Raw genomic sequence first — 72,089 nt, 5'->3', positions numbered from 1 at the left:
GGCATTAATAATATTAGTAGGTACCTATGATAAATTGTATTGGAAAGTCAATAAAGATTTTTGCGTTCCGGGGACTAGGAACACATAAATAGACACTTAAGACGTATTAATTGACTATCGACAACCGGCTAGCTATCGACAAATTTTGTATGCAAAACCTGATCAACGCCCCTAGCAGGAGTTGTAGGGACCAATTATTCACACTCCCGATACCCGATAGTGTGGACTATAGAAAACCACGCTATAGATCACGCATTTGTTCCGCGTCAGAGTGGAACCAGTGATATTTTGTACAGATGTGACGATATACCTAATCATTCACACAGTATCTTTAGTTCAACGTATTAATTTCCTATAATTATCATTTGCTGTAATGTGATGAATCATGGAACCTTGCATGCATGCTAAAATTTCAATCCATTTTTTGAAGGCATGCAAAGTCTCTAACGGGCACTTGGAGATGGTGGACTCAAGGATTAGTCTCTGTCTCTTTCGAGATAAGACCCTTGCCCACCAGTGGGACAGGAACAGCTTAAAATAAATCTCCTATAAGGAAAGTGGATTTGACACGAATATGAACCTATGAGTTGCAAAAGTCACAAAATTTTATTTCTAGTACAAAGAAACATTCGTGAATATTCGCAACAAAACCTTGCGATTCGTTTCCTATCGTTTATGGTGTTTTGCTCGATTCGCACGTCAAAAAGAAATAAAACCATCACATCTTTATAGGAAAGTTTCACAAAAACTAAATTCGCTGATCACGCAATGCTACGGTACTGTTATAGTTTTTATCGTCTTTTTTTAGAACTAAATAAATTTTAGTATTTGTAACTTAAAATATCAAGACTGCTTACTTATAGCATACTAGCTGCTGATCGCGACTTCGACCGCGTTAATAGATTTTCTGGGGTAAACAGTATCCTAATGTGTTAATCCGGGTTATAAATTTAATTATCTGTGTACCAAATTTCACTAAAATCCATCTCGTAGTTTTTTTTAATAGTAGACAAATATCCACGTTTTAGAAAAAAAATGCATGTTTTTTAAGAACCAACACAATATAAGTAGGTTGACTAAATGTACCATCCATATTACAACTCAGTATGGCACCCACTTACCTATTTCTCTCAACTCAAGTCGTGAACAAAGTTTCACAAATTCCACAGGTCATAGAACTAGCAAATTAATATCTTTATTAGTGGAAAGTAAATTACCGAGCAGTCAGACCAGTTGACAGGAAAGGGAACCAGACTCACTTTCCACCTAATAACACTGGGGAAACCTTGTTTACTGTACATAATACATGCATACCTACATACTTAGTATAAAGTTATCATAAGATTCTATGCATCGTTTTCGAGTATTAATATAGGTATACTAACTATTTTTGGCCTTGTAATTAAAGTCTTAATAAAAACACAGTAAAGTTATTTTAGACCGAAAATAACAAAGTAGAGCAGGCGTTGCACAGACTTTTTGACACAGATCATTTTGGTATGATGTGACAATAAATTTAAACTGGCAATCCTATTTAGTAGATAAAATTTCATTGCTTTAAATCAGGTACAAACTTAACCGAAATATAAAGTAAAACAAAATAGTAACAAGAACAATCTTTAATTATAAAAATAAATAATTAACAAACTACTTCACTAATCTAATAAGTTAAAACTTTCTAATTGTAATTTTTAGGTGGTGCTATCGGTTGTAAAACGTAAGCTTGGCCAGTTGCCCTATCAACAACATGACCGGTAGATGGCTCTAAGAACAGCCTTGGGACTGTATTAGCCGCTGTCACTTCAGGTGGATGATGTTGCCTTACTCCTGCACCGCCTTCGTAAGGAACGAATGCAGGCAATTCCTGCTGCTTTTTAGGGAGATATTGATTCAATTCCGGCTGTTGTTTTGGTAAATATTGATTCAAATCAACTTGTTGTTTCGGCAAATATTGATTCAAGTCAGCCTGTTGTTTCTGTAGGTAAGGATTCAATTCAGGCTGTTGCTTTGGCAAGTACTGATTCACTTCAGGTTGATACTGTTGTTCGTTCTGTTTCCCAGAATACTGAGGTCTGTGGTGCTTTTTCTCTGAGTCGTCTTTCTGAGTAACAACTAGTACAAACTGGTTTTTGTCTTTAGGCTTTTGTTCTTCTTGTTTGTCCTCCTTCTTTCTGTATTGATGACGTCTCGGTTTAGGTTTCTCATAAGTTTCCTCTTCAACTTCTTCGTCATCGTCCTCATCATCGTTTTCAGAGTATTCGTCGTCTTGGTGAGTAGCAGCGGCTTCTACATCTTCTCTGTTCTTACGTTTAGGTTTTGATTCTTCTTCGTAACTTTCCGAATGTCTTTGACGTTTCCTTTCTACTTTGATTTTTGGGTGGGCTCTCTTAGCTCGGCCATTTTCTTCATAGCTAGACTTTTCTGGGTCGTAATCATCATTGCCGTAGTTAGGGGTGTTGTCGCTATGGTCATCATAAGGGTCGCTGTGTTTGGACTCATCGTAAGAACCATCGTCGTCGTCTCCATGATTGCCAACATTACCAGCATGGTTCAAGTCCCAATAATGCTCTCCATACCCACCTTTTTTATCACCCCATCGAACCTGCATTGAGAATTGTGTTATTACTGTAATTAAGGAGACGGGTAGCAACGCCTTGGTTTTTACATAGAATACAGGAATTAACACGCACACGCATTTTACCTTGTAATGCCTTGCGTTTTTAAGGTTACACTGGCCGTGGTGGAAGCCTGGCTACCTAATTCCCATATTCTATTACATAATAAACATGCAACGCGAATGATTAAAGTCAAGAATGCTTCGATTATGCAGGTACCTCAATTAAGAATAAAGTAAAAAAGGCTGCATACACATGGAACTAAATAGAGGCTGCATATTGTTGAATAGTTAATCAATACAAGCTTGTTATACGTAATACTATAAAATAAGAAATCAATGAGTAATGGAAAAGAAAGTTAGCATACAATAGAGCTTGCTTAGAGATACATAGAAATAATATAAGTAGTATGATATAACTTTAAAATATAAATAAATAACTACGCATAAATTTTCTTTGGAAGACAGTTTCTTTAGTACTTCCTATTAGAATAATAAGCAGTTATACTAATTGGCTAGTCGGATAGTTCAAACTTGTTCTTATTAGAAAATTCATGCGTAAGAGCGTTTTCACACGGGGCGTTACCAACGATGAAATTTATTAAGCCCGAAAAAATATTTTTCACGCTCAATTTAATAGCACTTGACAAATGTTTCCATGGGGTACGGGAACACGCGCATGTGCTTCAAAATAACGCCCAGTGTGAAACCGCAATAAAGTTTAATAAGAAGCGTAGAAAGCGTACTTTAGCAGAGAACAATCCTTCAGAAGGCCTGGCCCTCTCATGTCTCTCAGTGAAATGACGTTCGCTGCCCAAACGATGACCTTGATTAAACTCTTCTGTAGTCGGAAAGTGTCTATACCTTCAGCCAAGCGAAGCGAAGCGGAAAAGAGAAAGAAACAAGAAATAGGTTAGACAGAGTGAGATAAAAGATGTTTTTTACTTTTCCCATGTCCCTGTGGTTCTTAAAGTCTTTCTTCTCGTATCGTTGCTCCCAGGTGTTAGGGTCCTCGCAGACGTGACCGAACTCTATCTTGTATGGGCTCAACTGTACTGAGAAAAAATCCCTATAAAGCAAAGTATGCCCAACCTTACTTAACATTGTATAGAAAATAACAGTTTATGTAGTTAGGTTTCCATGACCAATTATATTATTAGTTACTTAACTTAACTTAGTTACTTTAAAAAAAGAGTTGCGTAGTATCTAATCACAGCTTACGAGTATCTATGAATAATGTCAGTGATTTATGGAAAAGAAAACTATATAACGAAGATCGTAATTAGTTGTGTGTATTCCCATTTACATAAGAAAAAACACATGATTGAATAAAAGTTAGACTTGGTTTGAATAATCCTATCATTATTTTTATAGCCAAAATTTTACGTGTTGCCTCTTTTAAATATCAAACAAGTATTTCTTTATATACCTAACCAGCTTTATTACCTATTGTGATGCTTTAGTATAAGAGTACATAATGTAATGCATCTAATTGCTGCGATTATCCGAGAATACTATTACATATTACATTATGCTAACTCCGGAAAAGTCACAGATACATTTGACGATAGTATGAATGCATAACTAAAACTTTTAGTTACGTTTTTAGAGCGTAATTGTTTGTCTGTGTGTTTATTGTTTCTAACAAACGTCGTTTTTGTGGAAGCACTTCTGTAGAGACTTGATCTTGCCCTGTTTCAATGAAATCTTTAGTTTGATTTTAAATGTCACGTTAAACTAAAGTACTATTTTGTCTTGTACTTATCCTACGTTAATTGACGTCGGTACAATATTGTCGTTCTCAAAAACATACTGTAAACAGATTTGTCTAATATTTCACGACTGGCCTGCCTGACATCAACCCTCTTTGGAAAACAAAGTAACCAAAGATAATTGATATCGGGAAACGCATCTTAGAAAGTAGACAAAAGTAAGTAAACTTTAACTTTATTGTAAAGCATCAAGTAATAAAGATCGGCTCATTTCTCTCAACACAATCTCTTCGCAACAAGCAACCTTGCTCTCATAAACTTCAGGAAACGAGGCTCAGAAGCACATTCTAATGAACGCAATAGCAAATCAGGACGATCTTATGTAATTACATACTGCACTTGTCAAACCCCTTTCTCTATGCCTTCAAACACAAAACTACGCTTAACGCTACGAATTCGTGAAAAATGCGTCGCAAATTGTTAAAATGTCACGCAGATACTACAATGCGTTCAGTGATCCAAATAAATTTAATTCTAAAACAAAACTGTGTTGATGCGATGCGAATTGATGCTCTTATGTTATGAGTATTCTCAGTATGTGTTTTGATATGGAATGTCACATTGCTGTACCGTGGTTCTCTACAACTATCGACTACCGACAGCCGGTTAGCTATCGAATTATTTTGTATGAAATCTGATCACCGCTTCTAGTGGATGCCATAGAAACAATTTTTGAAGTACATTTTGAATATCCAACTCTTGGATGTCGATAATACCGACCGTATAGAATCGCGCTACAGTTTTGTTGTAATCCCCTAAACTATAACTTTTAGAGGGGCGATTCCTTACTACTATCGCTTACCGGCTGACTGTTACAAATTTTTTGTATGGAAATCTGAAACGCAAGCGGGAGTTGCAGAAAAAATGTTTGTAGTATACAGCAAATGTCAAAATCTCATTAGGGAATTGCAAAACTGCTTATCTATAACTATACTATACTGTGCTATAGTTCAAACTATGTCAATGTTGTAACTTATTTGCATGTGACAATAGATTCCAATTCGCACGAAGGTTAAGTGCAAAATTAAATATTCAATACGAGGCCGTTTCACTTCAGGTATGTTAATTTGATAATTCACTAATTACATCGGAAATCCTTCAATTTTTACAGCGTTTTGTAAGTCTAGGTTGTTGATGCAGAAAGATTTAGATTAGATCTAGTCGTGAACTAATAACTTTGATGTTTATCACACTTTAAACGGCGTCTCGGACTAAAATACAAAAATAGATGCTGTTACTACACTACGTAGATCTAAATTCGCGCTTCTATGAGCTAGTTATTATCAAAAAAATATGTCTATAATTCCTCCTATTACTTTTTATTTCTTAACCCCTTTATCATTTTGAAGTCTCTAATCACATTAATGGAGTGGTTAATGAAGAAATCGACAGATTTCAATAAGAAGAATGTTTGTCATGCTTATACTTACTGGAAAAACTTAGCTTGCGCTTCAACCGTAGCGGCGGCAGGATTGCCGGGGGGAGTTCGGACGGTAACCGACCGAGTTTGACCCCAGAAAGAGCCTGCGTGTAGCACTAGCAGGCACCACAGCCATTTCTGAAAATTAAGAAGAATTTCAAACAAAACAACACTAAGCTTCGACACAACTTTTTAGAAATGAAACGAAATTTTAAGACGAGGAAGATAAATCAGCCAGTTCTCCAAAAAAGTGGTCTGTAATCGAAATAAAAATAAACAATTGAATATCGAACACTATCACTGTCACTGGCACTTTCACTTCTCAAACACTTAACTGAAAAATTATTCCGTTACTTTTTAAATGTTTTGTTCTAAGTTATAATTAAATTCGGGTATTTAGTACCGTGTTGTCAAGCAGACGTTGTGACATCTTGGCCGTTTGATTGAGGGTCTGTGTCCAACAACGCCGGTAGTACATTTATAGACAACATTGATTCAATTCACTCTACGCAGTGGTTGTCAACCGTTGACAAATTCATTGTTGCTAAATACTTATTTATTCGCACGTAGTTTTGTTAATGATATGTCAAGGGAATTAATTATTGAAATATATTTTTCGTAATATAATGTGTCACAATTTTATAACTATTAGAAAGCTCATAGATTAATTTGCAATATACGTAAGTAAGTAATTTTAATCCATAATGCATTAGCAATTTTAATGAGTAACTAACTGATTTAAACAAATCTTCGGATTAAACTAACCTTAAACTTATTATTTCATTGTCGAAACGATAAAAAGCATGACACGGTTAATTGCTCTAAGATTATAATGAGTATCATTTTTTGCAGTTTAATTACTGAAAGTTTTACGAAATACAACCATGTCACTAGACTCGGTCAATGTTTATCTTGGTTCCTTTTTGTCCTTGTCATTGCATCGATTAGACAGCTCAGTCATGTCATGTCAATAAAGCAAGCAAGTCCAAATACCAATATAAACGTTTAACTTTGTCTCTGTATTTATTTTGCATAATAAATAATCCGCGGTTTCTGAGATACATTTAGCGGTAGTTTATTCAATAGCGTTTAAACTCGTATAAAAAAACACTTTTAAATAGTTAAACTACCGTTAAATTTACTCAGTAACCGGGGCCAAGTACGCAGATTAAAGCATCATTTTACTTATTCAGATAAAATTACCATCGCTACTAAGTAGGTACCTACCTGGATTTGATCTGTAGATTTTTTATTTACCGTTTATTTCGAGCTTTATCTTATTAGTCATTATTGGTAATTTTAAATTCACTAAATTCGTTACCCACCTGCAGAAAATCCTGAAACAAAATATAACATTTCCGTTCTTTACCAAAATTCCCAACTAAAGTAAGCCAAAATGTTGTCAATCTCTTTCAATCTTAGATGAACCCATTACGAATCGTGCCGCGTCATTGACTGTGTAGTTTGTTTTGCTTTCCACGGCCATTGTGAAAACTTCGCTTATAGATTAACCCTATTGTGGATTAGCCCTTAGATACCGCAAACTAGGTTAAATCGGTCCAAGTTTATAGATTCAACTATAGTGTTAAATTGTATAGTAGAGAAAAGGTTGAAGAAGAAATTGAAAGTTGTTGAGAATTTGAATTCGGGCAAGAAAAAATATTGCTTGTGCTATTTTTTTTTGTTTTGTATTTCTGACCAACATTGTTCTATATTGCATTTCTTGAAGAAAAATCAGATGTTCATTAGTTTTGTGTCAAAAAGACACTTTCTATTAATTGCTAAAAATACTTATAAAACCTATTTGTAGGTACTATGGTTTCCTGTTGGGGTTGGTTGTGTAGATTTGAAGTCATAAATTCATCGTCAGTCACGTCAATTCCCCAGGCTAAGTAGTTATTCTAGTTATAAGTGTTAGTAGTTAGTACCTAAGTTATACAGCACTTGTCTTGGTAACAATTGGAAAGGTAACTAAGATAATTAAACCGTAATTGTTCTGCGTTGATAGAACTGTCCTTGTTCTTTCATGGAACTGCTTTACTTTGTAGATTTTCCTAGACTTTGCACACTTGTGTCTAGATCTGTATAGTAGATACTTTATCGCATCGTATTTACACCCCCTTGGACATAGGTTAACGACTGTTACCACGGGGACAGACTATAAGTGTGTCCTCCAAATCACTGAGATTTTGAATTACTAATGAGTACCCTTCCATCAACCACGCCAACAGCTTCTTGACTATTTACAGACTGAATTGTCCTACTGGTATACTGATGTGACACGTCACACGCGTAATAAGTGCCTTATTCAAATAGGTACGTTTTTTACAAACCACAAAATTCTCAGCGCATTTGATATGCGTACATCTAGTAAAACAATTTGTTTCGTCCTCGCAATAGTTTTGCAATTGACATCAAACACATTTTGGTTGTAAATTGTACACGAGTATGCAGACCACGAAACGCTCCTATTATCTTAGACTACAACATTTATAACAGTACAATATAAAGACAAATGTTGCAACTGTTTTGATGACTCGGTGTTTGGTATAATTATCTAATACTCACAGCCACAGTCTTCAAATAATAGGAGGATGATACAAGACCTAGATATTTAAGTATAAACTAAACTTGAGCAAAATACGCCAGATTATAATTACGATAACGAGACGTAGCATTCAAGATATTTTGTAAGACTTTATTCAGACGGAAGAGACGCAAGACGCGAACGCATCGTATATAGACAGACTCGGATTCTTTTTCATCGTATTTTGTAAACTTCTACTTCATTTTTCAGTCTCTATTTAATAGGTCAGGTAAAATAGGACGAGGCAAGGGTCTCCTGCAGGAATTAAGGAGGGGTTACGTCTTGAGTCAACCACGCGTACCAACTGCGGGTTAGATACTTTGCATGCCTTAAAGAACTGTTCTAAAGAACTCTCAGGCATCCAAGGTTGCATCACGATGTTTTTCTTTACCGTTGGAACAGGTGATAATTATTTCTAATACACGCGTAACTTTGAAAAGTCACTGTGTTTTGCCTCGGGTACAAACCCTCGACCACTTGCGTGGGAGACGGAAAGCACTCAGCTATCGCTGCTCTTTTTATTTACTTTATTATATTAGTTAAGATTTAGCTCTCAATTCCTTGCACCATGAAATCATGAAATGCATCATTGCTCCACGCGCATCCAAATACAAAAAACACTTCAACATTTATTTCAAATATTGTCAAAATCATTAATTTGGCAACAGTAATGCGATGCCGATTGAATAACAGATTACGTAAGTTAATTTAAAACAGTTTAAGTTTTTTTAGGTGTCGTTGGTAATTAGAAAGAAATGGAGCGGTTTAAGCTGGACCTCCTAATGAGTTGGGTTATTTAATCGCTTCTTGTGTTTTATTACGCTCTAGTTAAAAGGCGTTATTGTAAAAAGGTTATTTGTTGTACCGGATTTGGGAACGGCTATTGTAGTGTATGCGACTGTGAAGTTGAGGTCTCGGGTTCGTAGAACGAGTTAAGTCAAAATATGATTTATGGATGTTTTTAATTATATAATTAAGGTAAAATTAAGGAAACAAACATATATAATTGCAAGTGTTTTTGATGTATTGATGATTAAAACTTTATCCAAAGACAGTTTCCACATATAATTACTTGAGATGATGTTACTAAAAATAAATAAAACACAGTTTTAATTTTGAAATTATTATAATTCCATCAAGAAATTTTCCCTTCGCCTCGGAGAGCATGTAAAGCCGTTCGTCCGCCTGATTTCAAGCCGATCGCGTCATTACCGTCCTACCAGGACATAGAAGTGCCTGTATAAAAAAAATTGAATAAGTACTCCTTTCCATTCATTCGACTCAAACAGTTATTTGTATTATTTTGTTGTAAGACTATTACATTAACACTATTATGATACGTTACCTTTGTATGACTTGTTTAGCTTACACAACATTACAATCAACATCTTTGACCTACAATACAAAAAGTAACAAAACATTTATGACATGGCCCATTTAAAAATCTAGATTGCTTCAAAATACTGATAAAAACGGTTGCAAGAAGACCACCTAGTGATTTAAATAACGCAGAACTAAATGTAATTGGAACCTTGTCACAGTGTATAGACATCTCATTTGCCGCTTATCTCCTGAGACTAGGGTTGCCATCTCTATATTTGGAAAACCGGACAAGATGCGTGAAAACCCCGGATTTTAGAGTCCGAAAGCCGGACATGTCAACAAGAAGAGCAACCACGACGGGAGGAGTGGGGAACGGTGAATATACTTGGTTCGTCGGTTGATCGTGGTGTGCGAGCATAGTGCGTGTCTCGCGGGCGGCTCAATTTTTTTTTATAACCCGGTCTACAATTGAAACCTTCCCCAGACGCTCCCCGGATGCCCTCTAAACTAGAAGAAATCCGGGGAAACCCGGACGGATGGGAACCCTACCTGAGACTAATTTGTACGTAACAATACCGATTTAACAGACTATTACGTTGATGGCCAGTTACGTTGGATACAAATAAACACTTGAGACAAAGAGTATCGAAGCGAGGGCAGTGTAATGCTATTACGTCACCGGTAAGACGGTAAAAGACGGTAAAGAGGTAATTACTGCATCTTTTAGGCTGGATACACAACTCGACAAATGGACGAAGTAATTTACAGACTGTTTTTTGATAAAAATTATGTGTGTAATAGACCTGAATGAATAAATTATTTGATTTGAAAGGAGCAAGTTTTATAAATGTAGAGTAATTCTATCACTTAAAGATCTTTATTTTAAAATAAGGAACCAGTAGTGAAAACAAAGATATCATTAAGAAGCATTTTCTGCATCAAATTTTAAATTTCCTTTACTACGTAGTTTTTACAAAATTTAAACACATCGATACAAAACTGGTCAACATACAATCAATTAGTTTTGATATTGATACCAATACACACACTACTAAATTCAATTTATCGACATACTAGAACTCGATAATAAGTCAATTTTCACCGAATTCAAACCAATTTTAATTAGACCGTTGCACGTTACGTTTCAACATCAAACGAATTGGCTTCAGTCGTCAAATATTGTCATGTGAATGAGTAAATAATGCGTGTATGTACAAAGCCTGAAAGTGTTGAAATGTCATACAATTTTGAAGTTACAAACGTATTGTGTGATTTTAAGTTGTAATCATCTCTTAAGCCTCCTTCAGATTAAACCTGCGCGTTTCTTGAGCGTGTGACCTGCGCGAGAGTAGCGCGTGAAGTGGACACGAGGCCTTGGCGCTGAGCAGATACCGCGCGCTTTGAAAACACTGCGCCCATGCGACGCTCCCAAACTTCCAACGCAGCGCTCCTGTCGCTCACACGCTCAATAAACGCGTTCGCCGTATGTGGGGGAGACTTTAGTTGTAAATCAGTGCCGTGTGAAGAACGCAGAAATGATAGCTCATTGTATTTCATCATTTATTGATATAACTAGTTATACAATGATGGTCATTATCATTAGTGCAGTGGGAAAGGAGGCTTTTTGGAAATGTGTTTGTAGGTCTAAAGAAACATTTTGAGAATTATATCTATTACTTTCTTGTTACTGGCTGTAGTAGGTTGTTGTATAATGTAGGTTTTTAGTCTCTTAGTTTTTACAAACATCTTTAGGTTGCTAAATTTACATGTATTTTCTCTCAATTTGATGTACCGAGTCTATCATAATTAACCAGCTATATTTTAAACTAGCTGGCTGCATATAAAAAGAGATATTTTTGAGAAAAACTCCAGCGTGTACTTGACTCTGGATCCTCTCAACCCTGAAGTTCATTTCGGCGGTTAAGCTGTGAAAACGTATAAGACAGACGCTCTGCGGGCTTATCACGTATCTCAGTTGACAACTAGTGTACGTCAAATTGATGGCCACTTTTCAGTACAGTGCTGTTCTGACGTAACATGTCAATCACTATAATCTAAGGTAGAAAAAAATGTACAGCATAGTGGCTTTCAAATAGTTGTCAACTGAGATACGTGATAGCCCCCCAGACTTGTAGGCCTACAGTGTGCCACTGTCTTTAAAAAGTATTGTCTCAAAGTAGGTGAACTCCTTACGGAAATGCGCCGGGCTTCGTCCGCAGTCGCAGCCGGCGCTCGAATAAAAACTAATTGTGGCATTACGCAGAATCATTGTGGCGTAATACTTTTAACTTTCACCCCGATACCTAATTAGGCAACGTGGGCTATGTAGAGCAGTAAATACATGTTTTATTAGTTTTCTATATGAATATAATTATGATTTATTTTTAAGTGTAGACATTTGGAGCAGAAATGTAATTAGCAAGCCTAATTTATGTACGGTCCTTAATAAAATTCTCCTGTTTTCGTCTATGCTCTGTCTAGAACATAACAATAATAATATGATGTAATATATTATGTACGTCTCTTTTATATCTTGGGACTACAGAGTCCCGGACATTTGGAAGGCGTGCGTGGGGCTGAAGCCAACACGTAGAGGCCCTTTTTAGACGGCTTTAATCTTTCAATAATGTGTATTATTATTATTAATGCGACAGATAATTATATTAAAAATAATAAGCAGACGTGCTAAGAACTTTGACTCGTTTACCCAACACTGACACCGGAAGCATATTAATGACGGTTAATTTTCCATAACTGCTAATTAACTTGCTAACTAAAATGAGAGTTCTTAAAATAACTGACAATAAAGACAAATATGTTTTATAAATCAGCCTACTACCATAGTAAATATAACCCGTACGGAAACGTCAAACAATCCAAAATCAAATCATTTATTCATTTAGGTTTAGGCTGACACTTATGATAGTCAATGATACAGAGAGTGAATTTACGGCCAGTTCGGAAGGTAGGGCCAATGAGAAGAGCTGGCAAGAAACTACTGGCCACTCTTTTTAGTCGCCATCCAGTGTTTTATACATGTTCGCACTAATTCCTATGTTATTTATCATGCAAAACGAAAGTTTCAAAGTTATCAAACGTATCTTGATTAAAATGAAATACGGGATAAATTTGCATACATAACGCTCACTATGCAAACACAGGTGCATTCAAGCCACACTTGACAGTGCGATGTAGCAAATAGCAATAATGTTATTAGAAGCAATAGTGGCAATTTGTCAGAAGCTCTCAAATAGGTCGCCGGTTCGTAGTGATTGTTGTGAAACGTGTTCGTCAGTGGAAAGTATGTCAGCTTACGATTTCCGATCGCACTCACATAGGCTGCGATCACGATCGCTACACAAACAATAAACAATAGGTGAGACGCAATTTGCAGGATACAGCGGGCTATTATGATGTTTCTCATTTAATTTGCTCTTTTTATTTTTAGACCTGTAGCGGATCGCTACATGCAGCGACATCTACTGGGACCAGCGCACAACCAATCACCACGCGCAGTGTGTATGACGTCACAAGTCCTAAATCGCGCTATCGAAGTTTGCTCTGCAACTGACTATATTGTATACAAGTTCCCAACCACAACAGTCGGGCAGCCTAGGCCCACCAAGCATGATCACCTCGCCTGGTCGGAGGATCCTCTCTTTGTGTTGGGGGAACTTGATCACCTCGTTCTACACAGACCTTTATTATGAGATTCTTACTATGTTTGACAATAAAATAATTGTATTAATTAACGTATCTCTAATAAAAAGTACCAACACTATGGAAAGTGGGGAATCGGAAACTAATATCGGGTTTGAAAATCTTAATAAGGATTACACAATTTATGTCATAAAGAGGTATTGGGACAGCAAGAAAGAGTCAAATACAAATAATATATGGCTAATTATAGTGTACAAATAAATCATATCCAATAAAAACATTTTAAACCCGCCCATTGCTTATTTCCTAGACCACAACATCAGATTTATTTAAAAGCTGCAACAAATGTAAGGTGATCTCTCATCTAGGCCAAGTTGTTCAAGCACTCAACAAGCAATCTCAGCTACGAATGTCTAAGAATAATGGTCTTTGTGTGAGAGCCACGATCTTTGAGATCATGGTAACGCCGTGAACTTTACGTTTGCCAGAATGTTTTATTTTTTATAGAAAAACGTGCATCTAAGCTGTGCGGTCAAGGTGAGAGTTTCCGTGACTTTCATGGTAGATTACATTGGTTTATCAATTCTTCCCTTTGATTTTTGGACGAGCTTCTTATCCATACTAATATTATAAATGCGAAAGTAACTCTCTCTGTCTGTCTGTCTGCTACTCAATCACGTCTAACCTACTGAAACAATTTGCATGAAATTTGGTATGGAGAAACTTTGATACCCGAGAAAGGACATAGGCTATATATTATCACGCTACGAGCAAAAGGAGCAGAGTAGCAGTAAAAAATGTTACAAAAACGGGGAAAATTTTCACCCATTCTCTCTTATTGGACGCAAGCGAAGTTGCGCGGGTCAGCTAGTAACAAATAATGGAGATTAAAGTACTAATGACATTTTTATCTTCAGTACCTACGGTGTTTGTAGTGATTTTTGCACTAAGCTCGTAGCTTGTATTGGCCAGACAAGAAAGTTAGTCTGGTGAGCACATAATATTGGATTAAGAATGTCCTAACTCTCGTTTAAAGTTGCTTAAAGAGTACGTATTTAAATCCATCCGAAAATTTAAATCCATCTGATTTATATACTTGCTTTTAGAACAAATACAAGCACTCTGTTCTATTCAAAAATTCTAAGGTCGAATTTAAAACATGGTTCTAAAATGTAGTAAGTTCTACAAAACAGTCGTGAACCGGATCCTGGGAAGGTTCTCATAAGCTTACTAATTGTTACAAAATAATATTGTAACGTCAACCTTTATCGAACTTTACACTTAACACACATAGAACAGTATAATTTACAAAGAAGACGGCATCTAAAAAATATAACCATTTCAGCATCACAAGTTAGTGAATAATTACCGTTTTTAACCGTTCATATAAGTAATTGTATACATTTAAATACTTAGCTTACAAAATGCACTTCCAAATTAAGGAATTATCTCTAAGTGAACTATCGTTTGGCATTGATGCATCCAACCTCCCTTCATCTTGCGCAAACGCATTGTTACCGTACTCAAAAATGTATTATTTATGGAGATAATTAAACTGTTTGAAACACATTAGCGCAAATTAATGGATAATTTGCAACATTCAAGATGAATTTACAAATAATAAGATTGCATAATTTCAGTATTTACTTCACTTTCAATATTCTGTGATTGTCCATCTGTTAAATCGTTACAGAAACAGTTTTGTTTGACTGCATAACTTTGCTGTTTGTAGTTCATTGATGTCTGCTTAATCGATTTGTAGATTGAAATTGATGTTTAGAGATCCATTCTGTTTTTGTTCTGTTTGTTGGTTAGATAATTTTGATTATAATGTCCGTGTTGCGGTCGACTGTTGTTTTTGTGGATTAGCTATTATTTTGTCGATTTCTTCAAGTTGTGATATAATTTGCCGTTTCTTGCTAATATAGATTTATACCCAATCTTCTAGCTTAAGTTGTTCGGTAAAGGTAGAGTCATAAGGTAATACAATTGTGGACAACTTATTACCTTTTCCTACAACTGTATCGTCTCTTTCTTTTAATTAAATTATCTTCACTTTTAATTACAAACGTGACAGATTAGTTCTACTTTCATCAACATCTTTCTCAACAGAGAACAAAGTTGTTCTAATTATATAATTTCTTAGATAACTTTCCTTCGGTAATTCTCATTGGCACCTTAATCTGTGGAACCGGTTTTTTGTTTTGTTGTCTTTAGACATGCATATTATAGGAGAATTTTCCGTTAGTAGTTGTAGTTGATTGTATTTTACATTGGCTCCGGCCACCTCGGCTGAAATGCGACCGAGCGTAAAATCGTCCATAGAAAGTGTTTTAAATTCGTTTTCTTTCTTATTTATAAGAAGGTGATTGACAACACGAACGCCATTACTATCCCAAACTGTAACACTAGTAGTAGTTGAAATGGATTCGAGAATATTGGTAAGTTTTACTTTACTAGCTCACTTTTCTTTAGTACTTTGGTCTTTGAGTTAATTATGTCATTCCTGTTTTCACAATTACGAAAATATCTCGCAGTTTTATGCTTATGCTAGCAAAAAAATTGCATAAACTGGTTGATTACTTTTGGTGATTAGCATAAAGTAGGTTAATCCTTTTTCATTTTTAGGTGACATTATAGTAATGATCTTAGTAGGTGCAATTTAATTAAAAATTTATACAGTTAAGCATGAGAACACAATATGGTAATTATATCACTGTTCCAATTGTTACGTTGGTGTTTTTAAGTACGTCATAGTCTTTTATTTTCATTTAAGACGAGCATAAAAAGTTCTAGTACTAAGACTATTTCAGACACTGACCGTTCGCGTAATCGCACGATTATTGATCACCAGCTAATAAAACCAACCATAAACGTATCAAAGTCATCTTTAACTCAATAAAAACTATAAAACCAGATCATTTCATAAACCGTTATATTAAACAGCTAACGTTAACTTTATAGTTATTGTTACGTTTATATAACGCGGTCCAATTATTCCTCACTTCATAATTAAGTCGGTAACGTATAGTTAATTTCATTAATGGGTTCAACGGTTTGGTTAACGTGCTAGTATTATAACTGGTTGGTTCGGTACAATATGTTGGTACGATTATGTCATGTTAGGTCCATGTCACATGGAAAGAATAATGCGTGTAGGTCATTCTTTACTTTCTGAGGGCAATTAACCCTGTAAATAGACACAGATTTTGAAGAAAGCCGGCTCTAAGTGGGCCCCTGACGAAGACTTGTACAAATGTAACAAAATTGTTTGTAAACAATAAAAATACTAGCTGACCCGCGCAACTTCGCTTGCGTCACATAAGAGCGTCAAAATGTTTCCCGTTTTTGTAACGTTTTTTACTCGTACTCTGCTCCGATTGGTCGTAGCGTATAATATATAGCATATAGCCTTCCTCGATAAATGGGCTATCTAACACTGAAATAATTTTTCAAATCGGACCCGTAGTTCCTGAGATTAGCGCGTTCAAACAAACAAACTCTTCAGCTTTATAATATTACTAGCTGACCCGCGCAGCTCCGCTCACGCTTTCTTCTATAGCTGACCCGGCAGACTTCGTACTGCCTCTTCGATAAATAAAAGACCTAATCTTTTGTATAAAATGATTTTAAAACTGTAAATCGAATCTGTATTTAATAAAAAAAGTATTTATTGAATAAAGCATGAAGTTTTATTATTATTTTCAATACATCATGTTGCTTACTTAGAAAACAGAGTTTTCCTGAAATACTGGCTATGTATAAGGTTTAAATATCCATTCAATTAAAAAGTTTTAGTTTACTATGAAGATAATTAAATATCATATTATTAGCCAACTTGTCTGTGTGTGACTTAACTCTTATATTTATTGGTCAGTATCAAAATAAGTAATGTACTCGTAAAAGTGTTATGCAGCTTGCAATTTTAATTTAATAGTGATGGGTTGAAATCATGAATATGATTCGGTTAATAAAACGTAATTTATTAAAGTAAATGCAATGCAATAACAAAATGTGATCCCTTTTATATCCATGCTCTTTATTTGAAATGTGACAAAGTATCGACCATACATAGATCCACCATCGCAACCACTTATTGGAGATCCAAATCTTTGTGGTGTAAATAATAAGACTAGAGACATGAGAAAGCACCTCGTCGAACAACCGTGGGTTAAGGCTAGTATCAATATGCCTGCTATAAAATCATTCGTAAAAACAAAAACTATCAAATTCTAACTATTTTTCTCAGCCATTAATACATTACTATCTTCTTTTCCAGTTGATACTAGCGTGTACAGCAGCGCTCTCATCGGCATGGTCGTTGCCATACTACCCGGTGCCCAGAGCACCGATGAGGTTCACCCGGTTTGCACCGCCGCCGCCCCCGCATCTAAGACCACACTTTCACCCTCATCCACATCAACATCCCCATCAGCATCATAGGATACCTGGTAAGGTTCATAGAAATAATACAAGAGATTTGAAAGTTCTTCTTACGTTCTCCATCGTGGTAGCGCCCCGGCCTTACTACTCAAGTGCCCAAAAATTTTGGACCTACTAATAACAGACATTTTTTATAAGCACTTTGGGCAATATGTTGTTAATACTCTGCTCTAAGATAACAATACATAAAAGCATACCTAGCTTGATAGCTACTAAAGTAAAGTTCTATCAAAAACAAGTCCATGTCAATCATACGAAAGCTCATCATCATTAGCCTAGCCTTTCTCCCAACTATATCAGAGTTGGTTTCCAGCCTTACCAGATGCAACCGAATTGATTTGAAACCTACTGAAGGAAAGTTCTATCAAAAACAACTCTATATCAATCGTACCAAAGCTCAACATACAAAAAAACTATCATCCTTTTTTAAACCATTGCAACCTTCAGTTCCAGTAGAAGCAGCCGAGCCAGAAGAACCACAACAGCGTCCTAAACGTGGTCACGACGATTACGACCACGATCACGATCACGACCACGATCATGGGCACCATGGGCATCGCGGTACCAGTGGGGTCACAGGCCCGGTCCATACCTTCGTGAAGACGGATAAGAATGCTAACTACAAGTGGGGGGTACGGCATCACGTTGGAGACAAATACGCGTCCTAGATTAATGGCGTTGAAAGAGTTCTGTTATGTTATTTATTTAGTTGTACTTATAGAAGTTATTGTAATGTTATTGAATTAGATTTTTTAAGGATTGATTGGTGTTTCATTCGGGAACTTAATAGTAGTCACATTGGTGGACCTAGTTGGGGGAGAGGGGCTTCTGAAGTGTCTAAGCCTGATCCAGAATCTCGGGGATTCAGTTTTTTTTGTTTGAGCTCCCTATCGAAGTGGAAGGTGAGGTCTTCCTGACTCTACCTGTGTATAGTGAGGCCTGTAACTGTCATATTTGACATGAAATAGTCAATGGTCTTTTAATGTCGAGAATACTAACCGCTGATAAAATTTACGAATAACGATTCACATAGTATCTTATTGTCTAGAAAAAAAAATTAAATTAAAAGTTATGAAAATCCATTTAACTACCAACAGTAAACTCTCAATAACTGCGTTCTATAAATAACACACGATTAAAAATTCCTTTAACAAAGTAACGAATGTCAACGCGAAACAATCTTGATATTACAGTTGTCATGTAATGATCTTATAACACGAACTCGCTCTAGTGATCGTGTACCACGCCCCGTGTCATTGCAAAATGTAAGTTTGTCACTGATATATGATATAATTAAGCCTATCTTTCATCTCTCTCTCACATATGGAGAGAAAGAGATGGGGAGACGTTGCAGAATTTGACACAAAATGCTGCGATTATAGGCTGATTAGCGTGGGTTGGTAAATTAATGTTATGTGTAATAATCAAGGTGTTTTGTTTAACGAATATCAATATGATTAATATGTCTTCATTGATATTTATAGAGATAATACCTTCAAATAAATTTTAACACACTACTACAAGTCATATTTGAAGAGAAACCCAAGCAAAATTGTGTGTTATAAGCGGGTTCACGCGATTAGGAAATAGATGGGATTGCAACCCGAGACCTCTCAATAATAAGATCGGTAACTCTTAACTCAGCTAATCGGCTACATATTTTGGGAGCTATACCTAATATTTATAAGGTGGGCCATTCAATTGAAACTATGCTAAGGGCAAGCTAACACAAATGTCATCACAGATTAAAAAATGTGTAGTAAAAAGGAAATTACATAAATTGTTTAGATAAATGGTCATTAATAAGCTCAAGGACACCGAGTTATTACTGTCATTTACTTACAACACAAAAATCCAGATCAATTATATAAAATAAATGACCTTACGAGAAGAAAGTTACAGATATTTCGCCATTTTAATTTTATTGTACTGTGATCGTATTACGAGGCATTACAGTCCAAATTCTTGTTATATTTGATACATTGAAGTATTGATGGTTATCGTAAAGGTCAGGTGAAAGAGATTATTATCAGTATGCTAATTAAGTTCGTTTACTTTTACTCCAGTTTTTAATTTCTTATTTTGGTGAAAGAATCATATCAAGCGGCGTTATTTCTACCCCTATGGAAAAAAGAGAGATTTCTGATTATTAGGTTCTTGGTTCTATTTTTGGAGCACTTTATTTAACGATTCAATTAGCATAATTAGAAATTCATTAAATAAAGTACTTCGTAGCATAACCCTCGTAACTATAGTTGTAATGTCCATTATAGGCCAGTGCTAGGTGCTTTGGTTTCCACTAGATCATAAGCCCAAATCTTGTCAAACTAGCTACCACTACTGATTCTGGTGGTAAACATTTCTGTGGATGAGGAAAATCAGTCCCAGAATACAAACGACCCTAAACTGTCAAAAATATCTTTAAAAAAACAAAGGAATACTAAAATCACTTTATTAAAAAGCCAAGCCTCCCGTACTAAGAATACCCGAACTTTGCATGTTTTAGCAAGATAGCCGCTACCACAGTCGTGCCGTCAACTCAATCAGAAAGTCGAAAGGCAAAACGGAAACCTCACTTTAAGTTACGACTCGACTTAAATTACTTTAAACGGCTATTTGTAGTACTTTATTACGCAATGTGCAGTTTTTATGATACCACTTGTAGTTCAAAATGACCTGCAAGTATCGGATTTCCGAATCAATTAGGGCACTTAATATTTATGCTTCTGTTTATTCGATTATATAAAGGAATTGAGAGTTAAAAAAGTAATTTGTTATGGGTTTTTTTAATTAATTCTCTACTACACTACACTTTTGATAATCAAGGCAAAATAATTGCGTCAGTATTTATCAAATAATAACATATGGGGGAAAATGCGATTCCTTAGGATGCTTGACGTTTCAGCACAGTTTACAGTGCCGAAACGTCAAGCATTGCAAGCAAGCATTCAAGCAGTGGCCGTGGTCTCAGGACCACTGAGCGTTGAATATTCAAATTTTAGTATTGAAAGTTTAATAGTTATATATCAATCTTTTTATAATGATATAAACAATATATCATTTACATCATAATTTAGTTAATAATAAATTAATCCCACACTGGAAATTGAACAACGCGGGAGTCCCGCAAACGGGCAAACGAGTCAAAAGTAACCACTAAGCCGCGGCCTCACAATACTTATAACATAATCTAGTATCAATAAAATGCATTACTAATCTAGATTAACATTTAACTTACGAAATACCACCTCAAAAACCACCAACCAGATTTAATCCGACTTATTAAATTATACAAATAAAAATTTACAATCGATTTCAATTGACAATTTGTCAAAAGAGATTAAAATTTCAGATCAATTTCGAATTAAAATTCTACACAAAGTGTATCACGACAACGACTAGTAATCCATACTAATATTATAAATGCGAAAGTTACTCTGTCTGTCTGTCTGTCTGCCTGTCTGCTACTCAATCACGCCTAAACTACTGAACCAATTCGCATGAAATTTGGTATGGAGATATATTGATACCCGAGAAAGGACATAGGCTATATATCATCACGCTACGACCAAAAGGAGCAGAGTACCAGTAATTAATGTTACAAAAACTGGGAAAAATTTCACCCATTCTCTCTTATTGGACGCAAGCGAAGTTGCGCGGATCAGCTAGTATTTTTATCATGCATTCTATCATGATTGCTGTATCACGGTATAAAAGTCACTTGTATGTAATTTAGATCAAATGTCAGATTGCAGTAGTGCCGGGTCATTTAATTACAGACCACCGTGCGTTTCAGTCACTTTCATTTTCAAGAATGTTGATGTCTAAATTGCATATGCTACTGTAATTTTTATATTATTGGTATATCTTTCGAGGTGGATTTAGAATATATTTAGTAGGTCCAAAGGATGAAACAAAATAGACAAAATAGTGCACTCCGAGGTTCGATTCCCGGTTGGGACATAAAAAAAACCATTAACATTCCTAGTTGTTTCAATCTGGTTATGTTTTGCGTTTTATGCTGGTGGTGCGAGAGATGTCTAGAAAATTGGAAATTTATTTTCCCTTTTGTTAGTCAGGGACAATTTAAAGCAGCTACCTTTTCTGGTGTATAAGAGTAGCAGTGGTTGTGATAATAAACTGTCACTGCATAATGTACCATCTTCTAACCGCGAGTTCGTTCGAGTCATTTTCACGGGTAAAAAGCAGTTGCCAAGAATCTTATTCAAAGAAACCAAGAAAATCAGCTTATAAACTATCTGTAACACAAATAACAAAATTCTTTGTTTTGCGTGAAGAGTGTTAAACATAATATACGGACATCCATCCCCACATTTATAATCTTTAGTAGGATACGATACTAACCGTCACTATATCTCTTACTCACTTTAGTTCCGATGTAGTTACTAGGTTTTTAAGTTAGGAAGTAATAATTACAACGTATTAGCTAAGTTAAATATGTCTTACAGTGTTTTTCATTAGAATGTATCGACACCGCTTCATACTTTCACTTTAATCGCGTGTTTCAGCTCATGTTCCGTATATTGTGTGTGTCACTATTGTTTCGCGCTTGTTTGATATTGTTCAACATTTTTATGGATTATTTTATTAATAATACATCTTTCGTCTTGTTAATGCTTGTTGGTAGTTCCTATTATTATAGACTCCTAAGTTTTTTTACTTCCTAAATATTATTAAGTCCTCTTGGTTAAGTGACATTACTTTCATATAAATATAGCGACATTTAATTTTGTTTTATACATTTATTGAGAGCATGCAGAGTCCTCAACCCGCACTTGGCCAGCGTGTTGGACTCAAGGCCTAACCTCTCTCCCTCCTTTAGGAGAAGACCCTTGCCCAGCGGTGGGACAGTAATTGGTTGAAAAAACCTGTGCGGCGTTTAGTTCCACTCGCTCACTGTCTTATTTAAGTCACTTAACGCAACGACACACGTGCCGAAATTATGCAGTGTTCAGTTTAACGTTGAACTTTTCGTCGGCAAACGTTTGGGTCTAAAGAAGCAGATGAGTTGCTCCACTTAATCTTGCCGTAAAATTCTGCAAGAAAGACATCTACGTAAAATTTTCGAGGTCAATTATCTGTATAAATCACAGTTTTATTTTTCAGATTTGTCGAATAAAAAGTTAAATAAATCGAAGGGTATCATTAAAATTGCGATAATTTCTCCTTCAACACATAAAAAGTGTTAAAACCTATGTTATGTAAGACAGGCGAAATAATTATGTTAATTTGGTTCCGTTTATGGTTTGCTAATTAAATTCATGTCACTAGTACTCGTTTCATTCAGCTGCTTATGAAATAAATGCCTAATGATATAAGAAATTATAATTGTCAAAGTTAAAGAGAATCCTCACTTAATAACAGAGGAGTCTAAGGGTTAGTTTCACAATACATGAAAAATGCACACATAAATCTTTCCCCATAGATGTAGGCAGAGACCAAAGAACGCCACTTGGTACTATCCTTACAAACTTCCCTTGCCCCATTCACCTCCATACATCTTGTCATACAGGACCGCCGGGAAACATGTTTACATATGCATACACTATTCCTATTCATATTTACACAAAATTTATGTCAGATAACCTAAATGCTAGGTAAAGCGACAGGAAATGTCCGAAAACCGTTGCCAAAATTCTTTCTGATAATCTATCTGGTACTACCTATCCAGAATCGGGTCTGATAATTTTATCTAGTGTTCAGTATGATCCGTCTCAACACGGAGCAATACGATTTAATTGTCATGCATTTAGTCAACCTTGTTAAAGCAAAGCAGTTGGCTGGTAGATACTAGTCACGTCAGACACGAGACGTCCTCCAAATTACCATAACGAACACTGTCTGGTGACAGCAACAAGCTAGGGATTAGAGCCTGTCGTATTTCACTAACATTACGTTTTTGAAATATCAGCATGTATTTACTGTAACTAAAATAATATTCACGTCATCACCTAAGTTAAAGAGGGTTTATAAAAGCTGGTGAAAAGTTAGGGAATGATTTCAGTGATCAGAAAATTCAAGATTGTTATGCTGAGGTGATATCTTTAAATGGGATTAAGTATTAGGACTTTAAGCTTTGGAACACAGAATACACTCAAATGTTTTACCCCCGGTTTCTGAGGTACATTTAGCGGTAGTTTATCTATTCAATAGTGTTTAAAGTCATAAAAAAACGCTATTGAATAGATAAACTACCGCTTCTATTAATTGTTTTAGAGATAAGGTTAACTAAGGTTTATTACTCGCAAAACTCTCGTCAATCACAAATCATTTTAAAATACAATCTACAGAATAAATGGAATCAATAAAAATAACTCAAATTATAATTTCAAACGTTCAAGTAAAACTCGCATATTAGGCCAAAGGCGACGCCCAACATTTTCAACATTAGCCACATACACATGAGCCGAGTCCGGTTGGAATTAGGGCATACTATAACACTTATGATACAGGCGAGCTGTTCCGCAAGTGAATGCCGACCGGTTATCGGTGTATGACAAAAACTCGGCCGGTCATGCGCTATAATGTTGTAAGTACACGTGGCGTGACGTAGCTACTTGTTACTGCAGTTTAGCATACAGCTGTTTTCAATTAATTATCGTCAGTGAGAGATAGATTTGCAATCAGTGACGTAATATAACTTCGGGCGATCATGGGATCAGATCAAGTCCTCGCGGCTTTCAGGTCGGAAGTTCATTTAGGTCGTTGTCGATATTTTGCAGATTTGTCATACATAGTACAATCATTACTTTAATTAACATCAACGTTTAAAACGGATTAGTTGTCAAGCATTTTTTTATATTTCATAAAGTCCGTGAATTTTATAAATACAGACAGTTTTTTTTTGTGTGTGTGTAACGCAGTCTTCATGAGATTTTTTCGCGAACAATTTTTTGTAAAAGTTCAAATAGATTATAAATTAAGTATGGAAAACCATTTTAACAAACAACTGAATCAACTAGCCTACGACAAAGAAATGTAAGCACTAAATTTTATCAGAAGTTTGCAATTATTAACGGACCACGGAAATAACAATTTTGCGTTTCATAACTTAAATTAATTATTTCTTATACATTTCGTTAAGTCAACAGACGATAAAACGTATCGGAAACTGTAGGCTAACATTTGTTTAGTTTGTTAGATAATAAATATAATTGTTATTACATAAATAACATAATTGTTGCAGCTGCGCGTGTGGCCTTAAAACTAGTTGAAACATTCACGTAAACTTCTTAATTCAATAAAAAGTATTGTTCGGATTTTTACCAATTCTTATATAGATAAATATATGTAGCACTTACCCCTGGTTTCTGAGGTACATTTAGCGGTAGTTTATCTATTCAATAGCGTTTAAACCCATATGAAAAAACGCTATTGAATAGATAAACTACCGCTAAGTGCACTCAGAAGCCGGACATTTTTGCCTTGCATTAATCGCAAAATGCATTTACTTAGATTAAGAAATAAAATGAGGTAGAGAGAAGTATCTTCAAGTAGTATAATAAAATTTACTATTGTTATATAAAAACTTATACACGAAGGCATTGCACGAACACAAAGTTCAACCAGACCCGAAACAACTATTTGTGTATCGCACAAATAATGGTTCCGTGTGGGAATCGAACCCACAGCCGATAGCGACAGCAGGTAGTGGCGGTAGCCGTAAAGTAATTAGTCGTTTTTCACAGATAATACATAATATCATTTCTGGTCATAAACGTCAAGATTGTTTCTCTTTTAATCGTTATCTTAAAATAAAATCGAGCCTAAAATAAAGTATTAATTTAAATAAAACTATTACGAAAACTTGTTATTGCAAGCAAACAAAAATGCAGATCGAATGTTTTTATTTCATCTCGCAATTTTATTCTTACAGTTTATTTTTAACTTAACTTTAAAACAATTCAATTTGACCCTTGCAAAACTCTAATAGTTAAAATCGAGCGTGAAACATAAATTGAACTAATATTATAGTCTGGCAACTTAGTAGAGAGTCTGGGCACGATTTATCTTGATTATAATTAAGTACAGTCGCCCGCGACTCCGAGTGGGCCTTAGTTTCCCGGTATCCACAACATTTCTTACTGGCGGAGTTACAGCGTGAGGATATTTAGCCGACAGCCTTCCTCAATAAATGGACTATTCAGCACAAAAATATTTTTCAACCCGGACCATTAAGTAGTAGTTTCTGAGATGAGTGCGTACAAGAAAACTCTTCAGCTTTATATTATTCGTATACACAATTCTGTGTAGTTCCAAAATAAAGTAGCTGTATCAGGCCACCGTCAGCTGCCATAGGCCTTTGAATCACTGATGTTCAAAATTCCAAATTTTGTACACCTCTACCAGTTACGAACCTGTGGAGGAACGAGGTGATCATGTTCCTCCAACCAAAGGGAGGATCCTCCGACCAGGCGAGGTGATCATGCCTGGTGGGCCTAGGCTGCCCGACTGTTGTAGTCGGGAACTTGTATATATAGTCAGTTGCCGTGCAAACTTCGATAGCGCGATTCAGGACTTGTGACGTCAGTCACACTGCGCGTGGTGGTTGGTTGCGCGCTGGTCCCAGTAGATGTCGCTGTATGTTGCGAGCCGCTACATCACTCCCCCTCAGACCGTAGGTCGATCTTCTCTTCATGTCAGTCAGTCTCTCCAGTGCCATGCATTGATGAGTTCCAGTGAGTCGGAACTCGAATTCCGCTAGTCCCAGTGAGTCGGAACTGTATGCCGCTAGTCCCAGTGAGTCGGAACTGTATGCCGCTAACTCCAGTGAGTCGGAAAGGTGCGGTGTGCGGTGTGCGGTGAAGTGTCCCCAGTGAGTCGGGGCGAGGTGCTTGTTGTCTGCGGTGAGTCGAGACGAAGCGTTGCGGTGCCCTGGGTGCGTCAGAGTAGCGTGACGATGATGCCCAGGTTGGATGCCGCTGAGGCCGTAGGGTATGCCAGTCATGTGCGTGAGCGACATGCCTGGTGGGCCTAGGCTGCCCGACTGTTGTAGTCGGGAACTTGTATATATAGTCAGTTGCCGTGCAAACTTCGATAGCGCGATTCAGGACTTGTGACGTCAGTCACACTGCGCGTGGTGGTTGGTTGTGCGCTGGTCCCAGTAGATGTCGCTGTATGTTGCGAGCCGCTACAAACCTTACACATAAGACTCTCTAATAAGTTGTCGGACTATAACATAGACACAAGAAACATCGTGTACGAGTACTTACGAAAATGTATTAAAGTGTGAAGATTCACATAGATTGTGACTTTTGATTTTGCAAAGCCTTTGACCGTGCAAATATCAACTAGGTTCAATAGGATATGGACTCATTTCAATAGGTTCATATAGAGACGCATAGCGTTATTATTATTTGAGTACGTACTTTAAGGAAAATATGGATTTATATTTATTTTAGTAGCGGCAGCTTGTGACCTCGTCCACGTGAACTTTAGTTTTCCGTTTTCACAACATTTCTTGCTGATCTTCCATTTAAAAGGTTCTTCCCCAAAAAATCTCTACACTTCTTAATGACTTTTTATGCCAAATTTCGGCGTTCGACGCTCTGTAGTTTTGGCTGTGCGTTTTCCATCAGTCCATCATGAACGGAAAAGTTTAATCAAGAACCCGTCTATGGAATGACCGCGGTAAGGCTGTTTAATCGACTAACCGTTTGTACCTTTGAAGGTTTGAACCCACTTACGCCAAAACTACTGCTTGGTTTTTAGTGACATTTTTTATACAGATAGTTTATAACCTGGACTAATGCAGAACACTTTTTACCCTGGGAAATCTTTTCTCGCTGACGAATTAGCGGAAAGAATCTTGTATTCTATGAATAAACTACCACTTTTCTATACGAAAGACGTTCTATAACTTTCTCATTATTCCCATTAGGTTGCAAGGAACATAAATCTAACAAACAGTCAATTATGAATGAAACGATGCAGTACCGTTTGTTTATCTCTTATTTATGGGACGTCCTTTCTAAGTGCAAGGCAGTTATTATATTTTATGATGACATAAGCCTACTCTATGCTCTTGGCGTCAAACGGACGTCCGGTGTTATAATTTTCCCTTTTCTCAGTAAAGGATACACTGGATATAAAGTTTAATAGCCGTTATTGAACATTTATTGGTTGTAGGTGAAATTATTTTAACACATTTTGAAACTATCTATACCTAGATTCACAATTGAGATCTGGTTGTAAGTAGGTAGGTTACGGCAGCCTCGCAGTAAAGAATGTGGATACTCACAGTCCATTCCATTAGATTATATAATTAAACTTATTTTAAACCAATAATACAAAGCTGAAGACTTCATTTGTTTGAACGTGCTAATCTCAAGAACTAATGATCCAAATGGCAAAATTACATTTGTCTTAAATCGTCCATTTCTGAAAGATGTAAGCGACATAAAATCACGCTATAACTAATATGAACGGAGCAGCAATAAAACATTGTAAAAACGGGAAAACTACAAACAAAGTAGCGGGTGACAGCTCTTATAACATAAAGTTATCATATATTTCCTATACTATACATTCTACAATGAAAGTAATACGTAACATTGATTGTAGGAAACAGTTGTTTGATCTGGCTTTGAAGGTTTCTAAAGCTATAAAGTTCTGTTGATGCAAATCTTAAGAGCTATTACGCATTATCGACTAGAGCAACTAGTTTATTTCTAACTAGCTGACCCGCGCAACTTCGCTTGCGTCACCTAAGAGAATGGGTCAAAATTTTCCCCGTTTTTGTAACATTTTTCGTTGGTACTTCGCTCCTAATGACCGTAGCGGGATGTTATATAGCCTATAGCCTTTCTCGATAAATGGGCTATCTAACACTGAAATAATTTTTCAAATCGGACCAGTAGTTCCTGAGATTAGCGCGTTCAAACAAACAAACAAACTCTTCAGCTTTATTATATTAGTATAGAGAATATATAGTGTGAAAGTGCGAATCGACGACTGAACTATGTACCTATTTATGTATTTAGCTTATTTCTATCTACTGTTAGTAGGTAGACCTCTGTCTTAGAACGCCGCGGTATATGGACGGAAGCGGGTAAGACAGTTGCTCATACATATTGCAAACCTACACATTTGAGTTGTGAATGATGACATCAGGCAAGTTCCAGGCTTTGCGTGTGATTGAAAATTATTATTTATTAGACTTTTAACATCTATATGATCTAGTAAAGGTTGTCTGTTGCTATAGTTCATTGAAATGTATAACCACTGATAGATACTACGGGCATATTGACTAACTAAAGTTACTGGCAACTTCTTTCGGCGGAAATCGATTTTAAAGCTAAGAAATGTTACAAAAACGGCACACACTTCGTACAGCAATTTTATAAAGTATAATATATATCTACGGGAACTATTAAGCATACAAAGATAAAAAAAGAAGAAACACTACGACGCGTATTGGTAACAAGGAATAAGTGATTTTTTAAAGTATTAATATACATAAACAGCTGTCATCGATTACTTTCTTAGCGACTATTCTAAAGTGTGTAATGACTCTGAACAAAAACGATTTTCAGGTTACTTTTTCAGTTTCAGAAGGCTATTAGCGTGTTATGAAATTTGCATCTTGTCTTAACAGTTGCGTGACAACTAAATGAAAGGCCGAGATAAAGGTTAATTGATTTTTTCAGTCAAATAATTATGCAGCGGGAGGTCGGTATTTGAAATCAAATCGGATAAAAGAAAATAATAAATAATATGTACGTCAGGCTGGCCCGGCCCCATGGAATCTGTGATTTTTTACCAAGGTATAATAAGTATTTAACCAAAAATTATCTTCTAATATTCTGAATGAATGAATGTTCGATGTTAAGGTAATATTGATATTACTATAATTTTTTGATAACTGTGTTATTATCAATGTGTAACCTTTTTTTACATTATTTATAATTAACAATTGTTATAGTACCTAATTAATATAAGTACAAATGTTGTCTAACTAATTTCTAAAATGATTATTAAAAAAATATGACAATTACCAATTTTGTTTCACTCAACAAACCAAATGTCCTGAAATTAGTTAATAAATGATAGTCACTCTTCAAAATCAAAATCAAAATCAAAATCAAATCATTTATTCATTTAGGTCAAATATTGACACTTATGATAGTCGTTACAATTACTGAATCTACCACTAGCTCGGAAAGGGGGTAGAGCCTTATGAGAAGAGCTAGCGAGAAACTCACGGCCACTCTTTTCAATCGCCAAAAGTTTTACAATGTGGTTGATACAATAATTGACCATGCGAGGAGCTGCCAACAATCAGCGATATAGACTAAACGTCAATTAAGTTAAATTAATATAGCTAGGTTATTTATTAGTCTCTGATCGTACCGTATGTTGGGAGCACCTACTAGCATGTGATAATAAGAATATGGGCAGCAAGTGAGCACACTGGTTGTGAACATTATAAAAGAAAAAAAGTGACAGTTTTATGAATAACATCAAATTGTACGTAACATCACCTAATTGCATCATTAATTGCCCATATTTTACAATATTAGACCTACTGCTACTGAGTTTATACAATTTATAGCAAAGTTCCCTAATGTCAAAGAATCCTAATCAAGCGAGCGACTAATCCCAAGAGCTATTGTCGTTTAGATACTCATCAACTCTGTAATAAGCCTTCCTAACGAGATGTTCCTTAACAGCAACTTTGAATTTTGGCAGGGGTAAATCCATGATGTGCTTGGGAAGCTTGTTGAAGAAACGAATGCCGAGACCTACAAACGAATTGTGCACCTTGTGTAAACGATGATGGGGACCTACTAATTTGTGTCTGTTTCTAGTGTTATAATTGTGTCTATCGCTATTTGTTGCGAAAGTCCCTAAATTTTGTTTTATATACAACAAGTTTGCAAGCACATACTGTGATGACACCGTCAGTATCCCTATCTGCCCAAAAAGCTCTCTCAAGGAGTCTCGCGCTCCTAAACTATAAATTGCACGGATAGCTCTTTTTTGAAGGACAAAAATAACATCTATATCAGCAGCCTTACCCCACAGTAATATACCGTAAGACATGACGCTGTGAAAATAACTAAAGTAAACCAGTCTTGCCGCATCCACACCAGCAAACTGTCTTACTTTTCTGATTGCGTACGCGGCGGAGCTGAGTCTCCCCGAGAGATGCGCTATCTGAGTGCCCCATTGGAGCTTGCTATCCAGACTGATACCTAAAAAAGTTGCCGAATCTACCAAATCGATAGTTTGCCCATTTACGACTATGTTAGTACCTGAATTCCTCGCGTTGGGCATAGTGAACCTAATGCACTTAGTTTTGTTAGAATTTAATAACAGATTATTACAAGTGAACCAGTTGTGGACCTGTTCAAGAATACTATTGATATCAATAAAACAAGACTTCGAACGATCTACTTTAAAAATGAGTGAAGTGTCATCTGCAAATAATATAATATCACATAAGTCCTGCACCTGAAAGGGGAGATCGTTTATATATACGAGAAAAAGAAACGGACCGAGTATCGAACCCTGAGGCACGCCGAGAGAAACAGCTGAACCTGAAGACCTTACACCATTGATATCTACTCGTTGAATCCTATTACTCAAATATGACGCAAGTAAATCGAGCGCTGTATCCCTAATTCCATAGTGGTTTAGTTTCCTAAGGAGCGTATTATGTTGGACACAGTCAAATGCTTTGGAGAGATCGCAGAACACCCCAATTTCATTTGTCGTATGGTTAGTGGTCAACCTAGTGTCAAAGTTGTTCAAGCCGCCCGAAGGCCTTTGACATGGCTTAACGACTGTAATCTTATTGATAACAACCGGGACCGACTTTTTACGTGCCCTCCGAAGCACGGAGACGCTCAGTTCAAATACCACTATGCGGCCACCCATCTATGGAATGTCCGCGCCAAGGTTGCTTAACCCACTGATCGTTTACCGACCGGTGAGTGCAACTAGCCACGAGCGCCTCCAAACACCCCAATGGCGTCCTGGGATGTCTCCCAAGCATCATAGATATGCTTGACGAGCGAAATACCTGCATCGATCGTTGACCTACCCTTTGTGAAACCATACTGTTTACCATGAAATAGCTGATTCGAGTTAAAGTGACTTTCGAGCTGCTCTAAGATGACCTTTTCGAAGATTTTGCTAACCGCAGGCAAGATGGAAATGGGCCTGAAATTGCTGGGCTCATTCTTAGATCCCTTCTTAAAGAGTGGTACTACTTTACTGTGTTTCATTAAGTCAGGAAACACACCAGTATCTACGCACCTGTTAAATATTAAAGCCAAATGGGGGGCTATTTCCAGGATGATACTTTCTACTAATTTAACAGAGATGCCCCAGAGGTCAGGTGTTTTTTTGGAGTTGAGCGACCTAAAAGCCTTAACTACATCATTGGAGTTGATATGTTTGAAGAAAAAAACACTACCACACTCTTCTACACTATTTCGAAGTAAACATTCTGCCTTGGCAGGACAGGAATTCAAGGAGCTAGTTGTAGCTGTGGGAATATCAGCGAAGAAAGTATTGAACGCCTGAGCAATCTCTAAGTTATTGGTGATAATCATGTCATTTACTTTCAGTTCAAAATTATTTTCGCGCTGGATAGCACGACCTGTTTCGTTGTTAATGATATTCCATGTGGTTTTGATCGTATTGTCTGAGCTTTTAATTTTGTTGCTTAAGTGTAAGGATTTAGCAGCAACACAAGTTCTCTTAAAAATTTTTGAATAGTTCCTAACGTATTCAAGAAATTTAGGATTAAAATTGAACTGTTTCATGGAATAAAGCTCATACAACCTAGCTCTACTTTTATAAATACCTGCTGTCGCCCAATCGCAAAATTTGAGTTTCCTATTGTTATCTAGTATGGTTTTCTCTTTGAAGATAGTTTTGAACTTGGATTCAATAATGTTGAATAACGATGTGTAAAGGTTATCCGGGTGTTCTTCGGTGTCGTCTAACTTTGTCATAGCACTAGCTATCTCACTATTAAATAAAACTAAACGATCCCTAGTAATAGGCCTACAAGTAATTTTCTTTAACCTATTATCTATCCTAACAGGAAATATAGCCTTCTGTCCACAATGGTCCGATGTTAGTTCACTTAAGATTTCCCTACCTAAGCATTCGCAGTTGCAGAATATATTGTCCAAGCATGTAGCAGAATGTGCAGTGATTCTAGTGGGCTCATTAAATAAAAAAACTAAATTAAAAGATTTAAATAATGACTTAAGTCTCGTACTAGTCGAAGATTGCTCAAGTAAATTTACATTAAAATCACCACACACTACCACATACTTGTTGCTTATACTTAAACGTTTTAATATGTCCTCCATTATCGACTCAAATAAAGTAAACTCACTATTTGGTGGTCTATATATACAAACTACTATGTGTCGCTCTAGCTCGACACAGGAAACCTCAGCAGTGCGTTCTATTGACAAATTAACTATGTCCCTACGTTCTTTACATTTAATACTGTTAGCTACCATAATCAGTGAACCACCATGTCTAGCTTTGTTCCTAATATACGCACTAATAATTGTATAAAACTCATTGTTTATTGCGATTTGTTCCGTGTGTAGCCAATGCTCAGTCACACAGAAAATACCTACATTATGTTTTTGTAAGAACAATTCTACTTCTAATTCCTTGCTGGATAAACCTTGTATGTTTCTTCGGCAAGTTTCTCAGATTTTGATAATCTAGTCAAACAGAAGGCTTAAAGGTATACGACTAAAACGAAACGAATGTAACTTTCATTTCATAGCTGTATCAGGTTTTACTGTACAAATTGGCATAAGATTTTAGGGAATATTACCGCTTTTAGGTGGCCGGGCTGAAATATAATTTCAAGTGATTATTCTTTCTAAATATGTATTATAATTTAAAATGAAAGCGTTACATGTATTCTATATCTCTATATCTCATTATGTACTGGTATTAGTTTTTGGTAGGTGTTGCAGTTTTACTGTTTTATATTAACGAAATAATTTCAGCCCGGCCACCTGCAACCGCTAATATTTCGTATGCTATTGCATTTTAGGATTCGATTTTGTGTTACATATGCATAAATTATAGGGTACATTTCATCTGTAGCACAATATTGCCAGTATTTTTTGTAGATTAGTGGGAAACAAGGTGGCCGGGCTGAAAACGTCAGGCTGGCCCGGCCACTAAGAAGTGCACGTAATTTCTTTTAAAAAGAGTTACATTGAAAATGAAGGTGTTACATATATTAGTATACCCGGGTACATTGGATTGATAACAATCTCATTATTAAATTCCATGGGGCCGGGCCAGCCTGACGTACATTAAATAATTGGTTGTTTATTATTATCTTGTTACAGTAAGCATATCAAAAAAATATTTTTTGCGTGGATTGTATAATTTTCTCATATCTCTTATTATTTATCTTTTTCAGATGTCTGATTATCACTCTTTCTAGAGAGTTAGAACTGCACTGCAGCTTGGATTGGTAGACTATTAATTAGTATTCGGGGATTTCTAATAGAAACAGTAGTTGTAAGCTGGGGAGTATGCATCTTAGTGTCTGTAAAGGTCTTACTCCTTAGGAGGCCACGTGACACAGAAAAAAGGTTATTCTATTGCCAGTTCCGACAAAGTAAGACCATTCCGTAGATTTAGACCACCATAGCCAGTTACGCTCACCGGTCGGAAAGCGACCTGCGGGTTAAACCTTGACGCGGTCATTCCATAGTTGGGTGACAGCATAGTGGTATTTGTATTAAGCGTCTTAGTGCTTCGGAGGGCACGTTAAAAGTCAGTCCCGGTTGTAGTCGATTAAGATAACTGTCGTTAAGCCACGTCAAAGGTCTTCTTAACAACTTTGACACTAGATTGACCATTAACCATACGACGAGAAGAAAAAGAATACAAGTATTCTATTCCGTCTTAAAACACGGATGTTTACGACACAAACAAAACATGATGAGAATAATACACGAACTGATGAGAATAATACACGAACGTTTTATCATGAGTTATTGCGGTGCATTCATCCGCTACTTTCCATAAACTAACGAGTAGCGTAATACCGATGTTCTACATAGATTAGCACATTACAAGAGTTTAGGCTATGACTATGGAAATATATCGGCATGCCTCCGAGCGACCGAATCTGTTCTGAATCTTTGTTTTATTTTAGTTATTGTAATTCTGTCTGCATTATTAGAAGATATCATATAACATAAAATTAATAATAATTATTCGTGTATATTTTATCTTATGAATTTGGCGACATTTTGATTAATGTGGTTCCGAAGTGCCTGCAATTAAAAAAAATGTATATGCGCCATAGATACTATATTATGGTCACCAAAGTCCTAAAGCAACTATTGCAAAAAATATTCCGTATTCAAATAAAGTTTCCGATAATAAGTGGCAGCGGCATAAAAACCGCCTAAAACTGTTACAAATATCGGAAGCAAGAATTACAAAGCTAACTATAATCAAATCAATTAAAGCCAGTAATTAAATAACGATCCATGACTGATTGACGGCTTAAATACATTGCACAAAAATTAACTGCATATTGAAATACACGCAGCAACAAGTCTATCATAAAGTTGAACATTATTGAACAAGAAAGTTCAAACATCAAATAATATTTAGTAATAATCACCTTAGGCAGTATTACATACTCACAGCTGCAATTAAAAATGTATCTAGTGTATTGCCATTACATAAAACTAATAAAAAGGACTGATTTATTTCGCTACTCTCTTTTATACGCGGTGTTGCAATACTTTTGATTTTATCTATGCCCCGAAGCAAATTAGAGGCATATTAGAATTTGATTTATGACATGCACTTCCATTTTAAAATTTGAACTGTGTTCTATTTATAAAAACATACGTCATAGTTTTTTTTTAGTTTAACATGGTATTTTCGTTGCCTTAAAAAAAGATTTCTGTATTTTTTTCGTGTTTATGGTAATTTATTTTAATGCATTCATGCGCTTGCTAATGCCAAACAGATATATTTGCATTAATAATTTAATTATAAAGCTGTTTATCAGACAGTTATTGGCTCAAATGATTACATTTATATTTATGATTACTTTTTTCAGTATTTTATGAACCTCGTATGCCACAGATTTATGTAACACTGGATTTTGGCTCTAGGTCAGTTACATTACTGTAGCAGAAAAACTTGTATGAACATATATTAGTTACGCTGTACTTACTGCTAAACATTACTGGTATGAAAGTTCATAACTATCCAGTGCCCACATAATTTAAAACAAAACACTGTAATTGTCCACTTATATGAGCTCTTTGGACTATTAAAACAAAGTCCCTATTACAAGAGGTAAACATTGTTAAGAGAGCAACCTTGGTAACTTTCATATACCAAGTTAGTCTACAGCTTCGGGCACAACCGGCATGATATTATATTTACAATGTATGTGTGTGAAATGATTAGATTAGTCGTGAATCATGAATGACTGAGTCCCATCAAAAAGGTCACTCAAAAATACTGGCTAAATAACGCATGTAAACACATGATCAAACAAAAGAGAACGCAACGGTATTGAGCAATTGATTCAGTGCGCCGAAGAGTGCATTGGCATTAAACGAATCAGCAAGGCCAGGCGACTTATAGTTAAGTCTAGCTCTAATATAGGTTGAACCTGATAAGTGCACTTATGAAACAATAGATGGCTGAACCTCCGAAGTGCTTAATAAGCACTGCGTATACTAACTTATGAAACACTTACAGATTTGATTGGGTCCATTCGCGTATAACCCCCTACTCAGTCACTTAAGGAGTTGATATTTACATAGACACTAGCGGACCCAAAAGACGTTGTCCTGTCTACACGTCTTTAATTTGTAAAAAATAATTTAAAAAACATTGTCCAGCAGACAAAATTGTGAATCTAAACCATTCTCAGATCCCTTTGAACACACACAAAAAATTTCATCAAAATCGGTCCAGGCGTTTAGGAGAAATTCAGTGACATACACACTTACAGAAGAATTATATGTATAAAGATAGCCAAAAGGCATATAGTTATTTAGAATGCTATGTTGGTAAATAGAGTATGCATCTATTTCTATGGTTCAGTTGTAAAGGGTGAACAGACAGCCTTCGGTGATTATAATGTCACTAGGGATTTATTAAGGGTCCAATGTCAAGCCTAAAGTTTAAATTCCTGCATTACGCAAAAGCTAATTTAACTTTTGGTTCATGGCAAAATACGTGAAAGAACCATAAAACAGCGGAAAGTCAAAAGAAAAAAATCCAGGGATCAGTTTCTTTTGAAATTATTTAATATTTTTTTTATATTCATAATAAAGCTGACTTTCGTTCGATGTTGTTAACACTTAGTTTGATTTAGTATTCAATATTTTAAAATAAACATTATATCTATTTTCAAACATTATTACTAATTTAAACCGTAATTTGTGTATCGTAATACATTTCTAAATAAATAAACGATTCATTACCGTTTAATTTGAAACTGATTGAATAATTTTAATGCAAAAAGTTCGCAATACGCAACTTTTTCAACGCAAGTTTAAAACCTAGACCGGACGTAGATTTGTGCCGAATAACTTTTCCATATTTGAATAGGAATGTTCTAGGAAATTGCTTAACTGATTTTCGTGGAATATTTTAATGATTGGATGGTATTTTAATGGAGCAGTATGTAGTAGATATATCTACTGAGGATCTTAAATATCGGGTGTGTGCTTTCGTCGCTTTATTCAATGAACAATTAATTAAGATGAATCAAATCAATATTCTTCCGAAAGAGATTATAACAACTGTCTACCCGCCTTGCTTAGTTTACAAAAGTAAGAAAGGTAGAGTTAACTTGTGTTTAAATCAATTCAATCTCCTGTCAAACGGAAGCTAGGTACTTATAAATCCTAAAAATGTGTTTTCAATACGTAGATTTTAAATTGGTTATAAACTTGCAGGTTTATTAAGTATCATCTACTGCAACAGATGCAACTGTATACACTATCATTCGTAGATATAGAGATTTGACTGTTTCCAAATTATGCTGGTCAGGGCTTTATATTTTGACCTTTGTTCAAGATGCTTTCTTTTCTAGTTGCATACATATAGATACTATCAGACGATCTATGTAAACATGGTCATTATGTATAATAACTAAAGTTATGATCGTTTAAAAAATTCGTTCTATTATGTCTTTGGGTAAATGTCATTCACTTACCTTCTCATCCAGATTCAAATTTCGAACCCAGTCGTAATTTTGACAAATCCATTTATTCTTTTTTTTAATGGCACACACATCAAGAACAAAAGTGTAGACCACACTCGAAAAACCGATGCTCCAATTTAAATTTCATACACACACATTGGCACGTGGTTTTACTCCCGCCTTCACCACCTACGAGCTAGAAGGGGTGCCTCTATATATAGTGAGAGTATACACGCACCTCACCATACGTTAGTACGTCGCGAGTGTGCTGTGGCCTTTTGAGATATTTTTTTAATTATTTTTTTGTGTGTGCAACATGTTACGTAATTGTGTCACGTTGGCAGTATTGGGGTGTGTTTTGGCGGTTCCCGCGCCTCAGCATCAGTACCAACCACAACAAGTTAGTAGTTCTTATTTTAGTGTTTGTTTTGCGACATTTTTAAATAATTTTGCGTAAATAATAAAATAATAATCATAAGCATAAATTAATAAGTAATCGTTAATTCGTGTTACATAATTTGGTCTAGAATTAAATTAGCCCTTATTAAAAAGTTTTTAGATGTAAAGGAGGTTCACTACTTTAAAATTCCATTCAGACATTTTTTCAGCACATAATCCTGTACATACCTAATCCTTAATCAACTTTTCTTTTGAAGTTAATTTTTTGGAAGATTAATACGACTGCTCTTACTGAAATGAATTCTATATTATAATCTCATATTATCTCCTAGTTAAACATTCATTAGGATTAACCTTTACAACCTGAGAAGTTCACTCTATACAGGCCTATTGTTGTATTGCAACAGCCATCGTTAAAGCCTTTGACACACGAGACTAACAATAAGATCGTTATTTGGGTGACACGCTCGGATTTCGTAGGTCACATTCAGAATGTAGGTCGTGTATTCATTGTCTTATTTTTACTCATTAGTGAACACACTGTATACTAAACTGTCATATTTTGTAAAACGAACGTGAGTTTGTAAGATGTGTAATAGTTACGTCATAAGTTCATCAACCCTTTACTTTCTGTTTCATGTTTTGTTTGAAATTAAAAGATGAATAGATTTTTTGTTAAGTAATTTTCAGGTAATATTTGTTTCAGAATTTTATTTTGTAGTTTTTTATAGTAATAGTATCAAAGAAGTTAGAAGTAGTTGGAAGTGTTTGACAGAATATTTAGTTTTAGTAACAATTAGTCGTACTACGTGCTTTTTAATATTTAAAAACTATTATTTCAATTAAAGTAACAAATAAAATGAATGTGCTAAGAAATAAAGTGGTAACTGCAAATTAAATCTTGTGTGCGTTAATTATAAAATATATAAGTCATACCGTGTTACTGAAAGTTCTTTTAGCGTGACTGAAAATGTTATTTATCTCAAGAAGAAAATCGTATCAATCGTAATAAAAATGCACTTTAATGTAATTGGCTTTTTAACAATCTACTGAACTCAAAGCTTTTATACAGCAAAATCACATTTCAGATACTCATAAGTGTAATTAATTTAATGTCGCATTGTTTTAAATAATTATTTTTATCAATATCAGCTCAAAAGCCACATGGCCATTAAAAATCGAAAAATCCCAAATTATTAAGTTACTAACCTAACCGTTTGACAAAGCTCTCCGTACGACTCTGTTCATTGCAGTTTCTCTCTATCTTATTTACAGCAATATCTTTTATTTACAACCAATTTAAACGAGTTAAGGCCAGTTTCTCGACTAATGGTTAAAAATTACTTATCGTATAGAATTTCGACAGTTGTTCTCATACATTTAATCCGTCATATTCGCTATCAAGCACTTATCTAAAAGTCGCAAAACTAGCCCTTAGTATAATTTCGTATTTTTACAAACTAGCACGTAGGCTAACCTTTAACCAACAAATAACTACATCGAAAACAAAATAATTGACTTGAAACAGACCGGAAAACGATCGACACATCATTTTTGCAACAAATACCTGCACACGAACATTGTATTTTTGAAACCTTCGACCATTTGCGCGTGTAGTGTGACGTAATCTGTTACATTTACAGTTTGACGTTTCGTAATGTCAGTGGCGCGTTTCCGAACGAAGTGTAAGATATAATTGGATTAATGTTATGTAATATATCGTTAGTATTATATGTATGGACGAGCGGTGATAGGCCAGTGGTATAAAGTGGTACCTACCTTCCACGCAACTGGTCGCAGGTTTAATCCCGAGGCACACTAATGACTTCGAAGTTAATTGTGTATTAGAAATCATTATAACTTGTTCCAACGGAGAAGAAAAACATCGTGATGCGACCTTGCATGCCTGAGATTTCTTTAAAACATATCCTGAAGGTATGCAAAGTCCCCAACCCGCAATTGGCCAGCGTGGTGGACTCACGGTTTTACCCCTCCCTCATTACGGGAGGAGACCTTTGCCCATCCCTTCATGAGTTAAATTTATTTATTTATTTTAATTTATCGCACTGATTAGTGACCGGCTTTATGTGGTTAAAGACACGGTAGCGTGAAATTACGCCGACATTCTTCGTAGCTAATTGGTCGGAGATAATTGTTGGATGTTAAATGTTATGTATTGTTACGTTATATGTGAGACAGCTAGGTCAACAAACTAGTTGTGACAACTGTCGGAATGTAATTCATTTTAACGCTATTGCTACTCTATGAAATCACTGCATATAAAAATATTGCAATTTTAATCTCTGATGATTGATATCTACCAGTTCAATCGAACGACTTATAGTAGTTTTTAGGTAAAAAAATGCTTCTATGATACAAATTGATGATTTTTTCCGTTGAGAAGAATTTTTATCGATATAAAAAAATCTTTTAAAAGACCCTCGAAGATAATTCTTCTTATGAGTTTATTTTCATTACGATAAAGGTTTACGATAAAGGTTAAACAATCTTCGGCGTTTTATAGCAGTAACACTTATAACATCACTAAACCTAAATTACAAATCATTTTTATCACGCTGCGCATCCTCTACAACATGTTGTTATTTGTCAGCAGGCAGCTGGCATCCCCCCACACCTACTGAGACAGTACCTGGCGGACCAGCACGGCGCCGCCCCCGCGCAGACACAAGTCATACCCAGGACACAACACGTACAAGCTCCCAGACCTGTAAGAATAACCTACAAACAACTTTCTACTATAACATCTCCCTAGGAAGATCAACACTAATCGATCGTGATCAGTATTCTCTACTAGGTACTATCGACTACCGACAACCGGCTAGCTATCGAGAAATTTTACATTAAAATCTGTTAAGCGCCCCTACTGGCCTCCGTAAGAACTATTTTGGCAGTAAATTTTAAATGTCAAACTCTCGATACTCGACAGTACCGACTGTAGAGATTTGCGCTACAGGAGCTATGGTTAAAAGTAAAGTGCGAACGTATCGTTACGTAACGTAACGTTTTCGTTCTACAGTGAAAATGAAAAATATAATTTTATGTTGTTATGATAGGAATGCGTCAGATAATGTGTGCAGTTTTGCGCTCAAGACTCTAAACCAGCTCATGCGAAGTACTTCTTCCAGCAGACTTTAAGACTAGATATAAGACATGTTTGTTATTTCACCACGACTTTTTTCACGAAAACTATGTCTAACATTGGTTTTCACAAGGGACGCAATCTTATTTCAAACATGAACAGTGTCATCAAACAACATAACTTCAGACGCAATTTTTCTTAGGACCCAAGATTTAACATGTTCTATTAGGAACTCCTGCTTCACCTTTAAAGTTACCGCACAATTTACGGTAAATCGTGCTATTATAAACGGTTATATCAGTGCAGTTTAGCCCCTGACCTCTTCTCAAATGTCAACTTGCCCGCACCCTATCAGAGCTTATTGACACTAACACATTTAGAATTGCTAATATTGTTGCTTAGGTACACAAATGTTTGTATTTTCTAAGAAATGTTTGTATTTAGTATACTTGAACTTCACAAAAACTTATTGAAGACGTAACAATTATGTAAAGAGAAAAAATTGTGCACGTAATAGTAATGCCATTAAGAAGGGCAGTTGTTTTGCAAGCTCGTCAGATCTAATCTCAGCTTTCTGTACCTTGATTCTCAACCACTATCGATTACAGACAACCGGCTAGCTATCGAGAATTTTTGAATGAAAATCAGCGCCTCTTGCGGCCATCGTAGGAACTATTTTGGCAGTGCATTTTAAATGTCAAACTTTCGATGCGGACTGTACAGAATCACGCTACTGATTTCTATCCCCTTTAGTAAAAGTAGTTGATGTCTATATTCTCTTATTTTTCCAACTCTCCCAGGCTCCCCAACAACTGTTCAGCGTACAAAGCGAGCCTCAATACCAGCCCCAGCAGTACCAACCTCAGCAGCAATACAGACAGCAATACCAACCTCAGAGGGCTCAGGAACAGCGCGAACCTGAAGACTATGACGTAAGAACATTCAGCCTGTTATAAAACTATCAAACTTAATATTTTAACTAAAGCACGTGCACGATCACGGATAATAAATTAACTTTTAACTGAACACAAATGCACGTTTAAGGTGCAGCAAGGAATTCAAGGCAAAACTTTAGTGGATTGATAGCTATCTAAATTACATACAAAAATAAAATTACACGTTTTTCTGTAAGGGAAGGCCGAGACTAAGATAACCGAATTTATGATAAATAATTTGATTCTCAGTTTACAACCACAAAAAAAAAACAAAAAAAATACTCAAATTTTGAACTCATATCAAAGATGATCGAATTATCTTAATTTATACCTATCTCAAAAAGTAAGCTTTAGCTATTTTTCCAAAAAAATACTATTTAACTGAAACCTAGCCGTAAAAGGCAATGTCCTGAATCCTTGCTACGCCACTTTGCACTTTAATATTAAAGAACGAGGGTACTTTTAACATTAGCAGCAGTACAGACAACAGTACCAAGCCCAGAGGCCGGCGGCGCAGCCTGCTCAGCCCGAACCTAAGGAAGAATACGACGTAAGTTTATCTAACCCTTCGATCGCTTCTAATTTGGATAAAAACTTAAAAAATAGCATATAAAGAAAAGAAAGAAAAAATGTCTATTTTCAGCGCACAGCACACACGCCAAACACCTTAGAAATAAGTTAACAAATATGTATTATTATGTGAAGTTGAACAATTTAATGGAAAACGATTTAGCGTCTTAGCCATGGTAGCGTAAAAATATAGACAAACAATAAGTGTGAAGTAATTAATGATATAAGCCTTTACCAATTTTGCGTATTTATAAATCTCCTTTTGTAACATATCAAAATTAATTAGATATGGGAACTGCAACTCTACTCAAATTATTAATTGAGTTACTTAATTTCCATATTAATCTTAGAGAAACTAGCACCCATCTCTACCTTTAAAATAATACACGAACTAATACAATACGGAATGAATCCAACCTAGTTGGCCACTTCCTAGTGGGCAACAATGTCCAATGCGCCTGGCGAACACGGATGGATCGAATGAACCAGACTGTACAACTTTCACTCACTACTCGCCTGCACAGATTAAACGTAGATAGCTTCGATATCTATAGGGAAATTACTTTCTTTGATACAGAACACCGATTAATATTCGAATTTACATTTTCTTGTATTAGTGCGTAAATTATGGGGCTGCGCGTTTCCTATTACAGATATAATGCAAATAGAAGCTATTAAGCTTCCACAGTTATTTGCATTATATCTATAACGTGCAGTCATATGCGATGGAAAGTAGTTTTAATCCCGAACTCTTAGATTTTGCGACGGGCTAGCATATTATAAGATTTTATTATGATTAAATACGATTATAGTAATAAAAACTCATAAGTTTACCATTAAAGTTAAGACATCATCGGTTAACGAAAACATACATCTATAATTAAAAGTAGATTTCGCATTCTGAATTTGCTTCCACGAAAAAAAATCAGCGGTAATTCAATTCATTTAGTTTTCAGGTTCAGTTTAAACAAGTTTGTAGCTAACTAGCAGAAGACTTTTTATATATCAGCAGAATCATGCTGCATCTTTTATACACATCTGACCCCAGCCTATAACAATGAGATTTATTCTGAGCTATAGAAAATTCAAGACACTTTACAATTATTACATAAGACATAATTTTTTCACTTTTCTCCATTTCCTTGCAGCCCCATCCTTCCTACCAGTTCGGTTTCGACGTGAACGATGACCAGTACACCAACTACCAGAACCGCAAGGAGCAGAGAGACGGTGACGTCATCAAGGGCTCTTACTCCGTGGTCGACAGCGATGGCTTCGTCAGGACTGTGACTTACACGGCTGATCCTAAGGAAGGATTCAAGGCTGAGGTACGTAACACATCTACAAAATGATAAAATGGCGTTAAAGGCTTCATACATTTTTGGGCCTATATAAAGTGCCGGTCAACAATGAAATGTTTGAAAATAATGAATCTTCAAACTTGTAAAACTTGGTTTAAAGCTAGCTCTATCGATAAATGCAATATGTTTTAGCGGCCGGCATTTTAAAAAAGTCCCAGATTGATGATTTTCTTTTCAATGAAACTGGCTAGTCTAGTACACCACGTTTATAGGCACCACTAATAGCTGAGACAAAACAAATAAGAATGCTCTAAAATCAGTGTTGATGTTCGGAAATTTTTCAGGAAAATAAAAAAATCTCGATACAATTGGTGACTATTTTCAAAATCTTCTGAACAGGGGAAAGCAAACAGAGTTAATTTTGCTAACAGTATTAAGTTGTTTCAATTCAGCACGGTCGCGACTCTACATTCTAATCGAATTGGGTCAAATAATGGATTGCATTGTATTACCACTTTAGTATGCAAAGCCTAATTCAGAGAATGAACACTTAAAACTAGGTCGGCGATCCAGTTCAATCTGTTATTAACTTAGTTGGGGTTCAATCGACAAATCGCATTAGGTACACTTTATTCGTTAAAAAAATATATTTAGATTGACCAATAAGTCAGTTGTTAGGATATTTCATAAGATTTCTATGCTACATTTTAGCATTTTGATTGATGCGTACTCTTGCATTCATTAATGCGGACAACAGCTTAAAGTGCTCTGCGGAGAAGAAGGAAATTTTGATAAGATATTTAAATAGCTATAGCGATTATTCTAAACAGATTTTCGTTTTAAATATTTATTTTTGAAATTACAATAAAAATATTTTCAACAGGTCTCCAGACAGCCCACAGACATCGTAGTGAAGATCCCCACTCCCAAACCCCAGTTACAGCTCCAGCCTCAGCCCGTAGCCCACGCCGGCCACGCCGCCCACGCTGCCCACGCCCAGCACGCCCAGCCCCGACCACAGCCACAACAGATCCCCCAGCAGTACTACCGTTACGAACAATAAACTAACTTAAAATAACAAAAAAGTCTACTAATAATTAAATAATGGGAATAATAACAACAACAAAAATGATGACTGAAAAAGCAATGATCCAAATTTGAAAAAAAAACAAGGGTGAAAGCGATTGTCCTTGGTCAAACATCTTTTTTTATAGTGATGCGATTTATCGAAATTGTAAATAAGTTTTCAATTCCCATTTTGGTTTGAAATTATCAAGTCATATTTTAGTAATTCAAACCAATTTTTAACAGTAGACGTTCCCTATAGTTAGTTTGTAATATAGTTGTATTTAGATACTCCGTGCCTCGTAATTTAAGCTATGGATATCGATAAGATTTTAAGCTTAGTCTTTATATTTAAAATACAGACACATAGCTAAAATTTTGTTGTTAAATAAACTATATTTTAGTAATTCTTATTTATATTCTGATTTTGTACTCAATTGAATGACTATGGATAGGTTTTCTGAAAACATTCTATGACTGGAACTTAATTCGTTAAAACTCATTTCTTTTTTCATTAAAACATTTGTTTCCATCGTTACCAGTATTCTAAAGAACCTAAATATTACAAAAAAGGAACAAAATTGTGATTGTATAGAAAATACGTCGGAATTTGTAGCTTATTCCATGTTAATAAAGTTACTATTATTTAACCTTTGTTTTATTTCTTGAACACCTCACAGTCGAGCCTACGGGCTGCCTAAAACTTTGACACTGGTTAGACTGTTAGACTTAAAAAATACAAAGAGAAATAAAAATAAATATGGCACAAAATATGCCCACCCCGCACCTTGCTAGCGTAGTGGACTCAAGGCCTAATCTCTCCCTCGTTCGACAGGGGGCCCTTACCCAGAGCCTAGGGTTAATAAAATCGGGCTAAAATTCATTATGTACCTACATAATTGGTTCAAAATAAAAGTCCAAAGCATAGATTAAAATTTATTAAATCTTTGATACATTCGTTGTTCGTAACTTAACGTAACATGAGCGATTCGTCATAATAATATAGTAAAATAAATTTTTCACAATTATTATTTCTCTCATAAATCGATAAATATTCCCGCCAAACAGTACACAGAATAAATATAAATATCTATTATAAATTAACAAAAAAACACTAACTCAGTCTGTTTAATAAGTTAAGTTAAACCATAAATGCAAAATGGCCAAAAAATTACTTTTTTCATTAATTTTAAGGCGATTTTACAGTCGAATAAATGCACCCTAGTAACCAATAGTTGTGATAAGTCTTTCCAGTGCTAAAAATAATACAAAAATACGTTTGCTTAATTGTATAAATAATCCAAAATAAATGCATTTCTTACGTGTTTATCTAGGAAAATATTAGGAAAAGTTTTATGCGAAGTTTCTACACGATGGCAAAGCAGCCATTTTGATAAATCAATTCTTTCACAAAAGAGTATTCACTGATTTTACCATTACCTTCTTAGTTTTCCATTTAGGTCTTCAAGTTAATAATGCTGCTTTTAATTATGTAGCTACTTTACATTTCCTTGAAACACCTCAAGTTCTAAGATTGCATTAGCAACAAACGCTACAAAATGGAAGCTCATAGTGTAACAGAAGAATCTGACGCCATTTAAATTAAAATTGATCCCTTTAACAAAACTATCCACATAAATATTCGCAGTTGAATATCACAAATTGTGTTAAGGACGGAATTTGACTTACTATTACATGATTTTATAACGATACAGGTCTAAATATGGTCTATGAAGGTGGGTCTGGTCTACAAACGCACCCAGACTCTACCAGCACGTAGTCTTGCCCTGTGAGGGTCACTGGACCTAGAGGAAGCACCAAGAATAAGTACGGCACGTACGTCTGTGAGCAAGTGCCTCTTACTACTGAACATTCGCTGGACCTGGAACAGAAAACATAGGAATAAACATAAGGCTTATACAAATAAGTCAAAGAGAATCTTGAATCAAAATATAAGAAATGCAAGTGAATGAGTGAAAAATAAAGTCGACATTTAAAGCTTCTAGGTTAAGACTAAGGCTGAATTTTAAGAAAATCATTGTTTGCAAAATATTACTCTCAATCGCTAGATGTCACTGCCTTCTTAGTAGGTTCAATTGTTTTACAAACCAGTCATTTTTTAAAATGTTTCCATAAGCTAACTAAGTTTTTATTTAACGATATAAATAAATAGTTATGCAATGAATCCGAATAATGAACCCGGCAAAACTAAACAGCTAATATTGATATTTTGATAAAACGATGCGGGTGATAAAAACGCCTCACACTGCACCCGCATTCAAAACGTCAATCACGCCGTTTCACCAAACAATTAAAATTATAAAAACATATGTATACGTTTTTAATAGTTCAAGTAGTAAAGCAGGAAAAACGCTTGCTATTATTTTAAACCTTATTATGAATTTCTACTCGTCAAAGTTTACGTCAACGTCTAATAGATGGCGTTAGCTACTCACTCGCAAACTTCAAACACGACTTGCTGAAGTAGATCGGGGAACTTTTGCACGATAGTGACGGGCTGCCCTGAAGTGAGAGATACTCCGTACATGGGTGCTGTGGTGTTGTATCTCGTCTTACATAGACGGGTGCCGCCGCAGGTGCTGCTTGACGCCGGCGCTAAGCCTGGCAGGTTAGAGGCGCGGCCTATAAATTGTGAAGAGTTTATTAGAAAAGAAAATGAATGCAATTTTCAATGTATTTGTGATGATGATCAGATGAATGAAGGATAATGACGTACACATACAGCGTTGAAACGATGCATGATGTTTAGTAATCCAAAATGCGTGGGACGGATGCTAAGGTTTTGGTTTGAAACTACTTATCTAATAAAATGGTCGGGTTGGTATTAAAGACACTGAGAAAACTTTCAAAAATTATTTATAGCTTAGGCGCCTAATAAAAAAAAATGGTAAGTACTGACATCCCGCACTACGCCAACTTGGCGGACTCACGGCCTAACCTCTCCCTCGTTTGGGATTGGGAGGAGACTGTTGCCCAGCAGTAGGACAGTAATGGGTTTAAAAAAAAAAGCGACTGTCTTGAAGTAACATCAGCTGGTAACTCCAGCGTAACTTATACATTTTTATTCAAAAGCAAAAACAAACTCAAAAGACATCCAACAGGTGCGGATAATTAGGAACGTGTAAAGATTTTATCTTACGCCGGTTATTTCCGTAGCAATGTCTCTAAGAGATAATCAAAGTACGAGTATAAAACGAGATTCACCTGTTTTAATGCTAACATCTTCCTGTACATACACCGAATACTTTAAATATAGTAGCTGCTGTAATTACGAACCTATTTATAGATCCCGTTCATGCAGTTTTACAGGTATGTACGTGCCCATGCCACCAAACGGCAGTTTCCATTTTTAATGATTAAATAAATTGCCTTATAAGTAATTATCCTTACAAATATACATCATTGGACAACGCACATAATACCTAATATGCTTTATTTCATAAACTTTAACAAAAATTTGATATCGTCATAGTATTTTTTGTATCTACGACTGATTCGTAAAAGCTGTTGCTCGTGAGAAAAAACGGCAAGAAGCTCGCGGCTTGCTCTTTTTAATTTAAAATATTTTCATTATATTGATTTTCTACAGAATTAATTAACGTATGGGTGATGGAATCTTAACTTAACAATGATAAAGTTCATTCGTTTCGTCATCACTTCATCAGAAACCCTGTCGTCTTTTTTTATTTTTTTTCCAACGCACCGGCTTACTGCTATATTCAGACACATAAAGTTATCCGGTGCGCAGCACATTAGGTAAACCCAAAAACCCTGTCATACGTCTTTTGTTTGTATTTTCCCAACGCAATGGCTTACTGCTATATTCAGACACAGAAAGTTATTTGGCGCGTGTATTAGGTTATCAATTTTTCAATATCTTACCAGTTCTGTTGCCTCCTTCAGTGACTCTTGTGCCTTCGGAATACCCGGCGTGGGCGTCAAGTAGCGCTCTCCTCATGATAGCAGGGTCCACGGTGCGGACGCCTCTACCTTGCCTTGAAGAAGTCCCCCATGGTCCAGACTTTAATGCTCTGTTTACTAAATGTCTGGAAAATAGAAGATGTAACGTTAGGTATATGACAACTACAGAGGTTTAACTACCTACTATCTAAATAATAATTAAATATCTTTGGACAACTTTCACACGGTCATCTGATTCCAAACTAAGCAGTGCTTGATGTACTATGACAGACAGACAGACCAGACAACTGATCACTTATATACGTTTAAATAAATACTTATGTAGATAGATTAATATTTTTGCTGATCACACAAATGTTTGTCCTGAGTGGGTTCGAACCCACCACACACGGCGCTACGATTATAGCGGTGAAGTGACCACGTTAACCGCTGCGACAATCGTGCAGTTAGTTAGTTATCTACAGCATGGTTTCTGAAAAAGAATTTGACAGATTTTTTCTACCTATTACTGTCACTTCATCTATAAGATATATTTAAGTGGAGCAATGAGCCATATTAGTCTTACCAACACCCTAGTGTTAATAGTGTCGACATTTACTTCGAGTAAACACAACGGTAGGAAGGTGTACTTAGATACAATTCTTATGGGAATCGGCTCATCGCCGAGCAGCTAACTGGTTGTTGCAAAATCAGTGTCTCTCAATTAAGTATGTTAACTTCTCTCATGTGTAGGTTAATCCAAATGTAAGAGCTTATATGATTCGCTAATCAAGCTTCAATGATTACTCTTATTTATGACTGGCAAATAACTAAGTAATTAACTATTAAGTTGCCTCAGTAATTATATCTACAAAAGGTCAAACTAATAAAGCAATTATGTATCACTTTATTATAATAATTTTAATCACTTTCCCGTAATAATTTACAGTTGTAGAAAGATATACCTACCTACTTTATACCAGCAACGTTGATTTTCAACTGCCAAGAAATGAGAAATTAACGACATCTATAATTAACTTTCAAAACTATAAAGACGAAAGTTTTCGTTACACACGGCTAGATGTCGCAAAATTAAATTAGTACGCCTGTCACGTTCCGTTACGCGCAGTAATGAAGAGTCGTAATAATCATTATTCTGCAATTACAGTAAATGCGGAAAATGTGTGGTACCCCGTAATAATTTGCTATGGAACAAAGATGAGCTTCAGTGGGAAAATTCTCACGACACAAACGCATTAATATTAACGGAACTGTGCAGTACTTTACCTACATAGGTTTTGATATTGCAAAAAGCTGATTGCGTTCTCATTTTCAATATTATACTCGGTTTCAAACAATAATTGTTTATCTAAGATCTTGGGTCGGCAATATTGTGATCACAGTAGGTACTTTTTGGTATTCATATCCGTTTTAGAATATTTAAATACCCGTTATTATGACCTAATTATTGTTTTTAAAAACCAGTTTCAACTTCTCTACGTGATTTGTGTTAAAAACAGTTAAAAATTAAATCGATACCTACACTTTTACATAATTAGTAGGTATAGGTATAATTTATACATAAGCGCAATGAACTTTGCTGTTTTAAATGTTATGTGATCTATGTGTTTCTAGCTAGTAGATGGGGTTAATGATTCGAATAAAACATTTAGTACAATATAACAACTTAAAGATTTATTTCGTCATCATCAATTACTTCTTCGTTCTCATCGACCATTTCAGTTTCCATTTTAATAAAATTACATGGTAACATTAATGACTCTTCTAACTGCAACTGTTTTGGAGCGATGGGATCCGATTTTTCTCTGTTTTCTAGAACCGTTATCAGATCTTGTTCCGTTATTAGATCCTCATAGATTGCTTTCGTCATAATAGAAGCTATACCTTTTTTTACACTCTGACCAAATACCATCTCCGCGGGTGTTCTACACAAAACCTCGTGAAACGTAGAATTCAGTTCATACTGTACGAATTTCACTCCCTTCTGCCATTTGGTATTTTGCGATTTAACCAACCAATCGTTCAATTTCTTCAGAATGTCCTCATTGGATTTGTCTTTAAAATCATTCTTGGTAAATATCCTATCCGAAGCGAGAACCTTCATCTCGGGACACAAAGACGATATTCGTCTACATATTGGCTTTATTAGGTCTAATCCATTCTTGGACTGCAAAATGTTCGGTGCACCAAAAGTCAAAAAAATATCTAGCAAACCATCAACTACTTCCTCGACTTTCAATACTTTTAACGGCTTCAAGTGTATATATTTTGTAATAAAATTTCTATAGACCATTAAATATTTATATTCGTCGCTTATTTCATTGGTAACGCACAATACATCAACTTGGCCACGCGAATAAAGCTCTGGATATTTAAAACTTGAAGTTTTTGTTGTTGCGTCTTCATTTTCTATTTCCAGTTTAAAACTTGAACATTCCGAGAAACTACTAGAAGGTGGGTTAAAAGTCTCGTCTATAACATCGATGTCATTGCTCGATGTCCACTCAGATCTCCCACGTTTGACTAATTTCTTTTTACATGGTGTACACATAGATAAGTATACGAGTACACTTTCCGCAGTAATATTTCTGTAGTGACGTTTCAGTTCCAGCATCATGCGAGTTCGGCCACCGTGATTCAATTTGATATGGTACTCAGATATTATATCATACATTTCGTCCATCGATACTAACATTTGCCGCCTATTGTCGCCCGGCACCTGAGCAGCGAAGAGTCTTTCTCCGTCAGGAGTTTCTACCACTTCGTATTTTTTCAAGCGACGATAATCCGCTGTTGTCTTTTTCGTAGTTACCTTCGCGTGTTTGATTTTTTCTATGAGCGAGCAATACTTCTCGCGCGATAATAACAACGAGTTTGGCGCCTTCTTATTATAAAACACATCGTTCAATCTCCGATAAAATTCGTCTTTATCTACATCCATAATAACTAATCACACTCATATAACACTTGAAAATGTCCAAACAGCTTTCCTCTTAAATACGCCGGTTATTTTGAGAAAAAGCCAACGCAAGACCTCGGACTAAACAAAAACACGCCTCGTTGAATGTATCACTGTATGAACTGACTGGGGAGGGCACGAAATGGCAACATGGCTTTGGCCGGGGCGCGTCAATGCCCGAAGTTACCCGATTGCTAGCCGGACAGCGCCGAACATAGCCGACGTCTTTCTCATACACACAGCACGAACCAGAGGAAACGCTCATTACCCAATCAATTCAACCGGTTCGCCTAGCTAATGATTTATTATAGCACTATTCGCGATTAATAGCCCGTGGTTTAGATGAATTAAGTATATAGAGTAGTATTTAGAGTAGGCACCATAATATAATTTTTGCTTGATTAAGATATTATTAGGTACCTTTGGAAAAGTTTTTAAGCTTTGGTTATGGTCTGGTAATTTTGTACAAAGGACAAAACCGTCGTGAGTACAGTCGGTGCTAATTACAAACTCCGGGTTTTGAGAATATGGTATTAGTCAGATTTACAGATTAGCTTAAACATAAAATCAAATTACTGGATATTGATGACGGACGAAAGATAGGTATTATAGGGTAAAAATTGTATTTTCTAAATTTAGTAAATGGTATTTGAGAGCACATAGAAGAACGGGCATGTATTAACACTCCGACGCGATATTTGATAGCCTACAGTTACTTATCCCGTTTAAGGGTTCCGTACCCGCTGTCTCATATTTGTATCTCATGAACCGTGATAGCTAGACAGATTTTCACACATTATTATAATGTATTTGTAAATGGAGTTCATAGACAACAAATGCTATTTTTATTGAAGGTATTAAAAATGTTATATGTTTTATTATTAAGTAGGTATCTGTGTTATGTATTATCGATTTCTATTGACTTTTCGAGAGTTCAAACTAAATTAAATATGGAAGAAGGCGCGAAGTCCGAAATGGCGCGAAAATAGATAATCCATAATTTGACATTTTACATGACATCTGACAAACGACGTCTCGCAAAAGGAAAATAATGTCACCTGAAAACCGAAACTAAAGAACCGATACTTTATATTTTAAAATATATTTACCTAGGATATGGTGTCCCGTCTGGGCCGGGACAATCTGTTCCTTGTAATGCATCTCCCCACGTGTACTTCAATCGTGGTCCACAGTCTGCAACAACGTAGCATGCTACCAGTGCCTGGAATTTAGATAGTAAAACATTTTTAGGAAATATTTATTTAAAAGTCCTTTCTTACCCCCGGTTTTTGAGTACATGTAGCGGTAGTTTATCTATTCAATAGCGTTTTTTTTTGTATGAGTTTTAACGCTATTGAATAGATAAACTGCCGCTAAATATATCTCAGAAACCGGGGGTTAGTTACCTACTCACAACAATTAAAAAATGCTTTACACGCATGCTGTGAAATTCAGCGGCATTCGCAATAAATAATAGCATTTACTGATTGGTATGTACACCACTGCTCGTGTGATTTATTGTGCTATGCTACAGCATACGGTACGGAGTCCACCGGTTTATCCATTTCAATGTTAAGTTTGACTTTATTTGTGAAATAAAAAATGCTATAGAGCTGACACATATTCGCTAGAAAAATAGTGATTAAAAATGTCGTTAAGTAATGAATACCTTTCTTTTTTTAAAGGCCTGTTTTGTTAACGTAATTACATAAACCTATCTGTGTGCCTTATTCTGAAATAATATCGTATTTTAAAATTTTAAATATCGTGTTTTTTTATTAGAAAATTTACAAAATTAGTATTCGTTTTTTTAAGGACTGTATTTTGCTTTAATGGTTAGGTAAATCAAATGAAACAATTTTACCTTTTTAACCACACGATTTGAATTATCAAAAGAATTGTAAACCTACTATTCATTGAATTATCATTATAACACATATTGTAAGCTGAATAGTATCTTTATATGGATTAAAAAGTCGGTAACTATATATAAATAATATGATTGGTGATCGCACGAATTCATCGGTGGCGCGTGAGTCGCCGTCAGGGCGGTATGTGTGCCGTGGCCGAATGACACAGATCCCGCTGCCACGGACCATCTTTGACAAACAAAACCAGTCCTTTTTCTTGTCTATATCTATTGGACACCTAGCGCAGGAACTGCACAACACGAAGATATCGTAAACGAAACAACCACGAAGTATTGTATGAGACAACGAACCGTAAAGAACGTGACCAATCAACTATGCGTGTTTAGAGAACTAGTAAAACAAACTTAAGTAAGTAACTGTGGATTTAACATACTGGCTTACTATCAGGTTTGTATTCCGTATTACGTTTTTAGCATCCAGAATTCATATAACATTTTCTTTTTAAATAAAATATATTTAATATCGATGAAAGACAATGACGTGATTGTCGATATTATTAACCGTGAAATACCAAGTGCAATATTCATATCCGGCGTAAATTTCATTTCGTTGGAAATGAAAGGGTAACGTAGTGATGTGCGGTGAATCGAAAAGACCCTCAAGAAGAAAGTGTCAGTGTCAGATTTCTAGGTCATGTGTGAATAACATGTCATTGAACTTACTTCGTTTAGCAGGCAAGTGTCAAGTGTAGGAATATTGTCTAGTTTTATTTTACTGTCATTAGCGAATGCTTAAAGAATTTTTAAAGTACAAAGTGAAATTCTATTTATGATTGATAATTACTATTAAGTTTTCAAAAATAGTTGCAAATAGTTAGCTCAAAATTATTTTGGTTTTAATTTGATCTTGTTATTTAATATATCCCAATAGTAGAGGTATAATATCTCCCTACCTAGAATGCATAGTTGCGTAATAATGATTTATAATAATTTGTAATTTTAATCAGGTTTCCTTTGACGCAACATTTTGTCATTGGGGATTGGTATTGTTATGTATGACTGAAAGTCTCAATGGACACTAGGAATAGATCAAAAGTGAAATTTGAATAAAGAAAAAGTAGCGAAAGTATTCATCGGTCTCTGGGGCCTATTGTAATGGACAACACGTTCTTGAACGACATTTCAAAGCTTGATTTCCGAGTTGTAATGATCGTAGTAAAACATTAAATTTTACTCGGATAAGTGTCACACAGAGATTCCGAAAGCTTAAACAACCTTACCGTACACGTTTTATTAGTTTCACTATTTACTTTGGCAAGTTATCAAATGTTAGTCATGTTTTAATATTGACTAGACAAGCCACTTTCTACAATATAGTCAGCGGAACTAAAAAGCTTGTTTTGAATGTGTAAGTTTATCCGCTTAAAACATCGTAAGCTAAATTAGTCATGTCTTTAGCATTCCGCAGATTTTCTGTTACAAAACTTACTGTATGTTACTGCTAATTTCAAATTTGACGTAGGTAGATGGCTAATTTAAGAACTATTTTGATTCGCCATTATCAACTTTGTTACCCAGGATACTTATAACAATGCAATGTTCAACTTTTAGCAGCTTTACAGTTTATGAATACACCTGTTGATATGTGCAAAAACTTAGAGTTTTTCCAGAGGTAAATAACTACAACAGTTAAAAATTAATTTTAAAATTAATGTTAAGCTATACACAAAACTGTTTGTTATCAAAAACTAAATATACTATATACCAAATGCAATAATTGCGCCTGATAAGAAGCAATTTATTTTAGGTATTTTAAACCAGAAGTACGAAGATTTAATTGTCTCTTAAGCTTGTATTTCTAAGGCCTAAGCGATCACAAAATATTTCTGATCATCATTTATCTCTCTGTTAATACCACCTTCATCTTACGCTATTACTTGCGACATTTGAGTAATTGAAGGACCGTTTATCTAACACTATAACGTTATTTTGATAAACGAAGCGGCTATTACCAAGCGTATTATAATAAAATCTTGCTTGAAGCACAACCCTGCATGCTATATCGAGATAATGTAAAGTAATGTGCTTGAACGAGGCTTGCGGCTTATGATATTCGTTTAGACACACTTCAAAGCCGTGCGACTTCCTTTTGCGTAAAATCACTGTGTCGCTTAGATATAGAACATAATGTCGGTCAGCAACCTTCAACTAATGATACGTTAATGCGCCTAGACGGCGAATGGGTGCCGTGGGTAACAGTAAAATAAAGATAAACTTCACCCACTGTTTTATACTTTTTTACCTATCTCCTGAACGGCTTGTTCGCTCCAAATGCATAAGCAATGAGTCAGTCAACCAAGTAGTAAATGACTTATGTTGGAGTTATTGGCTCGACGTAAGCTTTATTCTGTTTACTGCTAGAGATTTAGAAATACTCTTGATCATGTGTATTTTTATGTGAAAATCACACATCTTATATTTTTTTGTTATTAAATATTGGTAGGTACTTATTATATAGATATAACTTGCAGATTTCGAAAATATACAGTTTTTCGAGCGATCATTGATTATAAACTTAATTGTTTATAAGTACTTACTATTTACTTTAAAATAAAAAATAATTGTACTTAGTTGTAGGATACGCGGTATTGTCTGAAAATGGAATATATAATCCTATTATATATCCTATTATATATTAAATATTTAATACCTATATCATCAATAAAAAACTGCTTACATCTAAATAACAGCTCAAAGCTGCAGTACAGTAAAGCTCACCGATTAGCCATTTCTTGCTAAATGTAATAATATATTATTTATCCTTTGACTTTTATTAGAATATTTTAAAAACTACAGTATTAAGTTATATTTACTTACCAAATTAATGTAAATACTTAAACTTCTTGAACACATTTTTATAAATTAAACTGTATTTATTTAACTAAAAATAATTATAATTTAATAGTGCGACACACTTTTATACGCGAATTATCGTCCGAATGTGAAGATGATACATTCGCGTGAGTGGAAGGGCGTGCGGTCGACGCACTGCCCGCGCAGACAACAAGTGGTGTTCATTATAACGGGAGTTCCGCCGGGAGTCCTCAGAGCGGGCATAAGCGCCTACTTTACCTTCCATAGCGGTAGCTCTCTCCAACAATGTTTGATATTAACGCCATCTGCCGGGTATATGACGAACTGTTTACCGTTTCGCCTTACGGTTTTAGCCGGCATGTGACATTTAATCTGACAAGGAACAAGTACAACACTATTCTAAAACATGGCCGCATGGCTCGGTGACAGCGGCCAATTTGATACCCAAACACAAAACTCTTTCACATCAATTACAACTGAACAATTTTCAATTAACATTTTAACAGATAAGAAATTAGGACCTTTCTTAGACGAGGATAATTTTCAAGTGTGTGATTTTGATACAAGAGCACCAAAAAGCGCTGTGACGTCGGAAAGCGAAATAAATTCCAAGGGCAAAACTATAGAAAACACAGGATATTCATCGTAAGTTTTGAAGTGGCTACTATAAATTTATTGTTGTTTATTATCACAATACAGTTATTGCGTGCCTATCTTCTGTGCTTTTGATATCCAATCAGCTGTTTGTCAATATTATTCTATCTCACTCGCACTTATGGTAATATCATATAAGTGGTCTTTTGCTGGATGTATCGTTTTTGGGCATTCTATTTTGGTACATTACCATCACGATGTGATGCGAATATCCTAATTTTGTGATCCCAATGAGTACATTATTGAAAGGCGAGTGAGAGGTTTGTCAATCAACATTAATTAACCAGTACTTGAGTACTTAACTTCAAGTCACAAGTTTCATCTAAGTATTATACTAACCTACGTATTGAATTTGACTATCAAATATTACCTAAAAGTTTATTTAACTAAAGAACATAGTACAAAATATTACTAACACTAAGACTAATTTGTTATTTTTTTGTTGAAATTAGAATGTTATTAGCAACAACTTTTGTTATGAAACAAAAGAAAAACAAAGTCACAACACCTACACAAATTATGCAAAGAGAATGACTGTTCAACATGGCTAAAGAATTTGAATTTATATTAACAAATCCATCAAAGATAAACTTTATTTTTCTAGCATTTAATAGAGAAATAACTTTTTTTTTCAGTCACCATGACACAGAATCAGATATGCCAAAGTCGAATGTTGAAACAAAGGGCAACATGGACAAGAACAAGAGGAAGCAGGAGGACACCGGTGCGAGGTACAAATGTGAATATGAAGGGTGTGAACGCACATACAGCACGGTTGGCAACCTGCGCACACACATGAAAACACACAAGGGTGAGACCTTTGAACCACACATGTAGAAACAGCCTGCACCACCCTGCTTAAACCACCCTCAGCTTACTCACCATATGTATATGACAATACTGACTGATAGTTTTTTTTTCCTACACTTTAATATTTTACTGGACATTGCATGAATTTCTACACTTTTTATTTTATATTGCTATGGTATGCATGGGAATACAAAAAAACAGAAGACATCTATATTCATACAATGCTTTTTACTTTCTTGCTTTCTTTTCTTACTAAGTTAATGAAGAGTTAAAAGTATAAGACAGGGGATCAAAAGTACTCTAGGCTTAGTTAAAACCTTCAGTAGTCTATGAATAAAAAAAAATTATAACATTCTGTATGACACTACAGGCTGAATAAAAAAAAATCAGAAAAAAAGTTATTACTTGTGTCATGTTATCATTCTATATCTTTTTGTTATTAATAAAAAAAATGTTTTGAAAAGATTGATCTCCTTATCTTTATGGGAAGCTCACCATAATCTTTTGACTACTATCTTGGAGATAAGAGGCAAACATTTTCTTATTTACATTTTTTTTTACTTATCATTGTGTTATTTTTATTTGCTATGTCACTATTTACAGCCTGCTAAGATGATGTTTAGTTTAAAAATATCCATTGATTAACTTGTATAAAACTTCTACAGCAAAGAAGAAAAAAATAATTTCAAAAACTAAAGACCATTTGGCAGAAAATTCATTGTATAGGAGCTCCTTTAAATAATTATTTAATTTTGCTTTTCTAGTGTTGTTATAATGGCAACAGAAATACATAATCGGTTTAAATTATAACTGTCTAAGTGATCGGTACCCCTTTTACTAAGACTTTCTGACTCTTTGAATCCCAAAAAAGATTTCTGAAAAGTTGGTTTATGGAAGAAGTGGTTTTGAATGAATAAGTGACTGATTTCATTTATGATACATTCGTTTTTACTGTTATTAGTCACATAAATAAATCATATTTTCTGACTGCACAAATATTGTGTATTTCCCATGATTCAAGCCAAATTGGAAATAATAATAATTTATAATATGGCACACTATTATATTGCAATGATTAATTTTCACTTAAAAGTTGCCATACTGTCACATTTAACTTAAGCTGTAGTCACAAGCTTACTGTTTCAGCAATGGTCTGAATCCTGTCCAGATCAAATATTTTTGTGATGAGCATGAGTATCTGGTCAGAGATTGCATGTAAATTTATTGATCTAAGTATTTGGAAATATATAAGTATGTTTATCAGTTGTCTGGCTAACATAGTACTACTGCATAATATGGAAATTATAGATGATAATATGATTTGTCCAAAAATGTTTTTAATTCATAATGAAATTAAAAGCAATACTATATCACATTAATCTCCATGTACCTACTTTATATTAGATAACCAAAATGCAAAGCGAAAGGCTGAAAAGTATATTAACAATATTTTACTCAATTGAACAAACATACAAAAATCTGTGTAATTGTATCCATAACCCACAATAATGTATTTTGTTTTCTGACCACAGCTGACTAATATTACATAGGCTTGCACTTTCATTTGTAATGTGTTAGCACAACACTGCATTGTGGAAGTATCTTAATACACATCAATGACCTTTTACATACTCTTATATTATGAATAGTATCTAGTTATTTATTAATTTCCTATTATGTGAGAAATCACTACATAATATAAAGCACAGTCGCTTCCCGCGTCTGTTTCTATGTCTGTATGTATGCTTAGATCTTTGAATCTACGCAACGGATTTTGATGCGGTTCCTTTTTAATAAATAGGTTGATTCAAGAAAAAGATCTATGTGAAAAAGGTTTTTTTTTAATTGTTTCAACTATAACGAAGCCGGTGTGGGCCGCTAGGCTATTATAATACTACGTGCCTGTTCTTCTGACAAGATTCTAACTAGGTTTGTTTTTAAAAGAATAACTTTCATGAAAAATTTAAATTGTTCACCAAAAACTTCAAGTCCGCGTTATCCAGTAAACAATCTTGGCGCCGACATTCCAGATTGGTGACCGCATTGTAGTTTTTCGGTTTCTCCTTGTGTCGGAATACGCGTTCAAATCCGATCCCGGTTCCCAACTGTTGCTTGGCCGAGTTAAGATCTTACTGCCCTTACAGGAGGAAGACATTTATTATAGTTCAAAGGAAGATCTTGTGATTTAATCATTTTTTGGTGATGTCCTAAACTTCTTCTAAAACTTAATACACAATGTTTGTGAGAATGAATTAACATAATATACTTAACACTATCCTTAAGTAATTTACTAAAAGACCGATTGTTTTTTTCCAAAAATAATTTAAATCCTTTTTTGTTGGTTTCAGGTGAATACAGGTTCAAATGTCCGATGCAGTCATGTGAAAAAGCATTTCTTACGTCATATAGTCTGAAAATTCACATTCGAGCTCACACGAAGGCAAAACCGTTTGCGTGCAGCATAGGAGGGTGCAGGAAAGCTTTTAACACATTATACAGGTTAGTTTTTTAACCATGGCAACATTGGCGACAGTGACATGTTTTTGTGACAGAGTAAAAAAAATGTCACACTGGTAACACTATATTAGTGTATTGCAAGTAACAAAAAAAAACAGCAACTAAGATTTCAAAGATCAAAGTAGTGCTTGTAATAAATATAAGGAAATTATACCTGGAAAATGAAATTTTTACATCTTTTTCAGTCGTAAAAAAGCAATAGTTTCCTGTGTATTATTGATGTACTGAAAAGTAGAAATAGTGGTCGTTTCCACCTGTATTTTTGATACTAAAAAACTTGTTAATATTGTAGATGTCGCATAAGACGACGAATAAGAAGATTTTTTTCCTCTTCAGTGGAAAATAAATTATAAGAAAGTTCAGTGTTTTAAATACTTGAGGAAGTCTTTTCTAAGTTTTCTCATTGATATTCACAAGGCATAGGCAAAAAAGTGTTTTAAAATGCTTCGTAATTGGCCAATTAATTATATCGTCTTGAAAAAAATCTATATATTTATATAATATTTATGTTATCTATATGTGTATAATACTACTTGTAGAACGCCTTGATCTTAGCTACTATAAGCCAAGGCTACACAGTACACGTGTAAAACAAACAAAAATCCGTTCAAAAATGTACATCGAAAATAGAAGCATTATGCAACGAGAAAACACTGAAATGTTTATTACCGAATATTACGAATCGCAAACACTAAGTCAATCCATATTTCTGACTGACGTACCTATAAATTATTAAATTTCAAACAAACTGCATGACTCAGAGTGTACGTAATTTATATGCTTTGGCACATTGCCTGTATTTTTTAGTGTAATACGGGCAACGGTGTTTTCGTTTAGGATTATGTTCATGTTTAACCAGTTGTTGTAATATTTGTTGAAGGGGTGGAATTATAGAAAACTAAAGGCCGCCCACGACTTCGTCCGCGTGGAAACCCTTCCCCTGTAAATCCCGATCCTTCGGGAACTCCGGGATAAAAAGTAGCCTATGTGTTATTCTGGGTCTTCAGACACCTATATATATTAAATTTTATCGTAATCGGTTCAGTAGTATTTGCGTGAACGAGTAACAAACATCCATATATTCTCACAAACTTTCGCATTTAGTAAACAAATGCATGACTTTTGTGAAAGGTGTCACGTGCATAATAAATATATCACGCCCGTTATACACAAAGGTTCAGGCAAAGGTGTATGAAATACTCACGTCAATTAACAATGTTTGTCTCATGTCATAGGGGGCGAGCCTATTGCTATTCATCGGGCACCGGTTTTTTATGAGTATCGTAATTTCGAATATAATGCATTAAATAGATTGATATTTATTTCTCCTCAGGTTACGAGCACACCAAAGGCTACATAGCGGCGACACGTTCAACTGCAATGCTGATGGATGCACCAAGTTCTTCACAACGCTCAGTGATCTCAAGAAACACATACGTACTCATACACAAGAGAGGCCATATAAGTAAGTATTAGCTACCACCGACTACACCGTATATTTTTATATTTTCCCTCTTATTCATAAACACTCTATAAACCTATTTTAGTTAAAAAACTACAATAATATGTTTTCTCTTTTTCATTTCGCTAACGAGTGAAAGAAACAAAACACTTTATAAGCCGTAAATATATATGAAGTTATGAAAATAATATAAGAATAAAAGGGTTTGTCTATAACAGCGCTTCCTATAGCATTCAATTGTAAATATTACCAATATCAATCTTATTACGACGCAAGCTCACTAAAAAATTCATCTGATTCGCTCGAGTGTGTGCGAGATTAACGGCATATTTCGATTTTGAGATATTGCTTATGATATAACCTGTTGTATAAAATAAATTTAACCCGTTAATGTCCCACTGCTGGTCTATTGTATCCTCCCGTAATGAGGGATGGGTTAGGCATTGAGTCCACTGAGCTGGCCCATTGCGGTTTGGGAGTATAAAAAGGTAAAAAATATAGTGGTTGGCAAAACTATGTACTTATTAAGATTGGTATTCAAAAAGCCCATTAGTCAATTTTATCTTCTTTATATTTAAAATGTAAAGTTTATCCTAAACTATTACCAATACAAAACTGTGAAGCAGGCAAATCAAATATTGTGCAATACCTATTGAACAAGGAAAGACCTCGCAACATTTTGATGAACACCATTTTACCTGTTATAATCATTTAGCCTCTGTCTATATTTAGTAAGACGAAGCAAAAACTTCAAGTCACGTCGATAACATAATCACGTCAGAAAATAGCCATCATCTACATCATTATCTCTATGAGATAACAACTTGTCATAACAGCGATTCACACGGTACACGGGTGCCGGGCGCAATTTGAGACAGAAGTACGGCGGGTCTAATTACTAGAGTTGCCACGAATAGTGAATTGGCCGAATACCGAATACCGAATATTCGGCAATGCGGTCGGCCGAAGCGCCGAATATTCGGCCGACGAATATTCGGCACGAAATTCATGCTTGTCGGAGGCGCGTTAGCTGGATTAAGACAAGTCGCAACCTGCTTTCCTCGTTGCGTAGGCGCGGCAGGCGACGAGGGGTGGAGCGGGGTGCAAATAAACACAACACATCGTAGGCGAGTATTGTTTCAATTGCGAGTAAATCACGTCACGGAACGCTTTGTCAGTGTAAAAATGATACATAAAATAAAACTTAATTACTATTTTGCTAAGAGGCTAGCTTGCTAGGAGCTAAGAAGGCCGACCCTTACAATTGGTGGTTCGCAAACGAAAAACAATACCCAAACCTTTCGAAATTTGCTAAAGTGTATCTTTCTTCTCCTGGAAGTAGCGTGTATAGTGAAAGGTTATTTTCTGAGGCTGGTATCATTTACGATGAAAAGCGTAATCGTTTGCTACCAAGAAATGCTGAAAAGCTTGTTTTTATTCATCATAACTTACCATTGGTTAATTTTCATTACTAAAGTGTTGTAATTTTGGAAATAAATACATAATTTTGAGTAATATGCTTGTCTTTTTTACATGGTTTGGTATTCGGTATTCGGCCGAATAGTACCTATTATTCGGCCGAATACCGAATAGCAAAAAAAGTGGCCGAATAGGCCGAATAACGAATAGTTGCCGAATATTCGTGACATCTCTACTAATTACTTGTATTCTTATGGACGCCACCACACTGTGTGCGGCAGACCCGCACACGATTTCAGTGTGTTATCCCTGCTGGCCCAACTTAATATGAGGGATATTAAGTTTTATGTATAACTTAAAACTGTATACCTACTATTATAAGTTAAAAAAAGTCTGTGTCGTAATCCGTCTGTTAGGTTTTCAAGTCTAAACTACAAAATCAATTTCAATGAAATTTCATTGAGAGAGAATATAGGTTACTTCTTATCGCAATACATGAAGGAAGGGTTGGGAGAGGGGATGGATGTACGTATGAATGTTGTACCTGTACTAAGTCACTCACTAAGTACTTACACAACGTAGACGAAGTCGCAGGCAAAAACTAGTCTTTAATATGAATACAAGTGATTAGACAGTAGACACGCAGTTCTCCCGTCCCTTCACGCGCCCGTCACGCACCCGCAAATTGCGTTCAAATGTTTCATACATTGAGTGACAAGATGTATGGAAGAGAAACGTTAGTGGGTTTCCAATTTCTTTAGTAGATTACTTGCCAAATAGTAGGTAGAAAGTGTTCTGGCGGTGTGCCAAAATATATATCGTACACGTGTTTTCCATGCCGGTGTCTTGTTTTGGTTAAACATATTTGATAAAATTATAGAGTAAAGATTCAAGGTTCTATTAATCATCGTAGAAGGCTTTTTATACAATAGTATGTACTATTATAACTTATATGTTAGGACTTCGTAACCACTCTGTCACGGAAATCTTTACAAACATACAAATAACGGACACAAATTACAAGGAAACCGAAACATATTTCGAATGATTGCAATATAAGTAGGTATTGCGTCAATCGGGCATGGACGATAATACGTCTTGTATTAGCCATATTCTACAGACATTCTTATTTGACGAAGTGGAGTATTTCCGATCTTTGAGGAAGTATATCAGCCGATCCTTTCTTCGACTCGGCTTCTAGTCTCACCGAAAAAAATATCAGTACCTAGGTACATTTTACATAGAGCGACCACCTATCTGACCTTCACAACCCAGTTACCTGGGTTATAACACAATAGGTACTCTTCGGTAAGAGTAGTTGCCAGACTTTCAAGCTTCTGACTACTGTTAACGACCGTCTAATATCTTCGAAAATGATAGCCGAGACCCACAATTTTACGTGCCTTCCGAATCTCTATAGCTTAACCTCAGAGATCGATCCGCGCGGCTGTTGTTAACCAAGCCAGCCAGGTATCCTAACCTTTAATCTAGCGTTTAAGACCGGTTAATATAAAGGTCCTACTCTACATATTTAAAATTACGTCGGTGCATTAATAACATAGTATATTTCTATCAACGTTCAACAAATAATCATTGAATATGTTAGAATAAATACTTGTAAGAATGTTTGTCTACTTCACGCCCACTCACACGCTCATTGTGTCACGTATAAGTATAGAACATTGTTGAGAGAATTATACAAGCGACGGAAATAAAAAACTTATATATAACACGCATTCTGTGGTATATTTAGATTGATTGTAATATCACGCTTGTTTCATTAGAAAAGTTAGACAGTGATATTTTTATAAACTTTTATTTTAGTAGCCAAATGTTTGTCTCATAATCGCAAATCAATTTACTTACAGGATACCAAATTTTCTTAGTAAGGTTTCAGATAACTACTCTATCACTCTTGACATAAGTCAAAGCCACTTTGCAGCGCCAATACAAACAAAATTTTTGAGTTCTCAAGGCTCATCAAATAATCGAAAGACTCGAAACAATAAATTATCTAGTTATATATAAATAAACAGCTAGATACAGTTACAGATAGATTCGCAAAATATTTATTTTCACATTATTCGCACGTAAAATTATCTTTGCCAATAGTAACTTAATTAACAACTATTTCTTAAATACACAAACAATAATAATATTTTCTTTTACAGATGTCGAACGGAAGGCTGTGGTAAATCGTTCACAGCGTCCCATCACCTGAAGGCTCATGGTCGGACACACTCAGGTGCCAGACCGCATGCGTGCACCGCGCCTGGTTGCGGCAGATTATTCTCTACCATCACCAGTCTTAAGGCGCATGCTATGAAACATCAGGTAAAGTTCTGAGCAACTTTAAAAAATAACCCCAATTAAGTATTTGTCTGAGGTCTTAGGTTCGAATCCGAGTCGTTTTGATACATTTTTCATACATAATATTAAGAACCTGTAATCGGAGGCGCATTGGTAACGGTATAGCGATTATCTTAACCATTGCGCTAGAAACCCCGTCACCATAGTAAAGTATTTCATACCAGATGAGACTATGATATCGACCGTGTAGAAAAATATCCGGAATAAAAGTTTATTTAGTTGCAAAGTCAATACTCCATACAAAATAACAACGTAGTTTAAAACAACAGAATTTATCTATGAATGCACTTTACAAAACAAATAGCACGAATGTTTTAAATACTTAACATTGCAATGGAAGCCGTGAGCTTAAAGCGATTTACGAGTGAAATCTTTGTTTAATTCGTTGTTGACAACATGAGCGAGTGGCAATTTATAACGCTCATTTCACATGCGCTGAAAACTGCATGAGGAAGTAGAGATTTTAAAATTTTACGCAAACCACTGACATTTGTAATTAGCAAAGTGTATTCTGGCTTCCATCCAAATGTAAGTTCTTTATAATATATTTTTCCACTAGCGGCTAGGCCCGACTTCGTCCGGGTACGTAGTAGTATTTATGCCATTAATAACATTATTATCATGGGAATTTCGATCCCATAGCAACTTAGAAACCTTGTCCTCCTGACTAATACGTACACATTAAAAAATAAAACATACGTTTTGATGATTCATTTTTATTCATATAGATAACTAGAGCGACTTCGTCCTTGTGGAAACCCTTCCCGTGTAAATCCCGATCTCTCGAGAACTCCGGGATAAAAAGCTATGACGTGTCTAGAGTTAGTCGTAGAGTCTTCAGCCACCTCCATACCAATTTTCATCGTAATAGCTTCAGTAGTATTTGCGTGAAAGAGTAACAAACATCCGTACGTTTACTCACAAACTTTCGCATTTATATATTAGTAGGATATCTCGACGGACAGATAAATCAAAGTAAAATAAAGTCTCACGAAACTTTTCAAAATTTTCTGAAGATTATAATGTCATTTTCACATGCAATTAATATTGTTGTAACACAAACAATGTAGTTTCTGCTTACTTTTCATCGTTGAATAGACTTGTTATTCGTGATATATGAATGAAAAAACACCAGTGAATCAGTTGTTTATTCTAGATATGAGTCAGTGTAGAAATTAAGGTGACTGTTCATGTAGTGGGTGTATTTGTATTATAGAAATAACTAGAATGTACTTATGAAAAGGGACAGAAATGAACACGACCATACCAACATTATTTATTTCTCTAGGATGAATAGTGAAGTATCAAAATGATGCCATTAGACGTAAAGCTAAATATCTTTTTGTGATAAATTCAAATTCAAAATATCCTTAATTTTGTAAATTTCGTTCAAAGTGTTTGAAATAGTCAGAATATAATGTATTTCCCACATAGTAAAAAGTGGTTGCTCGTATGAAGAAACAGCAACAAACTCACGGCTAGCTCTTTTTAAATTAGCACATTTGATTAGTAGTAACGATATTTGAATGTAAGATCATTGAACCAATATTCTACAAGTAAACTTAACAACTATACATTTTGTTTACAGGTTGAATCCGAGCCTGTCATAGTAAAAGAAATAACGGAACCAGCGCAAGCACAACCACTTCCACAAGCAATACCAACGCAACCACAAGTGCTACCACCACCACAGCCGGTACAAACGGCAAAGGTCACTGAAGACTTCATGAACTGGGACAGTCTGCTCGAATCCTTCGGCAGAATTACTACAGAGTCCAATTCTACCGACGGAAGCCTTGAAGACATCACTAAAGTTAACACTGTGGACATAACAGAATTATTTAACTTCCCCGATAACTCTAACAATACTAAAAACATTGAAAGTACTGACCTCGCTGTGGACTATGATCTAGCTAGTTTAACCCTCTCACCGTTCGCCGTTGATAAGAATGATAAGAAAATCACTCCAGATTCGTGGGTAGATGTCACTGAACTACAAGCAACTGTGCCTTTAGAAGCCCCTCCAATGGATGTCGGACCTAAGTTAGAAATAAGATCGAAAGCGATGCAACTAGCTCTTGCTAATGTCATCGAAGACCAAGCGCCGTGGGTTGATGTTAGTGCTTTAGCGGCATCGATATCAGAAACACCTGTTTGTATAGAAGAAAAAACGCCTGAGAGTATATTCACTCTTGCTACTTTCGTTCCCACACACATGCAAAGCTATATAGACTTGAATACCGAAGTCGCCCCTACAGCAAATCTCATCACACACGATTCCTTCGATTTAGATACTCCAAACGTCCTCGATGTCGGTGACAAAGTGTTCAACGATAGTGAAATAGTTTCAAATCTCGATACACCGAAACTCGATACCGATTACAGTATATTCCTAGGACCTGAAGAGGAAAGATCCTTGAATACTCCACCACCTTCCAAAGTGCAACAGAACATCGAAATAAATCCTGCTAATTCAGTTCTATTCAATACTGATTTGGATTTAGAGGACACTTTATTGTTTGATAATGAACCTCCTTCTGATATGTATGTTGTGAGAACTGAGAATATCTTCGGTAAAAAGATGGCTAAAAGAAATGCTCTAGAACAATTGACGGCCGACGCTGGGATTTGCTCCTGTTCACATTGTAACTGCGATCCTGGGGTCGGAGAGTGCAGGAATTGTAGCGAACATCAACCAGAAGCCACTAAAACCGGTTGTAGTGAAGATAAATGTTCATGTGTTGATTGTAAATGTGATCATGCGGCCATGAAATGTGTTTCTGGGTGTGGACAAGCGACCGATACTAACCATAACACATTCTTACATTATCATAAACGACATCACACATCTAACTTAGAAGATTTAGGCATTTACACATCAATGTGTGATGATGACGTTCAGACGTCAGCCGTCGTGCAAAGTTTAGTTTGTTGCTGTGGACCCAAACCGTCTACTGATAGCGGTCAATCTAGTGACGACAAAAAAACGTGCGACGCGACTAATAAATCGTGTTGTTCTGATAAAAAGTCACCTCAAAAAACGTCCGATTGTGACACAAAGGTACTCAGTTGTGATCAAAAGCCGTCATGCAGCGACAAAATACCGTCGAATCAGTGTTGTAATCACGACAAGTCTTGCTGCGTCACGATATGTTTTAAAAAACTGGACGCTCTCAAACAATTCCTTTCCAACAACGACCTCATTCACGCGTTGAAAACGCACAACTTCGATCTAACAACGAGCTAATATTAGTAGCTTTACCAATCATTGCATTTAACTACGTACAAAAGCATTGAGTTTCTTGCATTGCCATCCTTACGCTATTAGTCTGCCCTTCGTGATATTTTAAGCAATATTTTTACGTGAATAACTATGTGTTTTGTTTCGTTATATGTATTTTATTTGCTATAGCTGTGTTAGGAGTATGTATTATTTATATACAGTGAGTGTAAGTGTATTTTCTCAGATGTTTTATGTTTATTGTTGAAACATTTTGATATATTTTCTCTTAATTCAGTGATAAAAATCAGGTGACTTTTCACTTGGTTCATTCTCTTACAGCCTGAAAGCTTGAAAGTTAAGTTGATTTGGTGTAAGGGGGAGTAAAATAATAATAATCAGTCTTATTTTATGCAATTATTAGATAATGTTGGCAATAATAAGACTGTGGAATTGAAAGTGGCTCTCTATGTTAAGTTAGAGACTATTTCATAATTTCCAAAGATTGTTCAAATATACTTGAGTTCAAGAAATTACAACAAAGTTGTCAATCAAAATATTTTATACAAAAAAATCTTGCCTAAAAGAAAATATTGAAGGATAAATAGAATAATAATATATTGTATTTATTTGTATAAACATTTTAATATATTAAAGTGTTCATAAAATCAGTGTGCCAGTTGTAAGTGCCATAAAAAGAAAAATAAAATGATTTTTTTTATGAAGTTTGTTAGTATTTTGTGTAAGAAACGTAAATGTTTGGTGCTATCTATATTATAAGTAAACCAGTGCCTTAATGTTGTTGTACTTATATAATGCTTAATCTGTACAAATGTTGAATAATTTTATATGAGATTTTATTCATTAGTTATTAATAGAAGCAATAATATTAATGCTGTAAGTTTTCTAGTCCACATAACAAATAAAATGCTTTATAATATTTGATCGTTTTATTCCATATAAACATTGAGATCCAGTAAATTTCAAAATATAAATATATTTTCTAGACAGCTAATATTATGCTACGACATAAGTCTACTTTATGAAATTGAGACAGAAAGAATCTATCAAAAAGGTATGAAGTCTGCAGCCAGATTTAGTATAATATTTGGTAAAATTAAGACTAAATTATTACATCTGTATTGCATCTCCATCATAGTTGTTTGAATAACTTTCAGCTTAGTCGACATCATCGTCCCTTTCCGGAAATCCATATTATGATTCTTACCACTAGGACCATTAAACCACATAGAACCATTTTTAATAACCTATATTCAATAAGGAATTATAATAGATCAAATACTAGACGGAGTTGTTAGGCAGCAAGTTTCATTTGAATGTCAAGTTGTAAGTTGTAGTAACCTTAAAAGCTGTACCTACCCCTACTGAAAATAGGTTATTGAGAATGCCTACATATTGGTGGTCAATAACAATTCCCTTCTTTAGTCTCTTTTCTCATTCTAATCAGGCTCAATACAAATCTTAAATAAATGTACTTAGATTATACATAAAATCATGCCTTTTCCCATAGGGGTAGACACAAAAGAAAAATGTACTTAATTGTTCTTAAATGTAAAATACACTGTAGTGAAATACATTTTTTTATAATACCTACACATAATAACATACTGTTACAGATTTTATAAAAGTTTAAGCAAGTTATTTTAAAAAAGTATAAATAGAAATAGGAAGTTTATTAAAGTCTAAAATAACAAAAAGGTTATTATGCTTTAAATAAACTTACAATAAAATCTGTAAGAGTGGAACAACATTCACATTATGAATTTTTGAGATTATACAGGGTATTCAAAGTCAGATTGTCAAAAAAGATTTCAAATCATGGTATCACCTTCAAACCTTCAAGGAGGTTTAACGCCTCTTCTTTTTGTCATGACGTCTGGCCCTGGACATTGCTGCTCTGTGGCCTGGTGAAGATTGTTCTGAGCTGCATTCATCACTATCAGTGTAAGCCTGTAAAAATAACTTTAATCAACACCAAGCCAGCGAGAGTGTGTCTATATTAATCATGTAGGCATATGGTTTAGTTGTTTCTCTTTTTAAAAGAAAGGTCATAAAAATATGTGCATACATAGAAATGATTGCCTATAGAGCTTTACCCAGTCTCTAATAAACACGTTTAGATTAACAACTCAGTCTTTCAATAAATGTTTTAGTCTAAATGCTTTTGAAATTCTGACTGAATTCACTCAAGATATCATGTTAAATATTATGTTTATTGAGTTTTGTATAGTGACATAGATAATTAAATAGTAACTAGGGAGCACAACTAATCAAATTCTGATATACAATGTCAGTAAATTGTAACAAAATTAGTGCACTTGATCTAATTAGTTAAATTTTACCTTTTCGTATGGGTGTGATTCGCTTTGTTCGTCGGTTAAGGTGACACAAGCTAGTAAACACATTAACTGAAAAGCTGCACCGATGTACAGCCCATAGCGAATCACTGTACTCATCAAATCTTCGGCAAAAATCTCGCTGGGAATCATGTTTGTGGTCGAACGATCGATAGTATTCACTCTTTTTCTTAATTAAATATACGTGTTTTATGCCCCCTGTAGTTA

The 72,089-nt window shown here is 35.3% G+C and overlaps 5 protein-coding genes and 1 long non-coding RNA gene across 13 annotated transcripts; 3 read left to right on the top strand and 3 right to left on the bottom strand.

The window, feature by feature from the left end:
- Positions 1–1,605: 1,605 nt before the first annotated feature.
- Positions 1,606–6,325, bottom strand: LOC142972818 (uncharacterized). 2 transcript variants are annotated; one of them, XM_076114129.1, is made up of 4 exons: positions 6,210–6,325; positions 5,817–5,944; positions 3,560–3,683; positions 1,606–2,602 (listed from the first exon to the last, which is right to left on the bottom strand). In XM_076114129.1, the coding sequence occupies exons 1-4, from the start codon at positions 6,282–6,284 to the stop codon at positions 1,679–1,681; spliced, it is 1,251 nt and encodes a 416-aa protein (XP_075970244.1). In that variant the 5' UTR covers positions 6,285–6,325; the 3' UTR covers positions 1,606–1,678. The 2 variants fall into 2 exon arrangements, with proteins under 2 accessions (XP_075970244.1, XP_075970245.1); XM_076114130.1 differs by lacking the exon at positions 3,560–3,683 and adding an exon at positions 3,361–3,478.
- A 9,381-nt stretch (positions 6,326–15,706) lies between these two features.
- On the top strand, positions 15,707–18,580 carry LOC142973324 (uncharacterized). Its single transcript, XM_076114970.1, has 3 exons — positions 15,707–15,817; positions 17,656–17,827; positions 18,267–18,580. The coding sequence occupies exons 1-3, from the start codon at positions 15,800–15,802 to the stop codon at positions 18,485–18,487; spliced, it is 411 nt and encodes a 136-aa protein (XP_075971085.1). The 5' UTR covers positions 15,707–15,799; the 3' UTR covers positions 18,488–18,580.
- An 11,336-nt stretch (positions 18,581–29,916) lies between these two features.
- Positions 29,917–38,268, bottom strand: LOC142972820 (uncharacterized). Its single transcript, XR_012959485.1, has 2 exons — positions 38,050–38,268; positions 29,917–30,583 (listed from the first exon to the last, which is right to left on the bottom strand). It is a non-coding gene; the product is annotated as an uncharacterized LOC142972820 (long non-coding RNA).
- Positions 38,269–38,271: 3 nt separating this feature from the next.
- On the top strand, positions 38,272–46,057 carry Cpr66D (Cuticular protein 66D). Of its 6 annotated transcripts, none has more exons than XM_076114134.1 (6): positions 38,272–38,437; positions 41,051–41,164; positions 42,337–42,468; positions 42,944–43,021; positions 44,190–44,369; positions 45,226–46,057. In XM_076114134.1, the coding sequence occupies exons 1-6, from the start codon at positions 38,354–38,356 to the stop codon at positions 45,403–45,405; spliced, it is 768 nt and encodes a 255-aa protein (XP_075970249.1). In that variant the 5' UTR covers positions 38,272–38,353; the 3' UTR covers positions 45,406–46,057. The 6 variants fall into 6 exon arrangements, with proteins under 6 accessions (XP_075970249.1, XP_075970248.1, XP_075970247.1 ...); XM_076114133.1 differs by having other exon boundaries at positions 41,048–41,164; positions 42,947–43,021; XM_076114132.1 differs by having other exon boundaries at positions 41,048–41,164.
- A 273-nt stretch (positions 46,058–46,330) lies between these two features.
- Positions 46,331–57,287, bottom strand: LOC142972817 (uncharacterized). The gene is made up of 5 exons (XM_076114128.1): positions 57,056–57,287; positions 53,418–53,530; positions 49,311–49,474; positions 47,864–48,050; positions 46,331–47,289 (listed from the first exon to the last, which is right to left on the bottom strand). The coding sequence occupies exons 1-5, from the start codon at positions 57,089–57,091 to the stop codon at positions 47,136–47,138; spliced, it is 654 nt and encodes a 217-aa protein (XP_075970243.1). The 5' UTR covers positions 57,092–57,287; the 3' UTR covers positions 46,331–47,135.
- A 140-nt stretch (positions 57,288–57,427) lies between these two features.
- On the top strand, positions 57,428–70,444 carry LOC142972816 (uncharacterized). 2 transcript variants are annotated; one of them, XM_076114126.1, is made up of 6 exons: positions 57,428–57,697; positions 58,342–58,517; positions 60,865–61,015; positions 62,367–62,498; positions 66,086–66,248; positions 67,873–70,444. In XM_076114126.1, the coding sequence occupies exons 1-6, from the start codon at positions 57,459–57,461 to the stop codon at positions 69,529–69,531; spliced, it is 2,520 nt and encodes an 839-aa protein (XP_075970241.1). In that variant the 5' UTR covers positions 57,428–57,458; the 3' UTR covers positions 69,532–70,444. The 2 variants fall into 2 exon arrangements, with proteins under 2 accessions (XP_075970241.1, XP_075970242.1); XM_076114127.1 differs by lacking the exon at positions 57,428–57,697 and adding an exon at positions 57,865–57,966.
- The last annotated feature ends 1,645 nt before the right edge of the window (positions 70,445–72,089 follow it).

The sequence above is a fragment of the Anticarsia gemmatalis genome, chromosome 5, assembly GCF_050436995.1.
Source record: "Anticarsia gemmatalis isolate Benzon Research Colony breed Stoneville strain chromosome 5, ilAntGemm2 primary, whole genome shotgun sequence".
Lineage (NCBI taxonomy): Eukaryota > Metazoa > Arthropoda > Insecta > Lepidoptera > Erebidae > Anticarsia > Anticarsia gemmatalis.
The sequence above is the reverse complement of the archived record's forward strand: the minus strand, read 5'-3'. Positions and strand labels throughout refer to the sequence as shown.

Bases quoted from the DNA above. Each gene is read 5' to 3' on its own strand.
- LOC142972816 (XM_076114126.1), top strand. From the start codon at position 57,459: ATGGCCGCATGGCTCGGTGACAGCGGCCAATTTGATACCCAAACACAA. The intron at 58,518-60,864 runs GTGAGACCTTTG...TGTTGGTTTCAG, and splicing joins ACACATGAAAACACACAAGG to GTGAATACAGGTTCAAATGT. The intron at 66,249-67,872 runs GTAAAGTTCTGA...TTTTGTTTACAG, and splicing joins CGCATGCTATGAAACATCAG to GTTGAATCCGAGCCTGTCAT.
- LOC142972817 (XM_076114128.1), bottom strand. From the start codon at position 57,091: ATGTGTTCAAGAAGTTTAAGTATTTACATTAATTTG. The intron at 49,475-53,417 runs GTAAATATATTT...TCTATTTTCCAG, and splicing joins GACGGGACACCATATCCTAG to ACATTTAGTAAACAGAGCAT. The intron at 48,051-49,310 runs GTAAGATATTGA...CACAATTTATAG, and splicing joins TGAAGGAGGCAACAGAACTG to GCCGCGCCTCTAACCTGCCA.
- LOC142973324 (XM_076114970.1), top strand. The intron at 17,828-18,266 runs GTAAGGTTCATA...TGCAACCTTCAG, and splicing joins TCAGCATCATAGGATACCTG to TTCCAGTAGAAGCAGCCGAG.
- LOC142972818 (XM_076114129.1), bottom strand. From the start codon at position 6,284: ATGTACTACCGGCGTTGTTGGACACAGACCCTCAATCAAACGGCCAAG. The intron at 3,684-5,816 runs GTAAGTATAAGC...TTTGCTTTATAG, and splicing joins GCGCAAGCTAAGTTTTTCCA to GGATTTTTTCTCAGTACAGT. The intron at 2,603-3,559 runs GTAAAAAACATC...TTCTCAATGCAG, and splicing joins ACCACAGGGACATGGGAAAA to GTTCGATGGGGTGATAAAAA.
- Cpr66D (XM_076114132.1), top strand. From the start codon at position 38,354: ATGTTACGTAATTGTGTCACGTTGGCAGTATTGGGGTGTGTTTTGGCG. The intron at 38,438-41,047 runs GTTAGTAGTTCT...GTTATTTGTCAG, and splicing joins ATCAGTACCAACCACAACAA to CAGGCAGCTGGCATCCCCCC. The intron at 44,370-45,225 runs GTACGTAACACA...TATTTTCAACAG, and splicing joins AGGAAGGATTCAAGGCTGAG to GTCTCCAGACAGCCCACAGA.